We start from the raw sequence: 72,089 nt of genomic DNA, 5'->3' as shown, positions 1-72,089 counted from the left end.
ACTGGTCATCTTTGAGTCTACCCTGCATCTATCCGCCATTGCTCGCGGTATTCTTTCTCAACTGTTGTACTCCACATCAGGCCGTACCTTCACTTTTCAATACTGGTTACTTCTGAAACATCTCGTCTCTCACATGAACTCATCCAAACACGAGAGCGACTGGAGCCCTGTGTTGGATCTTACCAGTCTCTCTTTCAAATCCGGTTAGATCGCGTGGGGAAAAACTTGGCCTCTGAGCTTTATCGGTCAGTAGTTTGCCAAGAAGATTTACCTGACAGTCTGCCTGACCGTCTGACGGTCTGCTCACAGACCACAGGAAGGCAGCAAAGGATACAGATAATTAGGGATGTGATGAACACATGTAGTGGCCAGAATTTATCCCTTGAGTTATTTTTAATTGTCCCTTCAATTTAATCTGTGCAATTATATAAAACTGTATTCATTTATCAGGTAAAAGAAGTATATTGTAGCTGTAATGAGACTGTAATTTTTCACCAATAGCAGAATAGGTTTGTATTGGCCAATGGGAGTCAAACACATGCTCTCACCTTCTCTTTATATATTAATGTTAAGAGTAACTAGCTTGCACACAGTCTGCAGAAACTTCCAGATAAAAACAGGCAGTTTAATAGATAGTAGAACAGTCAGCGCACACTATCAAGTAACTGGTTTTTGATAAACAAAAGCCAATTCTGTAGATTCAAGAGGCTACATCAAGTACAAATTGAACACATTATGACTAGACCACACAGGCCATTGGTAAAAGGTAAAATCCTGCAAAATGGTCTCCGTTACATTTCGCCTGTTATTCTCTTGGATGTTGTTTCTCTGATTCTGTGTGTTTGACAATTAACAGTTCATCCTCTGATTGTCCCATTGGCCCCAAGTCGGTAATCACTTTCATTTAATTTCTCCACTAATTGGAAAAATGCATGAAAGTAATTATCTGTAACTTTTTCATATAAATAAATGTCTGTTTTGCTACTCTCTATCGCCAAATGACACCACACAATAGCGATTAAACCTTTCTTTCAACCAAGCTGGAATCACAGGAAAGGAAATGTCCTTTCATGGCAGCACAAAAACAAATATGTATGGGCAGATACATGTAATCTGTATTCTGTAATCTGTAGTCGGGTCCTAATAGAATTAAAAGAAAACCCTCTTTACAATACATATTCACACTGCAATCTCAGTATTTACAGAATTGTCATAGTATTGTATTGTGGCTTAGGTCCCACAATCAGACTGCCTTGCAATACCCATCTCTAAATCTCTCTTTAAGATGTCGGTAGACAGTTGGCGGCAAAGGGGTTAAGCCTTTAATTCTGCCACAGTTCAACAGCGCATTGATTAGTGTGGATGGATGTGCTGCTGTCATGAAGCCACTCAGATGTCCCCGAGGGAAGAAAGTTTTGTGTGTGTGTGTGTGTGTGTGTGTGTTGTGGAGGAGATAATTAAGGATGGATAAATTAGTGTTTGTTGGTACAAAAAACAATGTGTACAATTCGGTCTTGGTGCATGTTTATGAGTGTGTGTGTGTGTCGTGGGGTGATTCTGAAGATATGTGTCAGTATTTGCTGTGTGGTAATTAAGCCAGGACAGACAGCATGCGCTCCCAGGGCGAATGGAAATAGCCTGTAGAATTTGCGATTTTATAGATACATTGGTACAGTGGCTGAATGGCGACTATTGCCCTTTAACCTCCATAGCCTTAACCCCACTCTCTATTCTGAGCCCTCTGGCCCCAGTCATGTCTATCCTGCAGCACTCGTGGAGATAAAGGATCCTGTACTGCTGTGTCTTAGGCCAGGTCGCTAAGCTGCCTCTCCACACTCTAATCTTATTATCAGCCCAAGCTGGCTTTAGAGGGGAGGGAGATGAGGATACACAAAAGTCGTACATAAGGAGACGTCACAATATGACTACTGTGCTTCGACCGCGGGGACAATTGTGTGGGTAGTTAAATATCCCTTTCACAAGCTATTTACTGAGGGTTTGCAGTGCATAATCTGTGTTTCTTCAAAAGTCATGACTCTGGCCTATAGATTAGTCCAGACTGAATTAACACACAACCTGGGAACCTTTTAGTTAATGTGAAAATCTTAAAAGGCACAGTGTTCTCCACTAGATGTGGAAAAAAAATCAATATAGTATAATATGACAATATTTCCCCCCTTAATATTGTACCATTACTTTGACATCAAGCATCAATACATTCATTTATAATTCATAATGATGCTCTTTAAAATGAAAAAAGGACAGTTTAAGAATGCCTACAAGTACTCACTTGAGTCCGGAAAAAGCATTGAATTTCATCTAGTAATTTATTCATGGATTTTTATACATTAGCATAACTCAGTTTGGCAGGTTATTACCCATATGTATGTAACTTCAGCTTTTTACTGGAATCAATTGCAATTATTGCAACATTGCTACTCTGTGTATTGAAAATCACCAAATTAGCAAGTATTGTGATGCTTTCATTTACAATTTTGATTTCAGTTTTAAGTTACTTTTCTTATTTTTAGTATAGACAATGTACAGGAGTCGCATGTTCTGTAGGCTTCCAAGTCTCTCCCACGCACCCGTCTCCTGATATCAGTGTGCAAAGGACCTACTTTCCTGTTGTCTGTATACATAAAATAGCTAAATGGTCAAGACACCACTTGACCAATCGTTCAGCTGTTTTAACATGAAGGCGGGACTTCATAAGGGAACGAGCACTGTGTACATAGTCTAGTGCTCGCTCACTGTCTGTCAAAGAAAATACCTTTAATACTATGGCTACCTTAAAATAAACTGGTGCAAAATTATTATTGTTCTTCTTAATTTGTGTGAATTAGCTTTAGGCTATTCCCTCATAGAAGAGTTCCCATGGCTTAGACCTTTGGGTGCCACTGCCGCCTACACAGCGCTTCCTATGGTTTAATGTATAGGAGTCAAAGAATTGATTCCAGCCACTTCCACAATTAGAATCAGAGTCTGAATTGATTGCAGAAATTTGAGAGTCGTGCACCACTAACTTCAGCAGTGCTGGAGGAAAATTAATTTATCCACATCCCCTAATAAGAAAAAACCCCCCACTGGAATTAACCAGTGGTTTCAGTTCCTCTTTGTTCAGTCAGTCCTCAACAGAGGCAAAATTTACGTAGCTGCGGCGCCGTCCACGTTGTTTCAAATTTCAGGTGGTGTGCGACCTCGAGTGTGACTCCCAAATGCAGCCAACACGCCCAGTCGTTTTGGCCACAATTATGTCATTTTGACCACACACACTCTGTCACATCTGTTTCCACGTGAGGCATGAACCAGCCGTCAGCATTGGGCCTTGTGCCATGAAGCTGTAACCTGATTAAAATTACCTATCTAACCTCTGTCTTAAAGCAAATTCAAAGAAAACGCTCTTCTGGGAAGTGAAGAGAGCTCCTCGGGGCACAAGCCATTGTCCAGGCCTTCAGCTAAACCAATTAGGTCTAAGTGTTGCTAAGCATCGATGCACCTGTAACTGGGTAAGTATTCACTTTTACCCCCAAAAAAACCCTTATTTATGGTTATTTTACCTGAAGTGGTAGCAAACCTCCTACTGTGAGCGACTTTGTGTGTAGAGTGAAGATTAACTCCTCCTCCTGCACCCCTGCTGTGCCTTGTCCCATTTTAAAACTGACCTGCCCCTCTTCTGATTTTCCTTTTGGGAAGAGGTGGGTTTTATATGCTTCCTGTATCATAATCATAATGCATCTTATATTTTGCAGTCACTTCTAAATTCCTATGGCCATCAGTCTTTAAGCAGATATACTGCACCTGCAGATATATTACAGCATGATTCAGTAGCTACTGAGCTCGCGTTCAAAATAAATGGTCGTCATTATTTGTGAACGAAGATACATCCCTGGAGTCGGTTCTCATTAACAACAACACAACGCAGACACTGCACTGGTCAGTCACAAGTAAACAAAACAAGATGAAATGTGTACCCTAACAAATCACATACGTTGGCAAAGCATGCATACATTACCGTTTCACAGTGCAAACATTTCCATTCTGACAAGTTAGATACAGACCATTCAACTAATGCTGAACATAACAGGGAACCCAATTATCTGCAACAGATTTATTTCACTAATATATTCATATCCATTTGTGCATACATGCGCACATACACAGACACACTTTTGTCTTTGTGTAATGATCTTGTTAGATCTCAGCAGTGTTATGAGAGAGCTGACAACTATTTGGCTCATGTGAAAACTGAAAAAAAAAAAAAAAAAACATGGTATCAAAAGAAGAAACCCTAATTGACAAAGGGAGGAATTATTTAGTAATGTGGAAAACTATGAGAGCAATTTAATTCACACAGCCTGGAATAGCTTCAACTGAATGAGAATAATCTTAAAAGGTAGACTGTTTAGGATTGGGACGGATTGTGATGGGACAGACTCTGAGGATTGTATGACAGGTACAGTAAGTAGTTCAGGTGTGAAATTAAAATAAAAATTATGATTTTCTGTAACACTTTTTCTGTCACACTTATTATCAAAGACACGGTGCAAATTAATCCTCGATAAACACTATGAAATTAATAAAATAATGAATAAACACAACCTTGAAATAAACGCTTTCCGAAGTATTTAACTCCATAAGACATTTTTTTTTACCCCAGAACAGTAAACCTTTACCTTAGCACCCCTTGCATGCTGCTTTGCATCTTACTACTGAACTGTGGGGCAAATGTGGGATTTACAGGTGTCTCCGCCTGTAACAATGCCTTCAGCCTAAAAATCCTCTGCTGGTGTTGCCGGGACATCATATCCCTTTCTAAAACCTACATGTCCTTTAATACTCGAGCTCTAGATCTGTCTCTGGGGCAGTTACACTCATTTTCTAATTTCAAATCAGTCAAGACATGCAAGTGCAGCTGTGCACAAGTGCACTGATTGGAGGATTTAAATGCATAGCAGTAATCTCCGAGGATTTTGCTGAAAATTCCTGGAGAATCTTCAGTCTTCAGTCTGCTTTTGGGCAATTACTCAGTTTCAATGCGCAGGAGAAAAGGTGGATAAAGAAAGTCTTAAACAGTATGAATCCAGCAAGTGGTAGCGTTTGAATCACTGAAAATAGAACATTGGTGGTTTTTTTTTGCAAGTGCTATTTTTTTAATGAATATTCATGCATTTCTAAGATACAATTATTTGTATCATCTGACCATTTAGTGTTACTGTTATTACTCTTACAGCAGTGTCCTGCTTATCTCAGCCTTGTTTTTGGTCAATATTATTGCTCTAAAGCTCATTTTGACAAAGAGGCTGGGCACCGGACGGTGACAGCTCTCTAATTGCTCACGGCCAAAGTGCTAACACAAGCTGCCTAGTGCCCAGAAAACCTTACATTGGTGTCTTTCTCAGTCTGTATGCATATTTTTAACTAACTGCCCAGGATGACCACAATTATAGCATCCCTATTTATAACACTATGATATTTAGAATTATCTTTACCACTATCATCATCATATTAAACAAAAATCAAGTGTATTTCACAGTGTAGCATCACTTTACACAATGCAATTAATAGCAAGCAAATCAACAGAACAGAAGCATCAAAAATGAGATACAAGAGCAAATAGAACAAAGGTAACCAAAAAATTAAACCTAATCATATGTAACCAAACCAAATGCTTGATGCCACTGGGACACTTTTGGCAAATAGGTTCTGCAGATCTCAGGTTCATTAGAGTTTTGGTTAATTTTTTTGTGAAGTTACCATGTCATGCATACTGCAGAGGCGCCCTGTTTGCAGTTACCTTTGCAGTTATCAAAGTCAACTCCTCCTGATTGGAATCTCACTGAACATGGTGGAGATTTTTTCACGGCCTGCTGGCGGCCCTGGGCATGCACCCATTACCCATTTGGAATTTATTCATGGCAAAAATTAATCAGTATCCCTCCTGGCCCATTCTACTCTGAATGGATCCTGTTGGGTTTTGCAAATGCCACTAGCTCTACCACTGAGGGGAGTCAATGTCAGGCTTGGCTGGCCAGAGACCTTCCCAACAAGCAAATCAATTTTGCAAAATTCTATTTTACACATCCCAGATTTTCTCTATGAAGCTGAACCAGTCATCCTCAAAAAAACAGCCTTCCGCAATTACCATCTGACAATAGCCGTGCCTACCGAGTGGACTACATGATGATGGTTGCCTCTGAAGCTGCCAAAAAATATTAGTTATAGTCTGCCTGAAGGGGAATTCAATAGTGGAATTCGGAAAACAGGGGCACCGTTTTATCAATCTGTCTTCCTTTAACCTTGCCGTGGCCATAGTTGATGCCTGAGATGTGAAAAAAAGTTCCCATTCAGAGTTTGAGCTTATAGTAATTTAGTAATCCGTTATAGAAAATAAACAGCCACCTCCATGAATGTTTTTTGTTTTTCTCCCAATGCTTTCTCCACCCAAATGAAGCTAGACACGCAGCTAACACACAATGCTAAACTCAGGTGTTCAGTAGGGTTATGCTAGTTAATTGGTTACACGACTCTTCCCTTACATCTTCAAAGAAAACATCGTCAAACTATCTTGTCTGTGGAGTATAGGAGAGTCTATGTGTGAGTGCTGAAGTAATGACTAGCTGAATACAGTATGCCACAGCTACTGTATATTGAAGCATCTCCACCCTCGAGTCTATTTAACCTCGAGCAGGTGTCAGTTTCAGGGGTGACTAGGGGGTTAAATCATTTGTCCTATGTCCCATAATTTTCAGAATAAATTCCATATTTTAGGGGTAGACTTGATACCGGAGAAAGTGTATGACTTCACCTTCCCATCTGAAATGAAGCATATTTGATGTCTGAGCCATGATGTCTGAGCCATGCCTCTAAAGGTGCCATGGTTACTGAGCTTATCAGGTCTGAGCAGGTTTCTCAGAAGCAGCTGTGTTCGCTAGATCAATTTAGAGAGCCAACCAACCTCTGGGCCTGAAATAGAAATGAGCAAATTCCCCTCCTGAAAACTTGAAATAAAAAAAATAACTATATACTTTATACTCACTCTATACTTCCTGATATATGGAACTTAATGCATGACATATCTGCTGCTGTTACATCATTATGAAATGGAAAGATACAGGAGAGTCTTTAACAAAGCAGCTCATGTCTTTGGATGCATGCCGAGGCATCAGTTAGGCTAAATTTGTTATTAAGTAAGCTATTTTTCAACACGCATGAGAGTATTCAAGAGTGTACCTCCTCACCTGGCTCTAAACCTGATGATTCAAATGGCTTGCCAACCAGTTATTGTCTAAGCATATTGCCAGTTGATGCGGTTTCAAATCTATTAGTCAGATTTATGCATATGTGGTGCTGGAGAAAGTATAATGGAAGAGCAGGAGCCATGTCTGTTTCAATTGCCTGACATGTTCATGTCCTATACGATCATATTGCTCTTGTACCCTCTCGGTTACTAAAGGGGTTTTTAGTTATTTATAATCGTTTAGCTTAAAACTTTTTTTCATCTGGAAAAAACTTTTGCAAAAGAGGATGAGTTCAAGGGGGGTTCTTGACAATAAAATGTTCTAAAAGGAACCCTTTCCTATTAGATTTGCTGAGAGTTTCATAGATTCACAGGTTCTCCAGTTTTTTACTTTGTTCAAAAATATTGTTCAACAATATTGATTGCAGTGTCGTGTCTTTTCAATGAGACTTTTATCATCCAATCATGCCAGGTAATGTATTAGTTACAGGTCTGAAAGTACAAAAATTTGATTTTGCTGTCAAAATCCAGCCACAATGCGTACATGACATGTAAAAAGAGAGAGGGAGATAGAAACACAGACACACATTTAAAAACAGCCACAGGAGATACAGCCATTTTTAATTTTTCAGTCTGGATATACAGCGATGCAATCCAATTTGTAGAATCAGATCCCAAAAATCATGTTAAAATGATGAGTCTAACTATAGCTTAAGATAGTAGGTGTAACATAAGTGAATCTGTCTTGGGATGTGTCGTTGCTTTAACATATAAGTTGAGAGTTAAGCTGATTGACAGAAAGCCTATTATAGTGATGAGCTCTCACCAGATGACAAGTTTCACATATTGTAGGTCGTCAGAAAAGTGATATTTGTAATTTGGTGCACATGGTGCACAAGTGCGATGAAAATGCACTTATGACGAGTGCCGTGTTTTTGACATTTTCTTTGTCCTTTTTCCCCAACAAACGATGTAAAAAGGTTTGATAAGGGATTCAAAAGGATTCACATTCGATAAGCAGATTCAAAACTGGATTCAGATTCGATAAAATGCTTTTCGAACCCCAACCCTCCTTCTGTTCGTCTATCCGTTCGTCAAACTTGATATCTCAGGTGAAATCTCAAGACACCATTGATCTGATTTTGCTGAAACTTGCAGGAACGATGCATCTTTGCACTGTGTTCCAGCATTTAAATTGCACTGATTGGCCTGATGGGGACGGTATAAAGGTCAAAATTTTAAACTCAAACATGATATCTCAAACACCACCGGTCCAATTTTGACGAAACTCGGAGGGATGATGCATTTTGGCAGAGTGTTCTGGTGTTTAAAAAAATACACTGATTGACCTCATGGGGACGCTGTAATTAAAGGTCAAAATTTCAAACCTCCTACACCACCGGTCCAATTTTGATAAAACTTGAGGGATGATGCATCTTGTTACTGATTGGCCCAAGGGATGCCTGCATCATTCGTGGCGGACGACACGTTTACTTGTTATTTAATAGATAAAGGTAGACATTCGGTCACTTCCACTGTGGTTCACTGTGGTTCTGCTGCAATGAAAAACTTTTCATGCACTACCAGCAGCAATAGGTGAGTAAACACCTCAGTCACCAAGCACACACTAACATGTAATTACTATAAAATGATGATTTATTTACACATGGATAGGCCAGCCATGTCATGTAAAATGTATAATTTCAATCAGCGATCAAATCAGTGATTAACCGATCGCACTGTTGAAAAATGGCCAATCAGAATCGGCCCCAGGAAACCTGATCCGTGCAGCCATAGTTCATACCAGTCTAATTAGCAAAAGCCTCCTCAAACGATTGGAATTGCTCGCTCTTTGTAAATCATGAAGTAGCTGACTGCTGCCCAACCAGCTGCAAATGAGTTGAAGCACAGAAGTGTGTCTCCACACGGTCTACAATTAACAGAACACCTACAAGTGCACTGAAAAACAGCAGATAATTGAGGCTGAAATTAATACTGTGGTCAAGGGGGAAAATCACTTACATGGCTGCAATCACTTACATGGCTGCATTAAAAAAATGGCTCAAATGATAATTAAAATTACCCTACCTAACACGGAGAAACTCATTTTCACTAAGGTATTTGGGGAAAAAAAGCTGACATTAGGCCAATAAGTGGAAGATTAGTTTTACTGGAGGAGGTCTGGTAATTCCCACTTGTGAAATTCACTGATTTTAGTACCATGCCAAACAATGTTATTTGTGATTGTTACAAGCCAACCATCAGGGAGTAACAGTTACAGCATAAATATCTGACTGTATTTCAGTAAACCGACTTTTTTTTATTTTTTATTAAATGCCAGCCATTTCAACTCTTGCAGCGTAACTTCCATGTGAGCTGCGATTTGTGTGGAAAAGTTGTCAACGGAAATAGTGTGTGACATATTGAAAATGAAACACCTCCTGAATAACTCCGGGGAATTAAAATGTAATAGATTTATCCTGTGTGATTGTTCATTGCAATTACTGGTGTGCAATGTAAAGAATTGCATTACTCAATCTGGCCTGTAATACCAATCCCATCTGGACAGGGCTACAGTCCTAACAGAAAGGATAACATTAGTGGGGGGAGCTAAAGAAAAGATTTCATTCACCAAACCTCGCCTGTTCATACTAATGGTGTCTGGAGAGGGATACAGACAGGAATGTCACTTAAAGTGATACTAGGGTCATTACTTTGCCTGGCTTCAATTCTCAGTCATTCCAAAGACCCAATTATTCTTGGCGTTGACAGATCAGCGAGATTGTAAAATACAATACTGTTTGGCCCTTTTTTTCTGCTTGGTGGGTTGCTTCTATTTTCAGCATCAAACCCTGAGGTATTAATTCTAATGGCAATTGCCACACTACCAGAGGGACAAAACAGAGTGAAAGTTTGATGCACAAACCAAATTGATGTTACAGCTACAATAAGGACCTCAGGGTCTGAAAACCAAGCAATGGCTTTTATGGTCACAACAATGTGACTTACAGGAGGATTTGTGGGATTCACTGACACAAGAATCGGTAGTTAGGCTAACAAAGACCAGTGCTTCAGTAACCTTTATCATTTTGTCAGCGGATAAGGGAAATATCTTTAAGTAAATAACCACGAAAGAGAAAAGACTACGGCAAGTATTCAATAATTGGATATGGAGTGTCCACTGAAAATGAAGCAGCAGCCTTTCCTTTGAAGTGAGCATTACGTGAGAGAGAGTAATGTTATGGAGGCACAGCATAATTCAGTTTTAATCTGTGGGGAAGAATAACCACACTGCCTGGTTGAGTTGCCACACCACCGGATTGACTCAGGAGACCTTCTTTAGCCTCACATAGCCATGCCTGAAGCCTCTGAAACCGGGTTACACCTAAAACCAGATGACAACATTAATCTGGTCACTACAACCCTCCCCTCCATCTGGCTAAGACAGTGTAGCAACAGGAGAAAGGAGCGAGGATGCCTCTAACTCCTCAATGAATACTAATCTCTCATCTCCTCGCAGACAAGATCACCCCTCTTCTTCTATTCCAAAAAGGCCAATTCTGCCCTTTTACACTTAAAAACCCATCTGCCTCTGTTCTGCAGGCCTATCATCTACCATTTCAAAACCAACCAATCTCCAATCCCAGTTTGCCTACAAACCCATCCTAGCCTTTTACACCACTGGAAAAAAAAATCCCATCTCCTATTGCTCTACTATAACAGCCAAACAGGACTATAATCTTTCATTGTCTTAGTGCAGAACTCATCTGCTGCCAGCAGACAGCCCATTTCCTACCGGCACAACAAAGTCAAAAGAATAAAGGTGTTTTTTTACAGACCAGCGGTTTTCACGGCTTTTACCCTTGGAAATCAATTTTCCTCTTTGGATAAAAGCAAACATTTTAAGATGCTGATGAAACAGGTTTTTATAGTTATATAGCTTGAAACAAAAAAGGGCTTCTCTGTCGAGCGAAACAATCCCCTCACTATTACAATTGTGACACTCCTTCACAATTAGAAGGAAAGAATAATTGTGATGAATTGCAAAAAAACACTATGAACATTACGAACAATTCCTCAGGTCAAGACTAGTTTCTCAGCCACAGCTCTAGAACCACGAACACCAGCATTCAGTCTAACAGGATCGTATGTCTCAAACATCAAGAAAGAAAAAAGCCTCTTGGCAAATCAAATGTTGCCAGACGTTAGTTTGTAGTCTTGTATATAGTATGCATTCAGTGTGTGTGTGTACGCCTGGTCTCTGAAGCTCACACACTGGTGTCTATCAGAGCAAAGGTCTCATTTGAAGAGGGAATGTACCTCATTAGTGTGTGCCATTTTCCCAGGGTGCACCTGGTCTAAATCATCACGACCCTCGCCTACGCCAGGGTGTAAATGACACACTCCTCCGAGATGCATCATTTATGGGCTACGCTCAGCAGGGGAAACCTGCGGCTAGTATAAATCCAACATATCTTGTTTGCATGCTTTTTCTGTGCAGAACAATGACAATTCCAGATACTATTAAGATAGCTGAGATAAGCAAGGAGAAAACTGACTATGTAATTGGCGGAGAGGGAAGATCGTGGCAGAGTTCCTGGCTAAGTGTCCTGATAGCCTCATCTCCCTGGCGGCCGAGCCGGTCCGGTCACCGCCGACTACATCATTAGTCACATGAAGATGGAACATGGATGGAGAGGTGACGGGGAAACACTCCTGTCAGGCTGCAGCGCCAGCAGCTTTACTGCACTTGCTCAATCGGCCCGTGCTTTGTTACGATTCACTGCACTGAGTCTTTAATTGGTGTTTCATTATGTTAGGATATATATTTAAGTCAGTCACAAACCGTAAGCAGGTTTACAGATGGATTTGGCTAACTTACCGAACAGAATAGATATTTTTTTACAATAAAGTTCAAGAATTGGCTCCATCTGTCACATCTGATTGTGAGAGATATCAAATACACTACTGCACATTCAATTTGACTGGCTGTATGCATCCCAATCATATTTGTGTACCATTATTACCGCAATCACTCAACAACATGTTACATGAAAAATACAATATCTTTATTACAGCTTGACACCAAAGGAATAAGTGTGAAGGCTGATAAACATTTATGTGTATCCAGTAAACATGTGAAACAACTTAGTGAGCAGAGGGAGTTAATGAGGTGAAATATTGACTGTCAGTGAGGTGAGTTGCGGCTGCTTTATGGGGAGCAAATATAATTGCCTCGATGCTAACTTGGCATTAGCCTCACTAACAATTCATGCTGAGAAGATCCACCTCCAGTGTTTCTGTTACTATACTTGTTAACTTCAGACAGATCAAGCCAAACACAAGTAACCTCGCTCTCAAGAGTATCATTACTAAATACTGTATATTATTATGAATTGTACTGTTGCTTTTCCATTATGAGACCATTTGGAGGAAAAAACGCAGAGTCATTGAGAATAAAACGTTCTAACACAAACCCATATGGGCTTAGGTTTAATTTCCTATGACTGCAACCTTTGTTCCAGCTTCCTTATACTGTATGTATTTTATGCTATCGCCCTTTCCAATTCAAGAGAAAAATCCTTGAACAAACAAAAAAACAACAACAACTACGTGTATGAAACATAATGATGTACAGGAAAAAGAGTTAAAGCATCATTTCAATAGTGTGTGGGTATGAAGCAGGTACTGTTCCTTAGAAAGGTACTAAGGTTCCTTAGCACGATGGCAATGATTACAACATACTACTACTGCTAGTAATAATAATAATAATAATTTAAGCTAAATATGTTCAATCAGCCACATAGAGGTGTCATTATCATACTGTTTAGTCTCTGTAATTGGCCAATTTTTAGATATATTTCCTATCCATCTCAGTCTAATAGGATCATTACCATTTACTCTTATCTTCTACTGCTGCCTATGATACACAATGATAAGTCTGGACACTTAATGACTAGGTACAAAATAAATGGAAAATACATTCCTGGCTACTTACCAAGCTTATTATTGTAACAATAGTTTTTGATGGGTACCTGCTAGCTGCTGAGGATAATTAATTCTCAAGGATCTTGAGCAGCATACTTAAACTGTTTGCCTTAGGCTAGATTTATTTATTTTTGTAGAGCTGGGGAACAGGTGTAATTTTAGTTTTGGGCCCAAGGTTTACTTCTGGTCCCTGAATGTGATTTTAAAATGTCTCTTAACTGGATACTTACAGCATGATAGATATGCAGTAATTGTATTGCAGCTTTTATAAATATATATTTTTTTGCTTTTAGTGAGAAACATGATGAATTGCCAGATGATAAATTGTCATTGTCTAGATTTTTTCAAGCAGTCGGGGCAATTTTCAAGTAGCAGAGGAATGCCGCTGCAGAATAAAGGAAAACACCGTCTTAACTTATCCATGACCCTGAGCAGTCCTTTCTCCAAGTAATTTCAATAATGCCAGTAAACACCGCGCAGGGGCTGGGATGGAACAATGCATGCAAATATAGAAAGCTATTACAAACATCTTCTGTATGTTTAAACCTTCCATTCATAGTCCTTAACATCCAATGTCAAACAACAATTCCAGTGGTTGTGGGGCGACACAAGCTACAGATTGCTGTACTAGACAACTAGACGCAAAGAAAGTGGCACTTTGTTCAGTTTTCTAAGGGAGTTTTACAGCACATTTTTGAACCATACTCTTGCAATGAAACAAGACAGTCATTCTGGATTTTTCCTTTAATCCAATATGGTGGCTAAGATTCAACAGATTTGACTTATTATAGAAAGTCTGACAGAATCCATTATATTGACAAATTTCCAACAATACTCACTCATCTCACCATTACGCCATCTCTCTCAGCACAAGCAATGACCTTAAAGGCACAATGAAGCTGAAATCGGAGCTCAGTTCATGACACGTGGCTCTGATGAAAAGGAAATATGGGAAGGAGTTACACAAGTTGAACTGTGGGAGTGGGCATTGAGTTGGTGACAATGCCAGCTAATGCCCAATGGCAACAACAGACATTACACAGCCACTGAGGATATTATTATAGTCAAACAGGTTTTTATACTTGGTGTAACTTACTCGGATCATCACTCACTTTATTGAAATCACCAGCATGCCAATCTGTGGTAAAGATAAACTAACAAGCCCCCCGGAAATGTCAAACAAAATGTTACGCCATCAAATACTGGATGATCTAACCTGCACAGAGCATTCACAAGAAGAAAATAGAGGAAATATTTTTGGTTTGTTTTGAGCAGAAATTACTCACTGGCTCCAGAGGTTAGACATCACAGTTTTCATTTCAGGTTCATGAATTTGGCGAGCATGGGTTAATATTTTCCTGAAATTTTTCTCTTTTTCAGTCTAATCTCAAAATTTACCATCTGTCTCTCAGCATCTCTGTGAATTCCACTAAAAATCGTGTAGCAATACAATAAAGGCTATATCGCTTTCCAGTATCACAGCTGTGCACAAAGACAAATATGCACAGTCAAGACATTACAGATATTCATGAATTTGAAATCAAGGTGTTATTATCCCCTTTTTAGAATTGCAGTTTGAGTATTCTACTAATGCAGGCCGAACTCTTAACCAGTGGTGCTGCTTGAGGCCGACTGCTTTCAGATACTCATATCTTCAGTGAATGAATGAATGAATTGCCTGTCACACTGTGAAACTCATATTGATGAACACATCACACTAGATTGGTTAGGCGAGGCTACTGACAGAATTAATAACTCTCCTGCTGTCATAAGAAGCTGAGTTTTCTTTCAGTTTGAACCAAAATCAGGGCCAACCACAGAGCTTTTACAAACATGGAGAGTGGAGAGTGGAGTGTGCTGGTGATCTTTCTTCCACATATTAATAATATTCTGTTACATGGCCATCTTGGTAGGAAAATAACAGTGATTGTAATAAATTAAGAGGCGATTATAATCAAATGACAGCCACAGCCAATGAGCTGTGTATATGGCAAAGCACCATATTGATAGGAAATGCATGTGACATGAATAGACTACGAAATCCTCTTCAGAGTTTGTGCTTTTGCCACAATCGTTTCAAATAATTCCTTACTCTGTCAAGACAATCATAGATGATATATAGGAATGATTTTAATCAGATAAGGTCAGTACCGTGGAACGCAAGTCACTAATCCAGTGTACTTAACATCAAAGCAAGCCATTCAGCAAGCTAAATGCATGAACATGAAAGGCAACAATAGGTTAGGTGGCAAAGGAAAAACAGCAACAACAACAAATGTATTACTGAAGCAAGGACTTTGATATTTTTGTCTCATATCTTTCATTTAGGTGAAGGGAAAACCTAGACATTTCATTTTCATGGGCACCTAGTAAAATGCGCATGGCTAAAATGCAATTAGATAGGGAGATTACCTCCATAACAACAAAGCAGACATAACCTACAATGACAAGTTGCAGACTGTGCCAAGAGCATGGGAACATTTCGTGAGTGCCATGATAGTGTGCATAATAAGCTTTTTATGTCTGTAATGTTAAGTATCTGCAGTAGCCTACTGGATGTGTTTTCGCTCTCTGCAACGGTGATGGGATATGCAGAGGGTTTGAGAAAAACTGTCCCTAAAATTGCAGCCAATTCACAGTAAAATCGTCAGTGTTAATTTAACTCTTGAGTGTAAAAAAACAACACTATGCCAGTGTTTATATCAGCCCACACCCATCACACTTAATTTAACACATTAATGTTGTTTTGATCACCTGCCCCAGAGTCATATCAGCTCCATGACTCCAATCAACACTTGTCAACTTCAACTACTGTAATTGCCACTGAAAAAACAACACCTCTTAACACTGAAAAATGTGCTGTGTTGATGTTTGATACATAGTCAATCATCATAAAGTTGAACACACAGCAGCTGTTGTGTGTAGCAGCACGATCAAATCTGTGCACCACTGCCCTCTTTATCGTGTGGCAACCGTGTGCCAATTAGTTTGACCTAGTTTTACATGAGACAATTCTTTAGATAACACTGGCTTGTTCTGCCTCCAGTCTGTGTCTACATCCTCAGGGCTTACCGCCACTACAAGGGTCTACGGTGCGTTCATGGCACACAGAGTAGACCGCAGACCTATAGAGACGTCGATGAAGTCTTTGAAACTAACATACTCCACATAGGTCACTTTAATCCCACTCAAACAGGGGAAGGAGGAGTCAGGTCTTTGTCACTAGTCACGTTTTAATCTCATCAGTAAAGACCACTAGTGAGTGTGTAGCCTACCTTGTCCTTGCGTAGTTAGAACTGCAAAGGCAAATCAACAGATTACAAATCCCTTTCCGACTTCAGCAGCGGCCCGGATTCGTAGCCACAAAACTCGTCATGTTCACTGCTCGTTGTGCGGAGCAACGCTACGCACGTGTGACTAGGGTTGTAAAAGGGAGGTAACATTCTCACTAATTTTCGGAAACTTCCTTTGGTAATTTTTCGAGGCAAATTTGGGAATTTTCAAATAGATGCAAAAACAAAAACACGTTCTATATGAAATCAAATGTGCTTCTCTACAACTGTCCAAACTCTCTCACTTGATACTAGGGATGGGACGATATATATCGAAATTCAATATATCGCAATACAAAAATGTGACAATACGTATCATGGGGCGGAAAAATGAATCGCGATATTAGTTACATTTTATTCTGCTGTAATAATCACAAATTAGACGGCTTGCCCATCACAGTTTCACAAACTCTCCATTCAAATGATATTATTTGCACTTTGTAATGACATTTTTAAATTGTTGTTTACATTCTAGCAAGCCAATGCCATCGCTAGAACGACTTGTGGCTCAGAAATAAACATAATTCACACTTTGTTGTCGTTGACCTTTTATTTATTACATCGTATTGTGGTTGCATCGAATCGTGAATCCTATATTGTGTGTCGAATCGTATCATGAGATTAGCAAATCGTCTCATCCCTACTTGATATCAAGGTGGGTGTGTCAAACAAACACTGAGCAGCCTGACATTTCTCTCCCCAACTGCATCTTGCGTTGAGCAGGTTGAAGGGGATGAGGCATTCTTGTCTAAATGTCTTGAGGCATTTCACTGATTAGCAGGATAAGATCGGTGTCACATTCCAATCATCTTTTCTATTCAAAGCAGAGGAGAAGGCAGTTATTCATTTCATTCAGAAACACCAGGGATTTTGCATCCATCCAATCCATGCAGCTGCCTACATGCTGGACCCAAATTGAGCTGGGAAGTCCACAATATTCCACAGCACATAGCCTGTCGAGTGTAGAGGAAATCTCAGCCTATAGCATAATAACAGCCTTGGCACCCCACCTTCATACTGATGAGGGGAAGGTTCTTGGAAGTTTGGCCAAATTCATAACCAAGGATGGCATGTGGAAGGCCGGTGCCAGATGGGAAGCTTCCGCCCACATCACAGCGTCGACCTGGTGGAAGGGGCTGTGTGAGTCTGAAGCCTTGTCTCCCATTACTGCTGCTATCCTTCAGATCCCACCGTCATCAGCAGCATCTGAGTGCAACTGGTCTTTCTTTGGGAAACACCCACACCAAGGTACGCAACAGACTCACAAAAGGTGGAGAAATCGATGTCAATTCGCTCCAACCTTTGTCTGAGCCAGTGAAGCCAGATAAATATAAACACAATTAAGTGACTCAGAAGATTTACCTCATCAGGATGTTTCCTCATCAGAGGATTGTAAAACTGCCATTCTCTTTGCCCAGGCCAAAGAGAATGGCAGTTTTACAAGGGGGTTAAAATTGGCAGGCATGTAAACGTGAGACTGCGTTCAGAGACCATTTGCAACCAAATCACTGTTCTTAGGCCAACTGAACTGTCTGATGGCTAGCAGTAATGTGTTGTAGCAACAGATGCGACAAACTGTATGGCAACAGTAGAACGTTACTCGCTGCTGACAGAGAAGTTCAGCGTTCGCAGTCAACTGACTCGTCTCAGATCATCAAAAATGAAAGGGAATCTACTGTCAGCTGAGTATTAGAGATTTATTTTAGTGCTTAGTGGCCAATTAGCTACGGGTCTTCTCAAGTACAGCCAATGAGCTGCTCTGTTTTATCAATACCAGCTAAGTCTATTTTATTCATTTCAAGCCCTGTCTGACAGACGGGTCCAACGGTTTAGTGCTGCAATTGTTTGATTTGCGAAGTGAGAAGTTTCTGACGTGAGGCGTGATTGGCTTTTGACTGGCTTGGTTGCTGCCAGCAATGCTAATGTAAAAAGAAATCCATGATGCAAATTAAGAAATCCATTTGATCATCATAGCAATCCTGAGAGTGACCAAACTTGGTCCTCAATATCTCAGGCTGAGCTGCAAACTGAATGAATTTATGTATTTCTCTCCATTTAGCAATTAAGGCAAATCAAAGAAAGGTAGAAGTTGTAACGTCACCTCCAATAAGCTTTTCCATTAAGAAATACACACAGGTGTCCTCTACATTATTTAATCGATATGATGACCTACATACTTTTTACAGCATTGAAAAGTAACTCCTCACTTTCCACAGAAAGGGTTATTTATGGCTACTTTGAGTGTTACACTACTTTGATTGAAGGTTAATATGCAACGCCGCTTTCTGGAAGCATCTTCCTCAACACTGTTGCTCAGTGAAACCTCAGTGTGAATCAAATAAATCCTAACATAAAGGTATATGAACATAAGCCTTAGCTTCCAAACCAGAAATTCTCTGATTTCCACACTGGAGGAAAGCCAGCGTCTGGTAACAAATGATACACAGCACATTAACAGCACAGTACACAGAAACAGGATTGGCTAAGCCAGAAGAGCCAGAAGGGCTGTTTTGAGACGGAATGAGGCAGAATATGTGGGTATTAATGTCAATAAGGGAGAGCAAAAATAGTAGTATTTAATATATCTATTGATATTTTTGTTTTGTGTTTTGCTTGTTATTAAGTGAAATATCAACATTTCTTTAGGAATAGTTGTCAGGTTTGGCTCCAAAACAGTAGTTTAAATACTCCACACTGACGACTAAAAGATAGTGATTGGATTGAAATCACACTCTTAATATCCAAATAGCATTCTACAACAAATTTATACACTAGGATTTTGAATAGAATTCTTCAGAAGTCTGGTGTCAATGGGAAATTATCAATAAAATATCTTTTTTTTTTGTAATTTATTAGTGCATTGTTGACAACATGTATATATGCCATACCTGTGAAAAGCCAATATGGGATGACACTATTGGTCAAGTGTACATATCTGACATTCTGACATGACCTAATTATGAGTCCTTAAGTGCAAAACTCAGGGTCACGTGCCTGTTAGGTCACCCTTATACTAACTGACAAGAGGGATTTCTTGAAGTTTAATGATATTCTACCCTTTCAGTGAGACTGAAGTTTTTTTCCTCCCAAGGGACAATAATATTCACAAGTAAAAAAAACAAAAAACATTTAACTTCTTGAAGTTCATTTCAGACCATTCAACCATGGAACAACATTATGTCCTCTTAAGATGGGAGTACTCTGCGCTAAAAAGGGGACCTTTGGTAAAACACAAGCAGCAGTCACTGTGGAATTCACAGCAATAAAAAAAAAAATCACATATTTTATGAATCCTCAGCGCTTGTTCTTGCATTTGAATTTAGAATTTCCATGGAGAAAGAGATAGTCTGTCCAAACCAGGGACATCTTTGAAACTGAGCAGGCTAATAGCTTCTCATAAGCGCCAATAAGTCTTCTGGGAATGGACATATGATGGAAAAAAATTTCCCAAGTGTTGCATTTGAATACATTTACAGTCTCTCGTATATTAATGCAAAGTGGCTAAATCATGCCTTAATGGAGCCTGTTGGAAAGGTCATAAATGCTTTATCAAATCCAAATTAAACCCCAAAAGTCACACAATGTATCAATTAGTCCTTTATATCCACGAAGTCTGTGTGAAAAGATGGTTATCAGAGAAACTGTGTATTGTTGTATTACTTCAAACACCTCAAACATAAACTTTCCAATAAACTGTGGGTTCAAAGTGGAGTTTGACATGAAGTTTGACCACAAAGCTTGAATGCTGACTGCTCTTTTCGAGGAGGGAAGCTTGATTTTTTTTTGTTTTGTTTTTTTGTTTGTAGCTTTGGACTTAAACACATCGCCTTTCAAAGTAGCCTACCTCTCCAAATAAATCTCTTTTGGATTATAAATACCACTTTAAGTGTCCAGAAATTGTACAAACTGCCTCTTGGCTACGGCTTCACTTGAAGGCAGCCACTTAGCAACAAACTACTTTAATGACCGTCGAACAAATGAATTACCTTACCTTGAAAAATCCATAACAACATCAGTATGGCTCGAAATCTTGTCTTTATCTCCATGGCGCAACATCCACCGACTGCTCCAGAAGAAGAGAGACAGCACCAGCTTCAAACTTGACGCCAACTGGCTGCACTCCAACTGCTGCTTGTTGTCCTGTTGCTAATTGTCTTCAGGTAGCAATTAACTGTCCAGTAAAGAAACCAGAGAGGTCGCGGTTGGAAACGGTTTCTCTCCTCTTCCCATCCCGCCTACAGACAATAGCTGGCATTGCAGAGCGCGCGCCGCACTTCGGTGGAAGGTAAAACCATTTCGACTGAGGTTTCTGTGGGTTTGTTTCCTCTCTTTCTCTCGTTTTAATGTTGAATTCAGTCTGCCACAGCTTTACTTCTGCCACCCGTTTCCACTTCAGCGTGTCTTCACCCCTCCTTGTCCTGCTCACACTGTACAGTAAGTGTGAGGGAAGCTTATTCACCTGAGCCTGCTCGGTAACGCCCCCTGGCAAATAACGACTGACAAACCCTCAATCCTCGCTCGACTGCAGCTTGTCGAACCCAAATTACATTATTCATCTTTTATTTGACAGATAATATAACGAGCTTAGTATCTGGCGGAAGGTTTTTTTGTTTGTTTGTTTGTTTTTTTCATTGAAATGGTCTTTAGTATCATGAGTGTTTTTCTTTCAGCCAGTGAAACTCTTGTGGTGTTTTTGCGCCATACTCAGCCAGTTGAGTTGGACAGGTGTTGTGCCAAAATTTGTACCCCCTAAAAATGTGTTAAGAATTTTTTTTTCGGCACGTGGTTCATTTTAATGGTGCAGATTTTATGCCATCTTGTATTAATCATCATAAATCTAGCATGAGCTCTGATTTCTCTAGACTATTTCCCACTATATGTTTGAGGTGTCGGTGTGTGTGTGTGTGTGTGTGTGTGTATGTGTGTGTGTGTGTGTGTGTGCGTGCGTGTGTGTGAGTGACCAATTCTAAAAACTATAAGTGGGTAACAAGGTGGACAAGGCAATATTGCTACAAATAACTTTTATTCTCCATGACAGTTTATTTACATTTACATATAATGTATTTAATATCAAATGCTTTTATTTTCTTAATGGAGTGGCTTGGCTTTATATAGGCCAGTGTTATTTAGCTGGAAATAATAAAATAATGGGAAAAACGTCCCCTAAGTACAATGCTCAAATACACTTAGCTGTATAAAAGTATTGTCAACTCAATTATCATGCATTACCTGATGAATTACAAAGTCTAATTCAGGAGTCTAAGAGCAGAATCAAGTGTCACAGGTAAAAGTCTCATGGGAACACATTTGCAGACTCTTATACAAGAGAACAGGAGCTACTGTGGGCTTTTACATTGTAATGTAAGTCTGAAGTCCCGGCTCAACTCATAAATGGGCTGTCAGGTGAAATATTTATGTACGTGGGCCAATGCGTTGTTTTAGTAATGGAGTTTAATGGATTTATTACACGATATTAACTTTCACATGTTTTCTGACTGCATTGCCCTCACCTTAACCTGCACTGAGGCTCAAACCATAAGCACGAGTGCCACTGACCTTTATTCAGCCATGTCATCACAACAGATATGTAGGGCCTTGTGTGTGTGTGTGTGTGTGTTTTTTTTCCTGGTTCAATAGAGTTAATATCTGACTGGCAGGCTCTTTACTTATTTATGTTGTTCTCATATTGTGGGGCCTGCTGTTCCCCGTCTTCTTACATTGTCAGCCATTTTTTGTCCAGTTTTAAGGTTATACCTGCATGTGAAGATTTAAAAAAACTGTGTGCAAGCCACAGTCGATCTTATCCGGTCAGAACAGAACTTAAATGTGACTGAGTATGATTCAGCTGCAGATAAAGAGAAACTGAGTCTATCTAGTCATGATGCCATGTGTGAATGATGCTGGACTTATTAAGTCTTGAACAGGAGGACAAACACAGAACTAAGGATATCTTTATGGACCTACTGTGCATTTCATTTCAAAAAACACTGCTATATATGTGTGCTATATACTGTACGTGTGTGTGTGTGTGTGTGTGTGTGTGTGTGATGAATATGTATAACTTGGAGATAGGTGCACTTTGACATTAGAAATGTGATTTCAGTGTTATGTGTGAATTATTGATGGCTCGTAGTAAGTGTGAGAGAAGCACCAATGTGACACTGTCACACTGCACAGTTCGCACATTCACAGGCCTTTCTACAGTCTTCTCCTCAATAGATTACATTTTTACTGGGGCAGATTTCCAGAAATGTGTTCAACAACATGATTGCAGAATACTTCATCACCTGTGCTTTCATGCTTTGTAAAAAGGATAAATCATTTTGCGTCACACACTGAAATGTGTAAAAAAAAAAAAAAAAAGAAAAAATCTTTAATGACGTTGTTCCAAGAAATGTTTCACGGGGAGATTCTCCAACGTCTCACCATTTTGTGTCCAGTTTCAGTGGCTATCTGGAGTAAACACACTCCTGGATAGTTCCTGAACAAGTCTATTGTTTAAGCGCTGGATGGCGAAGACGCTGTTATCTCACTGCCAGACGGTGGAAGATGAGCCCGGCCTTGACAGTCCGCTCCTTGATAGCATGGCTGGCCTTCTTTCTGGAGGCCGTACTCACCTCTTTGTATGTTGTTCCACTGCATTTTACAGTGACTGGATAAAATAATGATGGATTACTGGCATTCCTAAATACTGCATAGATTTCAGACCATGTGTTTTGTCGTTGAGCATTTGTTGATTCATTTGTGCCATCTAGTGGTCAACATCTGAAGTATCTGTGCAGTCTCTTCATGCATTTTCTCTACCTGCTTAATCCTTTTCAGGGATCATGAGGGGCAGGAGCCTTTCCCATCATACCTTGGGTGAAAGGTAGGGAAGCAACCTGGACAGTTCGCCAGCCCATCACAGAGTTAACACAGATATACAGACCATCACACTCACATTCACACCCGTGGGCGGTTTAGAGTCTCCAATCCAAATAACTTGCATGTCTTTGGTCTATGGGAGGAAACTGGAGCACCCAGAGGAAACCCACGCAAAGACGGGGGAGATCGTGCAAACTCCACACAGAAAGGACCGGGCCTTTTATGGGTGTGTTATCGAAATAATGTACTCTACCTTGTTTCATTAGAGCAGCTGTCTCCACCAGTAACCGAGCATTAGTCACTGCTAACACCGCTGCGCTGGGAGATAATACCAGGTGTTCTCGGTCTTGTTCACAAATGAGGATCTTAATCCCTAAATAGAATTTCACTATGCACTTTAATTAAATACATTCTATCAACCTACAGCATTATGGGAATCATGGGGATGAGGGTGGAATGGGTGAAATAGGCCTTGTTTAAGGGTCTAAATTTAAATTGCAAGGAGACCTTGCTCTTATTATATAATACTCAAGAGGACAGGATCTCTGGGGGAAAAATCCCTTCACTTGTTACTGTGAGTTCTTTAGCTTTTTTCATAATTTTTCCCTCCCAGAATGCACATGTAATACACAACAGATAAACAGACCTTATAATTCATATATGATCTTATTCATTAATGTATTTGCAGACTGCCATTTGTTTCCTCTAAGTGCAATTTTGAACTTTTTACAGTCTACACTCCACTGGCCTCAGTGGGAATCAGCTGCTTAACCTTGGCACTGCTGATATTACACTTTGCTTATTGTGAAACTGAGGACCTCAGAACCCAATAGGATGTCACAGAAAATACAAAAGTGCCTCCTAAAGCTATATTCAAAACGATTACATATCAGATTACAGTTGAATCTCGCTGATAACAGATTTATTTCCTCTCATTTTCTTTAATTTTGTTGAGTTTCTCTGTCATGGCATGCCATATTCTTTCTTCTTTTTTGTTTCTCACTTCAACGTGCAATATCATCTAATTTATGAGTTCAAAACCAAACCTGGACCAGGTGGTACTCCATCTCAATGTACTTCTATACAATACTAGTGCTCATTAGTTCTACACTTACAGAGGATGATGGGGAAGCTGAAGTCACAATGTTTTAGGTGAAACACCTGATGAGGATATTTGAGGATAAGATTAATGGATTCCATCAACAAAAATATGCAAGAGATCTTTTTTCCCCTCATGTGTAATGTTCTCAGTGATAATGTGTGCACCTATTAGAAAAGAGGATTTCGGCAACATGGTCAGCTGTGAAATTATGTAGGATTTCTTTGTGAAACAGCATTGACCTGATTTTAATATTGCTGTAAGGTAAGCTGTTTTTTCTTGATGCGAGTGCTTTTTTGACAAACTGACTTTAGAGCTGTGCAATTTAATTTAAAAAGGCATATATAAGGCTGTGATAGCTGCACACAGTTGTGAAGGATGATATTTGACATATTAAGACTCACCTGCATCTGCAAAAACCCAGTGTGGAGCAATGTAGAGCATCGTTGCTTCACTGATCTATTCAATAAAACTGATCTCAGTCACAGGTATTGTTCATGGAGAACACCTACAACAACCAATCCTATATAAAATGGACGTTTCCCTCTGAAATTAGTTATCCACCGTATGAAAACTTCAGAGATTGGTGGCGTGAAAGTAAAGCTCACTGAATGTTGATGAAGTTACTAGCTTTCTTCAGACTTTGCGTGAAAACTACATTACTAACATTAGAGATAACCATTTGTGTTTTCAAAACATTGAACAAAGATAGCAGGAATATTCTTTTTGTCCTTAAAAATTGGTCGCATTTGGAATTAAATCCAAATATTATCTGCATAAAAATTTGAGTATTCTTGTTAATGTTGTGTGCAGTTAAATTATTTTGAATCAGCTTAATTTTCCTCTCTGCTGCAAAAGTGCTATTTTTTAAAGATCCAGTGCAATGATTTCAACTCAGTCAGGGAAAGTTTGATGTTGATTTCTAACACAATGAGCTTCATTTTGTTCAGTTTTTGATGGTTAGATGGCACAAAGCTTATAGGACTGAGTGAGAGCCGATCCTTCCCTGTGATTGTACCGTCCACTGTATGACAATATTTCTATCTTTGGGGAACAAATATCCAGTGTTGGAACTTCAGCACCCAGTAACAATGGAGACATGGAGATTGTGGATAGTTTGGCAAGTAGCTGGCTGGGTATTGTCTGACAGACTATGGGGCATCCATTAACTATGCATACTGTCGACCAATCAGAGCATTCATTAAAACCTGGGTGTAGGTGACATCATTTACACCAGGAAGTAGATTGGAATTCTAAATCTGTTTGATTCTGCTGACAACCAGATGGAGAGTTTTCAAAGGGATGTCAAATTTTCACAATGCAGACAGTTATAATAATTTTGGTAACTTTACATTAACAGGTTCTCTGTTAAATTATACCATGAAATTGAGAAATGCAATTCTCATTGCACTGGACCTTTAAGTTAGGCTACATGTCATCAGTGCTACTGTGCTGGATACATTTGTGATTTTGGACGATAAGAGCATGACGAATTCTCACTGTGAAATCAGAACCGACTGTTAGTTTATGCTGGACATTGGCTGCTTCCCTCCTCCATTTCCATTACAGATTTAGGACTCACACACTCACAGTGTGTAGCAGGGACAAGCAGCAGAGAGATGTGCCGGTGGGGTTGGCTAACAGCCTCAGAGGCTGTGAGTGAGCCTGGATGTCTGCCGCTTGTTTAGCGATACGAGCCCTCTGTGTAATGGGCCTTCTGTCGTTTATCACCGTTTACCGTCATTAGAGAGGAGATTAGATTTGGATGGAACATAAGGAATTTGAAAATGATCTTATAATGAGATATTTAGCTTGTGCAACAGAATAATGCATATTCTCGAAGCACCAGCTCTACTCTACAGTCGTTTGAATCTTTGCGTTGTTATGTGTGATTGTGAAATTCATATTTAAATCAGAAGGATACATTAATTCTTTGTAATTTGAGTCAGCAAGATCATGCCATGCCATGAATTTGTGAGATCCTCATTCTGTTTCTCTCTAAAGGTTGACAAAAAAGTAATGCGAGAATATGTGATTTAATCCTTATTGGAGTCATGCTGTCATGCTTCTGCACACATATTGGCACATGAGTTGAATTAGCAGAGCTCTAACATTTGTAATCAATATACTTATTAGGTGATGATCACTTATTCTTTGATTTGTGTTGATCATTTTCTTATCACACTTAATTCATCTATCACATCAAGTACCTTGTATTACAAAAACATTCTGTCTCCATTTGAGAGATAAACAAAGAGTTTCATTCCATAACAAAATATCCACCATCTGTAAAAACAAATTTTGACAAAATGATTGCTGGCATCAAAGTAAAGGACCTATGAGTCATCTGAACACATTTTGTTTACAAAATAATTATGTTTCTGTCTGAGGATGGAATTATCTGGATTTTCAAAGTCATGAATCATGCATTTCAAGCAGCATTTGTTCCTAAAATGGATATATAGCATTTTGGATTAAAATCCCTCCAATCCTTCATCATGTTTGAGAAACGGTTAGAGAAGAGATTTGACAGCAGGGTCTTCAAGTTATGAGTGTTACAATACTCAAACAAAGTGGAACAAAATGTGAAGATGAAATCCTCCAAAACATCATAAACAACCTGAAAAACCTGACTTTCTTTCTTGGACCATAAAAGTATTAACCTTTTATGCAGATGAATTCAGGAATAATCAGACTAGAGGTAAATGGCACAAGAAAAAAAAAAGCTAAACCTAAAGCGAAACCATGTCTGTCCAGTTCTAATTGTTTTTACAGACAAGATGAAAAAAAAGGCTTTGACATACCTGTGTTTTAAACCAATTTACCCATGTGCTTCATGTTAGCTATGCAACTCTTCTATTGACTCTTTCTCACCATAACCCTAAGAGATCCCGGAACAAACAAACTATTTTATGGTGTGATAAATTAGATTTTAATTTCAACAACTGAGACTCACCACAATAAAACTAGACCCAACCCTCTGCAGGAGCAAAATCATTTTTTGGTAACCAGAACCCAAGTGGATCTGGATTAGGATTTAGGGTAAACACAGCAAAACAAAAAAGCATAAAATAGCATTCAAAAAATAAGAAGACACAATAGAGACTCTGCTTCTTCAAGAAGGCAATATCTATTTTATGTGTCTAATAAGATTCCTCCTTCATTTTTGATAACAGCGCCCTGGCATGTGTCCTTCCATGCGGCATGTGTCCGGCCATGGCTTCCCATGTTGGAAAGGACTTCAATCAAAAGAGGGTGACAACCAGCTGAGAGAGATTATCAAACAATCTGGTGCAACTACTGGGTGCAGTCATGAGTCAGTGAACGAACCAACTGTACAATAAAACAGACATGTTTTAAGTTTATATAATTGTGGACAACATGATATAATAATGACGCAGCACAGACTTTGCTCCAGCAGTAGGTTTTCATGCCCACAGACGGGATCAAGTGGGCGTTTGTTCCTGAGACTTTAGGATGAACACAATGGTGTTTTACTCGAGTAATTCTCTTAATGGCTTAGTGGCTTCCCAGTGGGATTTTATGGTTATTTCTTGTATATGCACACTGTATTCCTGATGTTATTGATGCATTTCGGTCTCTGTGAGCAGTGTCCTAGTTGTACTTCTGCTCTGTTTATTCGATTACTTGTAGTGTTCCAATGAGAGAGAAATTTCCCATCGGTGGATCAATAAAGCATGTGAGCGCGACTCCATTATTTTGAATAGGCGTTTGACATCTGGTCTCATCTGGCCCACCTACAAAGTAAAAATCGATAAAGTATCACTGCTGGCGCTTCTGCAGACCCACACGGCGATGATAGCTCCCTGGAAAGACATGCATTTATGAAGATAGGCCAGCAGGGGACAGTCTGAGCCTCTGCAATAATCAGCCAGAACAGCTCCAAGCATTCTGTTGGATCCAAAGTGATCCTTATACGCCTTCAATCCTTCTGTTTTCAATACCGCTTTCTCTTTTTCTTGAGCAATTGTTGTATTTGCAAATGGAAATATCGACATGGTAGTGTTTACATACCATCAGACCAGCACAGAGAAGTACAAAAGAACATGACTGTTACCTGCCAGAGATGACGTTATGTCTCCTAGCACTCACACAGTCCCAGTGGATTAACAGTTCTGTAGCTCTAGCAGATGCAAAAAGTGTCTCTGATGTTTTCACCACAGGAACACGGAGCAGAGGCACGACTTGGGGGGGCCCTGTGACGCAACGTGGCAGACAAGACAAATTAGCTTTCAAACATAAGTGGCAATTACATGAGAGATCCATTTGCACCAAGCAATCAGCTGTTGAAGATGTGGAGACTGAGAGGTCATTTGTGTCATTTCTGCAAACATCAAAATCCAGCGGACATGGAGCAAAAGCCTCAGCTCTCAAAAGTTACCACAGCCATCTAAATGTTTCATAATCTTGCAAAACTAAATGTAGACTTTCATCATTTTCCACAAAATACAAAACTACATATCATTTTTCCAAAAACTCTCCACAGGTCCATGCTTATGCTTAACATAGCTGCCAAAACTCTCACAAATTTTGCAAAACTCACTGTACATTTTCATTATTTTGACACAAATTACACAACTACATATACCATAAATACAGTGTGACATCTGGCCTGATAGAAATGAAAATGTTGATGATGAATAGTCATTTACAACAGTAAACATGCAACTTCTGAAGTACATTATGATTTATTGTGTTCGATGCTTCTTCTTACTGAATCACATTAGACAAATGTGTAAAAATGTCAGATAAGACACATAATCTGATTTATGAAATCATATTATGACTGTGATTAAGACTGTGGATCTTTTCTGATGAACACGACCTTACCATTAGTATTCCTGTTCAGATATAGCTGAATATATTATCGAATCAATAGATATGTGTAGTTTTGATGTCAATATTTGCTTTCTATAAAGATGTTATCTGAAAGGAAAGCAAGCAGCACTTCACTTTGCTTTGGAATCGAGAGAGTGTGTTTCGGTGGCTGTGTTAACGGTTTTGAGAGCATGAACCGTAATTGGGAAAAATGTGTCAAATCAATTGAGAAAAACTGTAATATTTCACATAACACACTGTACTGTATGGGAGAAGCAGCCTCTTTCAGGCTCATTATATCTGTCGAGTCAGGGCTCCTCCAGGGCTCCTGCAGCTCTGTGCGATGCTCAGTACAAACACAACTTACAGACAATGTGACACTGCCATTAAGAGCATGACAAACGAGGATGCACATTGCCAAATATTGCTCCCTCTGCTGGCAAGGGTCCCGAAATGAGAAAAAACTAGGCTGGGAGCCAAAAGTTGCTGTTATATTAGGTGCTTACCTTAGCACTCTAGTGCATTGGATGTAAATGACTTGCTGTTGGCCCTGCGCTGTTGTGACACTGAGCCTATAAATAAACTCTGGAGTCCTCCAGGCTATCTGAAGGTCCTTTGCACTTGCACACACAAAACATACACACACACACACACACACACACATTGCTGGAAGACAAAGGCGCTGCTCCTGTGACTAATGAAATCTGCTGACAAGGTAGCTTACCAGGTCAACAGCTAGGACCATCTCCCATGTAAAGAAAGAGATAATGGGAGCTCAGTCCAGGCAATTAGTGACGGCAAACAAGGATCCAAAGGCATGACTCTGCATATGCTGAGAAGAAATACCAGTGTCTAGTAGTGTATTTAGTGTCTTTGTTGAGAGTTTGTGTTCAGTAATTGTTGTCGCTGTTCTGTATCTAGAGCATGATTGTGTTTGGGAGAGTAAAGCCATATTGAGTTTGTCATAATGGGATGGAGCCAGACGGTGATCAGGGACACATAAGGTCAGAGCCGGGGGGCAAAGGGCCGACAGCTGAATCTCACATTCTTCACCGGAGTCAGACAGACTGCCACATCCCACCATCTGTACCTCGCTGCTGTGTCACACACACACACACATGCACAAACACACAAACACAAACACACACACACACACACACACACACTCACTCTCACTTACCTACAGCACACAGGAAAAAACAAAAATGTAGACCGCTCTACACATCTCCTACTATTTGTACCAAGCTACTTGTGCACTGTCACGCTGTTAGATACACACATGTTCAGACAGACACGCACACACACACACACACACACACACACACACACACACACATACACACACACACACAAAGAAATGACATTGGTGACATGATTTAATTGCATTGTGTGTTAAAGCTGAAAATGATTTTGTTTTCAAATATCCTGTGGCTCAGGATAAGAATAATGTTCTTCATGATGTTTTGCAAGTAAATATTTTTTAATTAAAATGCCATTTATTGAATGAATGTGAAGTCCTTGCAGGCAGAACAGTCACAATACTGGACCCTGATTGGCTGACAACAACAGCTCTTCCAATTCAAATGAGGTAAACCTGCTGAGTGGAGGCTTTCCAGAGGAGATTTGCCAGTTCAAATGCTACAAGCTGTCTTCATTGGAAGGATTTTATCAATTGTTTCGCGAGTTGAGCCAATCAAGATCAAGACCAGTTGTGATGCGTTGACTGTCTGAAGCTGCTTCAAACAGGATGGGTTTTTGAGCATGCAATAATGTTGAATTTAACCACTCAAACAAAATAAAAATCTAGCAATGTCTTCGTTAAACATCTATGATCACATATATGGAGAGGGACATTTGAATTCCTATAATAGGGCCCCTTTAAGCTATTTGAGAGAGTGTGTCCTGACAAGTCCACTGAGGTTACTGTCTAAATAAGACCAGCTTGCTCAGGTGACACCACTGAGACTGTGGCCACACTTCCGATGAGATGCCTCTATTTTATGCCGTTTAGCCTTTGTGCTCCTTAATAAGGCGCACACTTCCACTGGAGCTGAGATTGATGCCATTGTGGCCTCTCTTTGAGTCACGCCCTGCGACAGACATCTGGACTCCTCTTCTGTCGCCCAATTTCCAGCCCCATTCAGGGGGACAAAGGAGAGCAGGCGCCCGGCCGTCCACAGCCACTCTCCATCATGTCGGGCTCTCAGAGGCTGACATGGAGACAATGAGGCGGAGGGAGAGAGAACCAACGGCACCGAGGATCTGGCCTGGTCTGGGCTTGGGGGGTTGGAGAGAGAGTGAAATGGAGCCCATACCCCCCAGGGAGCGGCGTGTCCACATCTCCCCAGAGCAAGACCGGCCACTGGAGACTCCACCAGGGCCAGATTGTGGATCAATGAGAGGGAGGAGTGGGTGTGAAACAACAGCTGCTTAATAAATCACCATGGACTCGAACCCACTGAGCAATTTTATGTTGATGAGTCGATTAAAAGACGTCTAAATGGTTATAGGCATCTAGGCTGAAATTTGGCTACATTGGGTTTAAAAGTGAAAGTTTAGTATATGTCTACATCTTCTGGGGTAAATGACAAAAATAATTGTACATATTTACTTGTACATATTGCTATTTATTGTTTAAATATGTACTGATGTATTTGCTGCCTGGGAAGCAGGACCAGAGAATGATCCGGAGTGATGGGGCAGAGGAAGACTGTTGCTGCACATAGTAAAGCTCCACATTAGAGGCGGCAGTGAATGAACAGTTAACAAGAATAAGGATAAAGATAGCAGCGATGATGATGAAAATGATGACGAAATTTAGAGGGTGATGACGGTGGGAGGCAACATTGTTTTTGCAGTGTGAAAATCAATAAACAATAGCAGTCAGCACCATCACAGTGCATTATAATCTCCTCTATTAGTATCATATAAGCTACAAATGGTGTAATTACTCATAAAAATACCCTTTTTCAGTTTTTTGTTTTTAGCAAAAAGTGCGCTTCACTGAAATTCAACGTTTCCTCGATTATTCATTTGATTTGCTCGAATAATTCTCATAACTTCAGTCTGTTATGTTTATCTTAAGTTCAGCACAATGTCACTTTCTGACTTTGTTATTGCTCATTTGCCATCAGCAGTATCGGATGTAGTCAGGCGGGGATCAAACAGCATGAGAAGCGTGTAGAGCAGACAGACAGGTCTCTCTCTCCGTCTCTCCCTCTCTTTTCCGTCTCTCTCTCCACACACACACACACACACACACACACGCGCGCGCGCGCGCGCCGCACAGATGCCGTTTCTGTCTCTTTAAAGCACAGACTCCTGTAGATTGGCGAGGATTTGTTGCGGATAGCTGGGTGTGCGCAGCTCGGCATGTGCATCCCTTCATATTCGCACAAAACTGCCGCCGCAACCTTACAACCGACTGGATCAGCACGAGAATAATCAGCGCCGTGTTATTTTATTGTTACGACCGGTCTAAATATAGATAGATAACCGTTTCTGTTCCCCCCCCCATGACTTGCGCGAGGCATCTCAGAGTGAACTCACTGCTTTAGAAGATCATGGTTTTGTGCGCGTCCATGCGGGGGCGAAGTGATGCTGCTGAGTTTTGGTAGATTTCTTGGGGCGATACTGTCATGGGCTTCTGGGAGTTATATCAAAGTTTCGCGGGGTGATTTTATTCGCTTGAAGTATCCCAGCTGAGGTCCTGCTGCCACACTGTCTCGTTTACCTGGTCTTGGTGAGATTCGGGCATCTGTTCAGGACTATATGTGTCAGGAGATTTGATGCAACCGATCATTTGACACAAGTGGACTGTCGAGTCGAGACCCGTTGAGACGCCAAGTGGATTTGACACCGGGAGTGTGGAGATGAACTTTGGACATTTTCTACTAGTGACTCTCTCATTCATCCCCGTAGCCTCAGGTAAAATATAATTGCACATATTACACATCCTTAACTAGATAAAGGTGGCTGTTTAGAAAGCATCATACATAGTGTTTGTGCTCTCTCTCTCCCTCTCTCTCTCTCCACAGACACACACACACACACACACACACACACACATACAGTGTAGTATAGTGTAATGTAGTGCCATTTGAGATGTCTTATAGGCTTTTGCCCCAGATGGATGTAAATTTTCTGTTTAACAGGATTCAAACAGAATTCATGACATCTAACTGATGAACACACACACACACACACACACACACACACACACACACAGTATAGTAGTATGCTGTATTACCATTTGAGGTGTCTTATCATGTAGGCTTTAATTCCAGATGGAAGTAAATGTTCTGTTTAACAGGATTCAAACAGAAATCATGACTGATGAGCGCAGCTTCCTCTTTGACAATTACAAGTGAGCAAGTTGTGACTACAAGGGGAATAATGTGACAGATGCCTTAATTTGTAATACTGACTCACCACTGCATGCCAAAAATATGCATATTTGCATAGAATGTCCCTCTGAGCACCGGGTAAATAACAGTAATGACACAAGGGAGCCGTTTGGACAGTAAGATACATCATCATGAAGGCAGCAGGGGTCTTGCACTATATAAAGATGCTCATCCTTGACCTAGCAAGTGTGATGCTGTTTTTCAGTCTGAGTCTCTTAGTTTTAAAACCAGTGGTGTGCACAGAAACTCTCAGGGAAAGGGGGCACAGTCTAAAAAGCCCCCGCCCTGAATAATCCGAGGTGGTTCTGAGGACGGCCACATATTTATTGAAAAAACTGCTTTTAAAAGCTCATTCTTGATTACCTTTGAGAGAAGGATTATCATTTTTAACCATTGCTTTAATAACAGCTTAAATGCCCAAGCCTTAATCCAAACACAAATAAAAGCATAGTCCACAGAAAAACAAATCATGAGAGTGCAGGCATTTTTTTTTCATTCTCAAATGAATTGACAGACTTTTGACAGAAGGACTTGAAGTATATTTTTGCAGTTAATCATTAGATTTTAAATGTATTTTAAGATGGGAATGGTTTGTTTCAGTGTGCATTGTATACTTGTATCAAATTGAATTGCAGTGAGCTGAATTCAATTGGACTGAAAAGAAAACCAAGAGATCTTTATCTTTAGTAATGTTGAAATTAAAAAGTAAATTCATGTTTCCTTTAATTATACACTTTGACTGTAAATCTCCAGCCATGCAGAAATGAGTCCCCAGGGTGTGAGCGAATGAAGTGAGTCCACTGAATAGCAAAACCAGTCGCCACACACATTCAGTCTGTTATACATTTGTCTAAACGGGTCCCACCTCTCAACATTAAAGGCACCTCTCAACATCCATCCCATCTGCCTACATGTTCTTAACCTGGGGCGGGCCTTTCCTCTCAATCCCAGCCCTGTAAAGCGTTCCCTTAGGGCAAACTTTACTTTCATAGAAGAAAATAGAGAGAAGAGGATTCAAACAGAATTCATGACATCTGTGGCCTATTGGTAGATTTTCACCACTTGATTTAGGGAAAAGGAAGAAAAGTATGTGAGTATGTGATAACAGTCAGACACTTTTTTGTCAGAGAGACTAGTGTCAGAGCAAATTCAACCTGACTCTCTTCTGCTTGAACTCCTGCTCTAATCAGGAGTTCAGTAAGTTCTTCTCTTCCCAAGTTGCTCTGGAGATTGCATGGGAGTGTGTTGTTCATGTCTTTCTAAACCCCGGTTTGATTGTGTGCAAAAACAGTCTACAAATTGCATTCGATTTAACACAGCAGCTCTCTCTCTCTCTCTCTCTCTCTCTCACTGACAAACCATGACACACACACTCACACACACACACACACACACACACACACGCAGACCAAATCATGTCTCAATTAACTGACTATACCATCAGTGGGCCTAATGCGACTCATTGAAATTTCAGTTATCTTGAGCTGAATTCAAGCTAAGCTGTTGATGTGCTTGGTGTGGAACTAATCAGTGCTAAACAAGCCCTAACCGGTGATTTGTGTCCAGTCTGTCCTCCCCTCCATTACTTAGTGACAAATATGGCTGAGGGCTGACTAAAGCCTCTCAGAGCCCCTGCTTGATGAAATGACTGTGGATGATGAAACCACTGCAGAAGCTGTTCGGTCGTCTAATATGCCACATGAACAGGCAGCGGCTTGAGTCATATCACAGAATGTTGATGTCCTACTTCTGGTACAGTTGGTGATGACATCACCGAGATTAGATGACAGGCAAGGACAGTTGCCAAACAAAGGCACAAAACACGGAGACTAGTGTCAGAGCAAATTCAACCTGACTCTCTTCTGCTTGAAATTTCGTTTTTTTTTTTGCTCTGGCGTGTTATCATCCTCCCACAGAGATCGCTTGGCAATGTCATGAGAAATCCCGAAATGTTTTAGGCCTTTTTAATTATGCAAATTAATTGAAATTGAAAAGTCATGAATAAATCTCAAGAAGACAGCAACCAGCCTCAAAGACGAGCCTGCCTTCAGCTTCTGCGCCGCTTCTCAGTTTAAGTCTAGTGCAAAGTTAGTCTCGGAGCATTCTGCCTAACAGGTAGATTGTTGTGTGTCTCACCAGATAGCTGAGACGGGTCCGGGGTCAGTGTTGTGGAGCATTTTGCTCGGAGCCGAGCTGTAACCCCGGTCAACAACGGCATTTGAAGCAAAGCAGCACGTCGCCCCCTCTGGTTTCACACATGTGTACACATGACAGGAGTACACTTCTGCCCCTGGGGAGGAAGAGGCTGACGCAGGGTTAATATTTGTAAATATTAATTAATGAAAGTGCCCCCGTTACATAATGCCACAGCTGGAAGCCATACGCCAAATATAGCCTGAATCAACTGGGTTGTAAAGACGAGATCTTGATCACCCCCTTAGCTCCCATCCTGCTAACTCTCCATGTTAAATAAGGCAGAAATATATGAGAAGCCATGAGCAAACATGTGGGTGTGTGTCAGAGTTTGCAATTAGGGCCAATGCGATAACTTGTCTATCAGGGCTGCGTGCGGCACTAATGGGCGTTCACCATTTGACAGTGTTTGCTTGCTTGCTGTGGATGTTTCATTTTCTCCGCACATAAATGAAGAATTTCTCACAGATCAGAAGTAATCATGAGAATTGATGCTGCATACCTTTAATCATTCTTGCATGCATAATCAGTTATATGACAGTACGGCATCAGTTAAGAGCTACACTCACTGACAGGTTTGACTGCCATAATGATGCTGTATGTGAAGGGTAGAGGTAAATGTGTAACACTAATTGTCTATAGTGTTTTATTCAGGTGATAAGAAGAGGAAATAGTTTCATTTTCAAGACATGAATCTAATGAGCTTGGAGGAAGAATAAGAGCTGTTGAATTCATTTATTTCTCCCAGCAAAAAGCCTCTGCCTCTGCCAGCGCTCACATAGACATTTTCATTTCTACACAACCTCCACAGATTGACGATATCCTTGAAAGCGTAGTAGAGAGTGATAACCTTGTATGAGGCCATCACACTCTCATTCACAAAGCTCCTCCATATTGGAAGACAGCTCAAGGTTGCCTGCCATTCACTCTTATGGATTAAGCTCTCTTTTGCCCTCGTGCCGAAAGTCTCTGAGGTTTTTTAGAAGCAAAGACGTGTTTAGTAGGGATTCGGTGATTCGTCTGCTCAGACTCTGCTTCAGCGAAAAAAGCGATCCGTGCTGTGTAACCGCACCACGAAGGAGCTCGGACGATTTACAACAAGCTTGCGACTTTTCTTGTGTTTATGCAAACTTTAGCACATGAGCAGCCTATGCCCTTCCCCAGTTGTTCGTCCTCTTTCTTTGAATAAATTTAATTTGAAAGAGTCATTTCACACCGGAATGACCTAGAAGCATTTTTTGTGGACAAATCAAGTCGCACTATTAATTCCCTCATGCACTTGGATATCTCTGAGGATCTACTGTACTAGGGCATTTATTTCATGCCATTGAATGGTGTTGAGGACTAATGGGCCATGATTATTATCTGACTGGAAACACAGCATCGCAGAGGTCCCTGCTGTTGTCAGTGACATGTATTTTTCGCCGCCACAAACCGGGCTGGCAGAGGTTCTGTTGCTGAAAGGTGCTTTCAACCGCTGCACCACAATCTTCCTGTCATGAACCAAACATGGCCCTGAATATACATCAAAGCTTTCTCACAAAGGAAAGGTGTTGCTGTCATGCTCAAGGTGGCACAGACTTTTTGCTGATTGCACGCTTGTCACAGGAGTGGGTTGTCGCTTGTCACTCGGCCACCTGAAGCTGTTTGCTTTTCGTCCTTTGACAAGACTATTTTCTCTCTAATAGATCAGCATGCTGCCTAATTGATTCTATTATGAAGTAGCCTAAGTAAGTACCCATTAACCCCCATTAGTTATCCCCATGAATGGTTGCTGCAGGAATGGGAAAACTATTTTTCAACTTGTGGAAATTAGATTTGCTCAGGCTTCCAATTAATTTCAAAGATATTACGCAAATATGTAATTGGTGACATTCATGCTGTTCGTACATATTGACAACTTAAGGAGTTTCACAGTACATGCTGATACACGGACGACTGGATCTCACAAACGCTGAACACTTAGCAACTAAATGTGTACAAGGGGATTAAGAGATACACATTTTTACATAATTGTTTGATTATATCATTCAATATACATGTTGTAGCATAAAGTAGGTGTTAAAAATGGTAGATAAAGAATATTTGCATGACATTAACTAAGGACACACATTATGGGGAAACTATGTACAATCAAAATAAATCAGTCGGGAGGTCAACTGTTCCCCAGTATATCATTGGCTTTTGTGATAGTATTCAATAAAGAGAGACAGGGAATAGAGTGGAGAGCGATGTATCTGTATTACATGAGTTGGGATTTGAAACTGACAGTGAACCTTTTGCATGTGTGTGCTAAACAAACCTGGTTCACCACCAGGACGTCCCTGGGATGCAGAGACGCTTCTATCAAAATCACATTCCTGTGGACGAATACAGATGTGTTCAGTTGTGTCAAACATACCATAGAGTAGTCATGATACAAGTTAATTTAAAAGACATCTTGAAGGATGGGGGGGAATAGCTCATTGGTTCACAAGACACGGCATGCAATATTTTACGCTTGCTCCCTTTCTGTAAACAGAAGCGTGCGCGTTTGCGTCGGGACCCACTGAAGGTGCTATAGCACGTTTTAATGGCTTGAGTAGTGTTCATCCACATCCTGCATTAGCGTTTGAGCTGTGAGCGGTGTTAGCTGAGAGCGATGGGATTGCTCTTTAGATGTTTACTTCAGGTTCATGCCATGATGATGCCTCCTGTCCGATGTGGATCAAATCAGTTCATGAAAAGACATAAATCTGCTTACAGCTAAAAGTGAGGATTTATCCCACTGCCTCAGATTTAAGTATAATGTAACAGCAGCGTGTGCAACATGTATGTCATTAGGTTACTCCTGACTGCTCCCCTCCACCATACGATTTTGGTAATGGAGGATTTTCATGTAGTCTAGATTATATACTGAAAAGTACGCTTCAGATGGACCAGCACAATAATCAGTGGCACAGTGACCATTTGACAATATTATTATTTTTTTATTTTTTTTGAGAGCCCATCTGTTCCTAAGAACCAAACCGAAAGCAGCAGCATTTGAATTATTCATGTTATTTAACTGTAATACATTGTCAGAGACATTTGGTCTTGCTCTAAAAGCTTACCTTAGGCCTTGAAGTTCTCCGCCTCTCCCTCACAGCCAAGGGAAGATAGTAATGGATCCCCAGGGAGATGGATATGGGAGTTATCTATATCTCTCTACCTCTCTCATTCTCTCAACTTAGATCTTTCTCCCCTTAAATGTATAGGTCATACCGCTCTGCCCATCTCATTCTCAGCTTTCCACAGCCCATCATCTCCACTGTGCAAGGAATCCTGATTGACAGAGAGATTGGCCATTACCATATCACATGGCTGATTGAATCCCTTGCAGCTTGTTTCTCCTGTGAAAATACCCTGTATACACACATACTCTTTACCAGACTCTGCAATACACTGTTCCATTATGGGCCTATCAGGCTGTTTGCAGAATGTAGCACAACAGAACAACTGGATATCCAATTCTATAAGCTCAAAGCCACAGCATGTTATTGCAATACAGCATATGACTTGTTACCTTAAACAAACAGAGTCAGCTTTAAAATAGAGAGTATAATACTTTGCCAATAGACACACAAATTTATCCAATACTCCCATTTTTTGGTCCTAACAGTAGATATTTTTGCCTCTCAAACAGCTTCTCTGCTGCTTGTGCTGATACAATGAGATTATATCAATGTGTCTGTTTTCATGAATGGTAGGTGGTCTGCTGGATAGATAACATCTGCCCTCATCTCCACTTCACAGGGTCCCGGGCGCGGTTTGAAGACAGCCCCCCTCGGATTGCGGAGGACCCCTCGGATTTGATCGTGTCCAAAGGGGAGCCTGCGACCCTCAACTGCAAGGCAGAGGGCCGACCCACTCCCAATATAGAGTGGTATAAGGATGGGGAGCGCGTGGAGACGGACAAAGACGACCCACGCTCTCATCGCATGCTCCTGCCCAGCGGCTCCCTCTTCTTCCTTCGCATCGTACACGGGCGACGGAGCAAGCCAGATGAGGGCATCTACACCTGTGTCGCCCGCAACTACCTGGGAGAGGCCATAAGTCGTAATGCTTCCCTTGAAGTTGCCAGTAAGGCATTGTGTTATTGATCTAAGTCATTAAAGTGTGTGTGTGGATGTGTGCGTGCATTTGTGTGAATGTTGTTTGTGTATAAAGGCTTTGCAATTGCGTCACAAATCTCCTAGCAACCTTCTGGCGCCATTATGGAGGTCCACTGGAGAATTGACTGTGCACAAATAATGGCTAAATATATAACAATCAGGCTAGAAAAAGAGAGCATACCATAAAAAGATTGTGGTATGGTGTGGGTGTGGGTTAATCCAGTAATAAGAATGGTCCGTAGATTTGTTCCCAAATTTAGGTTACTGTGACAATAAAATAAACGGTCTTGTCTTTGGTCCTATAGTCCGTTGTAGCTTGAGAAAAGTTGTAGCTTGAGAAAATCAGCTGAGTTAACCAGAACAAGCAGCTGTGTTTTGGCATAGCTAGCTAACTAGCCAGCAGGCTAATTTAGCAAAGCAAAGGATGTAAACATTAACATGATCTAGACACTACTTACGCTAACGCACTAGATACGTTAGCTGGTGGGCAAACCAGATGTGTTTACAAGACATTAAGATGACCAGATGGTTTGCTAGCAAACCAGCTGACATCAACACAAAACCGATCAGATGTATCATTGCAGAAAATAAACCTATTCAGTTCTGTTGAGACAAATTGTATGTTTAGAAATGCAATTAGTTTATGGCCACTGTTGCCCAAGAGTGGAGGACCTCCATTATGGCCGCCAGTGGGTGAGTTACCTCACCTGAAAGCCTTCTCTGTGAACTTTCAAGAGCATGCGTGTGAGTGTGCATGTCTAAATGTATTTATTTTCTGCTAGAGGTGTTATTGTCTCCCAAAGAGGCTAAAGATTACAGCAGGCGAAGATTAGCTTTCACGTATCTTGGTGAAAGCGCACTGAAGAAAAAAGCTCCCACTAAGAGCCATGTCTATTATTTTTCCTCCTCAGTGCTGGACACGTGCCATTGTCTTCCTTCGCTCCTAATTGTGCCAGTGTGGCTCGGCCCTGGGCTGAACGGCAGTTTTCTTTGGCATTAGGAAATGGATTAGTCAGTGCGTTGATTAGGGAAAGGAGCATAACAGATTAGTGAGGTCGAACTGTCCTCGTTAAAAACACAAAACAGCAATTTGAGTATGTCTTATCTTCCACCATATTGAGGCTTCCTCACTGGCAGTGTGTCTGTAAGTGCTCATGGCTGGCTGACCTCATCTGTAGCTCGTGTCCAAAAATAGGGACAGCCTCCTCAGTTATATATTAGGAACCATAAGCGGCTACAAGTAACGCAAATATCGCAGCTGGGAGACGATACGAAGCATATACTGTCATATTGCCTCTTTTAAATTCTTGATGATGATATTCTGCTTTGTGTGCATCTGAAGATTACAGTACAGTCATATCGGTAAAGGGATGATTCACCTGCAGGCACTGAGTGACTAACAGTATTAATGAGTGCCTGTTTTGTTCTAATCTCGATGCCTCCGGGTAGCCGGGGCATATGCTATGACAGTATGGTGGTGGTCTTAGACTCCCCCCTCCCTCTGCGTGAGGTTGTGCTGACTGTGGGGTAATTAGTGACCCAATTAGCTCTGGCAGGAAGGAGGGAGTGTGCAGTGTCAATGAGAGGCCGGTTTAAGCTGGTGGTCTTGCAGGAAGGGGCAGGGTTGTGCGGGGGTGGGTGTAATTCTGTGTGTGTGTGTGTGTGTGTGTGTGTGTGTGTGTGTGGAGAATTGGGTAGGAGTGTGACGGACAACAGGTGGGAGAAGGAAGAGCTTTAAACTCCCACTGAGCAGTAATTAATACCGATACATCTGTTAGTCTTAGTGCGGCTCGGACCACTGAAGCAGGATTGCTGACACTCATCATGTCTTAACCACATTAATTACACTGCTGCCAATACATGATGCATAATGTATTGTGTCATCCGAACGGACTTAGACTCTTGTCTGGATTATATTAGCATACTTACCGATACTTCACATATCACCACTGTGTCATAGGAGCATACGGTAGGATTCAAGAACTTAGATAGGTTTCTGTACAGCTCCTTTGTTCTGTCTACAGTCAGTCACTATCTGCTGCACATTTGCATTTCAAGTGATGCTTTTCATGCTCAAATGCATTTTATGTACCCTTAGGTCCACAACTTATGTTTTTTGTAGCCACTGTTACTTCCTTACAGTGCCTTGTAGTAAGGATGCTTGCTCTGCTTGGAAATGTTAGCAGCAGTCATTATTCTGTTGTCAATTGTTTTTTTCTCTTTTTTTTTTTTTTTTACCCTAAGCTGCCAGTGACTGGCTGACTTGCTTGGCTGTTGAAAAACCAGAATAATGAGACAGTGGGAGTGGACTGAAATCCATTCCTGCGTTCTTCCAAACAGCGTTCTCGCTCTGTCTTTTGGCTTTTATGTCAAATAAAAGTAGTATCTGTTTCAAAGCCATGAATGTGGATGTCTGCCGCAGAGAGGAGACAGTCACATGCTGTGGCTGGATTAGAATAAAGTAGGACAAATAAAAAATAAAACTTGCTTAAAAGGCTTTAGAGCCAGATGTTCCTCTTACTCCTGATGAGGGATTATTGAAGGAATCAAAGTTCTGGTTGCAGCTTGTTTCTTGGCTTCTTCTCCTCTACAGCCTCTTCTCACTGGACAAAATCTGCAGACATCATCCCTGACGAATAAGATTTCTGCATATTGTATTGCAGTTTAGAATGTATCCTTACTTGCATGTGTAATGTCTGTTTGCATCATTCTCTGTATTGAAATTGAAACATCCTTGCGGTTTTTGGAATTGGAGGAATTTGTAGACAAGAGTTCGCTTGTTAAGACTATCAGCCCCGGAGTGCCTTCTCAACCTCCATCAACACAGCCAGACAATGGTTGGATTAAAGCAATCTCTCTTCTCTGTAAGCAAAGCCTCCATTAGCTGTGACAGGACAGTATCATGGCAATGGGATTAGCCCACCTCCCTAATGGGTTTACTGCTCTTAGAAACAAAAGAACAATAACAGCACAGCAGCAGGTCATCCCAGGTTCTCAAAATGTATATTTCCACTGTCCTTTAACCTCCGCCCTCCTACTTCTCAGCCGTGCCTGGTGCCCATTCACACATCTGTCCTGCCTGCCTCCCACACTCACTGTCACCTCTCCTTAAGCACTGCTCTGTTTTTTTCCTGTCCTGTCTGTCACGTCACACACACCCTGTCAATTATGTTTCTTTCAACTTGCCATCTGTGAAGTGTTCAGTCACCCGGCCCTCTGGCTGCCTGGTTTTAGGCATCTTGACAGTCAATAAAAATGACATCAACACTATACATTCATCAATACTATACATGATTTAATACATGCAATACAAACAGACTGGCAGAGAGAGAGAGAGAGAGAGTGCAATGCATACTATTATTCTTGCGATTAATCTCTCCTCCTCTCTCTCTCCATTCTTCTAAAAACACCAACAGATGGCCTTTCCGCAGTCCTAAAGCTGTGCTCTGCTAAACACTGTATTATAGAGATAAATGTCACTTAAAAATCAAGTGATGAATATTCTGGGGGAGATTAAATCTCTTAATCTGTATATCCCTGAAATATTAAAGTTATGAAAATGAATGGGTGCTCCGCTCCCAGAATAGCGCGCGCAGAAATAATGATGAAGCCGTTGGAAGTCATTTAGCTCTGCTTTGCCATTATTTAAGCTCACAGGAGGTGGCTGCGTGGGGGAATATGAGGATTTGTCTTTGTCCCTGCGGAGGAAGGGTCAAACCTCAGCTGCCCTACAATAGTCCTGCTCTCCGTTGGTGCTGAGTATGGACAGCTACAGCAGGGAGAGCAGAGGGTGTAGTTGAGGAGAATATTTGGCAGCCGGAGTAGTCACATTATTTCCGAGAAGTGAAGTTAGGGACAGTAGCCCCTCAGGAGGCCGCCTGTCTTTATGTTTCTGAGAATATTGGTTGATTCTGTGGTGGGATCAACATCTCATACAAACATCCGTGTGAAACTTAGTTTAGCATGGCGGGCTTTAAAGCCTGAGTGAGGAAGGATCACATTAACTTTGCCGCGGCTTCAAAGAGTTTCGGAGCTCGTAGTGCACAGTGTTAGGGGGAGTGATCTGAGGGATATATCCTGCTCTCTGGCATGCGTTTCAACCCTCAAATGTCCCACTTTCCAAGACTCTGTGCCCGGGGACTCTGGGCTCCAGCACTAAATGCTGAAGGTGTGTGTGTCCGTGCCTGCGTATGTGTGTTTGTGTGGATTTGTATCTGTGGGTGTGTACGTGCCCGTGTGAGGTTCAAGGATTAGCTCTCTGCCCATAACTTTTTCACTTCAGTCACCATGGCTGTGAAACAAAGGTCTCTGCGCTCCCATCTAACCAGGCCTTACAGACGGAGGTCTAAAAATAATGCAGTGCTTTCAATTAGCCCCTCAGCTCTGCAAAGCATTTGAAACGGGCAGCCAAGTGAATAGGGTCGGGGTTATTTGGCGAACAGACTTTTGGGAGGAGTGTGCCTTGGCTGGTTATAGTTCATCCATGTCTTTGCTACAGCTCCTGCTAGGGCCGTTTTATTGTGCTGTTCTCTTTTGTTAAGGTTTATGGGAGGGTGCTCGGCGTAGGGGTGAGGCTGTTTAGGGTGCTATACCTCTAGGTGGACAGATGTCCAGGCAGCACGCGCCCCCAAGCTTTCCTCAAACAGCCCCCTCCAGGGATTACTCACTCCTGTCTGCATGGGCCCTCAGCTTCCCCTGGTCACCGGAGCTTGACAGGGCTTCAGCACTGACATGTATTCACATTTTGAATGTGAATTATAATTAAAATATCATCTGAATATAATGAGAAATTGAATGAAGTGGAAGCCGGTTGGAATACCTGAATGAGTCTTCATTTAAAAAAAAAAAGAAAAAGATTTCATATTTTGCTAAGCTTAAATGTCACGGCTGTTATAATAATAAAAAAAAATGGTTCCAGACGGTGAATAGAATGTGCTTCATTATAATTCAAAAGCAGCCCACCTCATAGAGATTACCACTGCATTTGAATAGGGCCGGCCTTGAGTGGGCAGGTAGAGCATGAAAGATTGTCTCATATCTCGTAGCTGAGGACGAGGGGAGGGGAGGGGACAGATCGACTGATGACCACTTCAATTCCGACGATGGATCTGAAAGCCGGACCGCTGAGTGAAGCCTGTCCTCCGCTTCACCGAGTCTGGAATATTCATACGCGTTTACCCAGGACGATTGCAGCCCTCTTGTTTGAGGGATGTTTTTTTTTTCCTCTCTTTTTAAATGGCAGTGATAAAGTCATTCCAAACGAGATTATATTCAAGCCCTGTGGGTCTGAATATTGATGCCATATTAAAGGCCAGCGCTGCCATGTTGACATAGACCTGTCAGACGTGTCGGTGGATAATTGATGTGGCGTAGGTTTAGACTTATTTGCTCAGAGTAATTTGCTTAGTATAAATTAACAGCTTTATAAAGTCTCAATTTCACATGGATTATAGTAATTACACTAATTCACAATATACTTAGTACCAGTAAACTGAGATTACACTAACTCAACATTGTTGGAATGATAATGATTACTGTGCAAGAGGTGTTAATGTTTACTCTGTTAACATATTGCAGATTGTAGATTGACAGGAAAGCAGATGGTCTGTCATTGCTTGTATATTTGTGAAAGATCGCTGAAATATTAATGGAGGTTTAAAAGGAGAATATATTGATTGATCATTCTGGAATAATACGCATTGGTCGAGGAAAAAGCCTGTAGGCTTAGCTACAGGATGTGGTCCAAAATGACGAGTGAAGCATTTTTTTTTGTGTGTGTGTGTGTGTGTGTGTGTGTGTGTGTGTGTGTGTGAGTGTTTGAACGTGTGAGCATGGCAGAGTCCAGCTATGAGTTGCCATTGTACAGCGGATCTCCGGGGATGCTCCCAGTTCCAGATTCACACTGTGGCTTTCATCTGTCAATCACAGCGGCAGATTAGAAGATATCAAAGGTCGCCATGTCAAGCTTCTCATCCTTTCTTCATTCTCTCACCGGGTGGCAAACTTCAGGGGTGACATGAGGATAGGTGCCAGTGTTTTTTATTCCTGTCAGAACTGCGTTGCGGATGTGCGAGATAGTGTTTGGAATCAGAGACACAAACCTTTCATTAATGCAGAGGCCAGTTTTTTTTTCTCCCTCTCACTCGGGTTAAATTATGAATGCGCTGTTATTTGTTTACTCTGTGTTGGACTGAGTGATGTGCATTATTCATCTGCGCTGACAGGAGAGACAGCCGACTAGGACACGGGCCGGGGAAAACATTAAAACAGAGCACAGCCTAACAAGGACGTTGCCAGGGATTTGAGCAGTCATGCACATGCAAACACAATAATCGACTCTCACTCAATAAGCTTGTTTTCATCTAACCTTCAGGAAGACGGTTCACTCAAGGAAATAAATGATTCCCGGCGCAGATCTCCCTCGTTCTTTTGATGAAACTGGCCATACATCTGAGTCACTGCTGGCAGATCTGTGGTTAAGATATTCTGTCTGTGTTTTAAATACAGTGGACTGACAATGTTTCTAATGTTTGAGCCTAATTCAGATTCTTTGTGTCTTACTCCTAGTCCTGAGAGATGACTTCCGGCAGGCCCCCAGCGATGTGGTGGTGGCTGCCGGTGAGCCTGCAGTCTTGGAGTGTGTGCCTCCGCGCGGTCACCCTGAGCCCACCGTGTCCTGGAAACGCAACAATGTCCGCGTCAGCACCAAGGACGAACGCATCTCTGTGAGTTCACCATATACACTGAACAAAGACTGAATGCATAGCTCGCATTTCAGACTGATTAGAAAAACACTTAACGGGCTGACATCCAGCACAGTTCAGCTCACTGGAGTTGAAACCCTCTAAAATTAAATCCTAACATTATCAAAAGTGTTAAAGGGAAAATACACCCTAAAACACTAAAATACTTATAAAAAAAAACAGCTATTAGCAATGAACCTTGAATTTCTGGGCCCATTTTGTTGTTTGGTGGTGTATTTTTCTTATTTCCATGGATATCTGGCCAAAAAGAGACAACGTGATGTCACATCAAGATATTTCCAGTGCAGAAACAATGGAGTTTGATTGCTGATGCATTTTTTCAACTGTCTAAAGCATCAACAGTAAACGTCAGGTTTTGGTGTCGGTCCCTCAGAATCAAAAAGCGAGGGCTTCTTTCTAGACTCAACATTTTGCACCGACGTTCAGCAATCACACAGGGAGAAATCCATCATAGAAGAGGCAGAGAGACCCAATTTCTCCACTGACAGCAGCCTCAATAGACCAGAATGCAATGCAGCTACAAGACATGATGCATTTTGAGTAATGGGCGTGACTCTTGCTTTTTCTCGACTGGGAAAACTCTTAGATTGAGGGAAAATGGGTACACCGAAAAAGTAAATAACAACAGTACATCAAAATAACTGCTGGAATGCATTGAACATCACAGATTGAAGATATAACAGTGTATTTTTTTTTTGTCTTTAATGGCTCTGATGATAGCTTTGATCAGTGTCTAGTTTGTGTCTTCACTCAGAGCTTCCCAGAGGTCAACAACGCTGTGTTGCTTTTCAGATGCGTGGGGGCAAACTGATGATCTCTCACACCAGGAAAAGTGATGCTGGCATGTATGTTTGCGTGGGCACTAATATGGTGGGAGAGAGGGACAGCGACCCTGCAGAGCTGGTGGTGTACGGTGAGTTCCCGACATTAATGTGTGTACCATCGCGTCCTTCCAGGAGCGTGCATGGGAACAGTGTGTTAATGTGAATTTGTGTAGGTGTGTGGTGGACAAGTTGCACATGTTTGAAACCTTCTCCGTGCCGGCAGAACGTCCTGTGTTGATACGGAGGCCCGTGAACCAGGTGGTCATGGAGGAAGAGACGGTGGACTTCCTCTGTGACGTCCACGGAGATCCCGCCCCCACCGTGCGATGGCGCCGAGATGAGGGAGAACTTCCCCGGGGGAGGTGAGAGAGCGACGGACAAGACCGCAGACCGATAGAGACATCAGGGTGGTGATGTGTGGTGTCTGAGATATTGACAGATTGACTGAATTAGCGATGCAGATTCGCCAGAGATGAATACTGTATCTGATTAAAGTGTGTGGCCTAGAAAGCATAGAGTAATTGCTCATTAATTCATGTCTTTCCACAAGTCAACCAATGCAAATTTGCGACCACAGAGATTCATTAGTTGGCAGAATCCTCCTGTGACCAGTCAGCTTTTATGCAGATCTTTTTTTTTTTCCCTAAACCTTGCATTTTATATGCAATGTAAGAACTGTGCTCACAACATCTATATAACTAAGCCTTTGAGTATCTAGTGCGTTTTACAAATGGACATAATTTTCACTTTCTAACATCATAATAACATTCTAAGACTAAAAATATAATACTTTCATAGAGCTCATCTCAAATGCAACCAGGAATTATATTGTGTATCTAGGTTAAAGAGTGCTATATTATATGTAGAGCTGGAGTGATGTTTATGGTCTTGAATAGTCCACTGTTGAACAAACTTTCTGTACTTGGCAGTTAAATTGTATTCGGCAATTGAAGTGATTCTGCACTGCAAAAATTCCATCTTATTTAATCTATGATTGAGACTTAAGATGTTATTTTTCTTACAACAAGCGAAAAATCTGCCAATGGGGTGAGATCATTTTGCACGTTTCCAACTGAGTTTTACTTGTTTCAAGAATTTTCTTGGAACCAGTGACAACATCCTGAAATAAGGCAGATTGCTCCACTCCACTCCAAGATAATGTCACTTGATTGAAGAAAATCCTTGAAAACGGGTTGATTAGCATGGGAAATAAGTGCAATTATCTTGCGCCACTGGCAGATTTCCTTCACTTCACAGACCAAGCGGCTTGTTAACATGGACAGCATTTTTTTTTGCCGTGTAGTGCTGATAGATCTTTCATTGTCTCTCTGTCTGTTTCTCCTTCTGAGGTTTGAGATCCGCAGTGACAACAGCCTGCGTCTGCTCAGAGTGAGAGAGGAGGATGAAGGAACGTATACCTGCGCATCTGAGAACAGTGTGGGCAAGACAGAGGCCTCAGCCATGTTACAGGTCCATGGTAAGAAAGACATCAAGCGTATTGTATATGATCTGTAACTGCAGAGTATGCAGATTTCACGCATACACACACACACACACGCACGTACGCACGCATACTTAAGCATGCAGGAACGAGCTGTCGTACCTCAAGACATGCTCATGCATAAGGTAACAAGCAGTCACATGGCAACAGCAACACACATGCTCATGCCTGTTTCCTATCCAAAGCTGTGTGTGTGTGTGTGATATCAGTGTATCTGTGCGAGTCCCTGTCCAGCGGTGCTGCCAGGAGCTTATGCTAAACCGTATGGATTACGCCATTTGACAGATGTTTGGTAGATGTGTGCTTTAACACACTGCCAGGGAGCAGTCAGAGTATTAATAAGACATGACTCTCTCACTCTCTATCTCCCTCACTCTCTTCCTCTCTCTCCTCTCTCTCTCTCTCTCTCTCTCTCGCTCGCTCGCTGTCTGTGCCTCTGTGTGTCTTGGCTCAAATGGTCTGAGACGACTTCATCCACCGTGGCTTTTATCAGTGTAAATGAAATCCAAACCAAGCGTTTTCTATTCACTAGACATTTTTTTTTTTCATTCTGTCCCATGCTGTCACCAGTTTTGTAGCTGTGCATTTCACATACTGTACCAGCGTACTCATCCATCTCATGCATTTTTCATCTCTCTCCATCCTGTTTCGTACTGTATCGTCATTCCAGTCGGCCCGTTCTGTAAGTTAACATTCTGTTTATTTCTTTTCCGGAATAAGTGTTTGTGCTACGCTCATTTAATTAAAAAAAATGGGCTTCTCTTTATACGTAATGATTTTATATATCAGTGCCTAATGGTGTAAATAGGTTGTTCCATTAGGTACGGAGTTGTTGACAACATGCCTGTTGCTGCAGTCAGGCATTAAGTAAGCCTCAGACATACTGACTTAAAGTACACCAGATTAACGACTGCTATCAAACACACATCTGGTGTGTTTAGGGGAGTGTGTCAGGAGAGTGTGACACCACGTAAATCCCTTTCTCATTTGCAGCTAGTTCAAAATGCAGCTGCAAGGCTTTTAATTACAGCTAAAAAGAAGTCATGATTTTAACTTGAATAACTTTTAAATAAAGACACAGTTTGACCTCTGGTTACATTGTTTACCTTACAACTTGCTACAAACTGAAGTATAGCCTTATAGGTAAAGGCTTATTGTCTGTTTCAAATCTCTAAATTAATAACTATTGATCAGGCTTTCACTACTCTTATTATTTGGGTTCTAAACTGTGGTACAACTTGCTTGTCCAGCAAACTCAGTATCTTCATTTTAGATGGCACACATAAATGTTCTTTTAGCAAAACATTGAATGTTATTATTATCATAATTATTATTATTATTATTATTATTATTAGTGGTGGTGGTAGTAGTTATAGTAGCACTAGTGTTATTTTCACTATTATTGTTAAGATTTTCTACCTGTCTCTGTATTTGAGGACAATACAACATCTTGAGGAGCAAATTCAATAAAACAAACCTATCCATTTTTCACAAAAAAAAATCAAAATGGATTTATATCTTCCATGTTAATGAGAATAAATATTTTTCTTTTCTCCTGTGACCTCTGTGTTGGGAGTGGGAAGATGCACTGTCCGTTCTCTTAGTGAAAACGTAGATTCCCTTGTGTATTGAGCCAGATATGTGTTTTCATGCATTTGTGTGAGTGGCTGTGCACATATTGTTATATTGTACTGCTGTATGTGTATAGAGAAGGAATACAGGGTGGAGAAACCTCTCATTGGGAGTAAGCCTGTGATTCAGACTGAGGTAGCAGGCAGTGACAGTATCATCCAATAGAGGAGCTGATGATGTGGTTAACGCGATGATCTGACACAAACTGGCAATTGGCAGCTCTGCCCAGACCTTTCTCAAAATAACTCAGTAAATGTCATCAGCAAGGCACTGCAGTGGACAGTGATGATTTGTCGTTTCAAGGGATATGGAGGGGGTTATGTGTCTCAATAAAGATGAGAGAACAGGTTATATAAAATATGCAGTATAGTGATAGATCAACGGGTTCAGAAGGTTAAAGTGACAACATTTCAAATCTTGCCTGTAAGGAATGATGCTAAGTGGTTCATCAATACAGTGCTGGCATAAACAAGCAGGTATTGATTACACGGTGGAAAGAATATAAATTTAAAAAGCTGGAGGTTGGCCAGTTTTTTAGAGGCTCCTAGTAATGTCTAAGGCTTCTAACTGATGGTCATATTACTTTTCCTCCCCAGTACCACCCCAGATTGCCATTAAGCCCCGGGACCAGATTGCTACCCAGGGGAGGAGCGTCGCCTTCCAATGCGGCACCACAGGAAACCCTCCACCTGCCATCTTCTGGCAGAAAGAGGGCAGCCAGGTAAGAGGCAGAGCAGACTGGAGCAGAGAACGAGAGGTCCTCGTAAGAATAACGCTTTATGTTGCAGCATCACAAAACATCCAGTACATTAATGGAAAAAGAATCCTGTCCAGAAACCATCGGAGTGCATGTGAATAAATGTCTTTGAACGCTAAGGTTGTAATTTTTGTGTGCAGGTGTCGGGGGCTTTCTGTCTCGAAACCTTACTTGTGTTTTAAAGTGTTATTTTGATGAGCAGGGTAGTTGCTTTCACACCTTGTTTGTTTTTAAGCTGAGAATGATTCACCGCAACACAAACAGGTTTTGTTTGATTTAATCGTGCCTTTTCCGACACTTTTTTTTTCTTCTGATTGCCCACACTGTTCAAGACACATTTTCCGAGGGAAATGGGCGAGAGGCGAACAAGGGAGGGCAGCACATTTGCATTTGGCTCTGAGATATGAGGACAGATAAGTGTTGGAAGGCAATGCGGTATTGCGTTGGTGAGAAATTTTCTGCTGCTTGCAGACGCAGGGGAAGAGCAAAGTGATGGGGGAGGATGAGCGGGAGAAGTGGAAAAGGAGAAGGGAGGGGTTGAGTCCAAGGAAGTACACCAGGTGTGGAAACTGCTTCTTCAGGGCAAACCCACAGAAAAACACTGTCCTCCTTCCACATTGTACCCAACTATAAATACCCTGTTGCTCAAAAACAGCTGAGATCACTGACTTGGAGGAGGAACTTTAGATGTTTTAGAAGCGTTGGAACCCCGCAAGTCAGAGAGGAAGTAGGAAGTTTAGCTACAGCTTTTCTGAATAAGCTTCAGTCTGCAGGATAGTTGAGGCATGGCTTCCCTGTTTGTAGAGCTTTTTGCTGTATTTTGGGGATTATCTGTAGCCTTATAACCTTGGCCCCTCCAGTGTAGTCTAAGCCTCTTAGAGGAATGAAATGGATGGCTGAATGGATTGATGTGCCTCCCTTCCCCCTTGTTCACATCCATCTCACTTACTGAAACAGACTGGGACAACTATAAAACGTCTGCTGGTGCGCATCATCCCGAAACACCAAAACACAAAGAGTCCTCTCTTTGTGTTTGGAAGGTGATGGGATGTGCGCTGGATGCTTGTGTGAACTTCTCATGTATCAACATGATTTAGGTTTTCTTTTCTGGTCTGTGTGTGTGTGTGTGTGTGTGTAGATGTTGCTGTTCCCTGGCCAGCCAACATCCCAGTCTGGTCGTTACTCTGTTTCCATGAGCGGGGAGCTGACCATCACTGATGTCCATCCTGAAGACTCTGGTTTCTACATCTGCCAGGCCATCAGTGTAGCGGGAAGTGTGCTGACCAAAGCTCTGCTGGAGGTGGAGGGAGGTGAGTGTCTCGGTGTACTGTCAGCTAATGAGGAGAAAATGTATTAATTGCTTAGTAGGCGCAAAACAATAAGGCTTCTCTACTACATGCAGGATAAGCAACGTGATTCAAGCTTGGCGCTCTTCCTCAGGCAGCATCTAAGCGCTAAGCTTGAGTTTTTGGCTCTTTATGCGCCCTATTGTTTTGTGCCCACTAAGCAATTAATAACTTTTCACCCTTTTTAGTGTAGCAGCAGCCAACTTCTTGTTTTCTGCAGGCCTTTTGGAAGCTGTTATTATATATTTCCCCCAGTGTGCTCTGGTGGATAGCTAATGAAGAAAGAAATGACACGTAGGAAAGAAGTTTTGCATCTCTTCCACAGGATCAACTGACATAACATTCTGCCTCTTCTACTTTCTAACTTGTAGGTCCTTTGGGTCACGTTCCACCAATCATTCGCCAAGGCCCGGCCAATCAGACCGTATCTCTGGGGTCGGCGGCACAGCTGCAGTGCCGTGTAATCGGCGGACCCTCAGCCAGGATTTCATGGGAGAAAGATGGAGAGAGAATTGAGGGAGATAAACCTCGAATGACCTTGATGGAGAATGGCACTTTGCAAATCACCAACATAAAGGTGTGTGTGTGTTGGGCATGAATAGGGATGTGGTTTGAAAGCCCTTCACTAAAGGAAAGTACACAAGGACTATATACAGTAGAATACCGTAAACAGCCTTGCCTGATCTCCAACCTTCTTTGACTTTCTCCCCATTGAAACTTCCTCTACAGCCCACACTGACGACATTTTTTTCTTCTTTTCCATTATAAATTCCTTTTTGGTTTTTAAAATTAAGGTGAGACTGAATTTCAAAGACCAATCTCTCTAAGGCAGCACATATCTCTCCGGCACAATTATGTGCTCATGCAGTGTGTAATTGTAATGTTAATGAAGGTGCTTGTTTGTAAATGCTAATGTGTTCTGCTTTGATGAAAGAGCAGCCAGTGGCCCCTTTGTGTTATAACCCCACCTGGAGGTTAGCGAGTGCACGGAGGACGGAGCAAAGCAGCATCATTTCCATTAATTGACTGGCGATAGATGATTAACGATCTAACGGACTTTAATTAAATCTCCTGCCTGGACTATGCTCGTTCGCTTCCTCTCTCGTCCTCTTTCTCTGGCTGTGCCACGCTCAGCAGCGGTGCTCAGTAAACTTAGAGCATTAAGGTTTGGTCCAGTGCACCGCTGAGGCGGGGGAAATCTGCCATGCCACTGTGCTCAATGGAACAGAAGAGATGCATTAGTGTGGCATCAAGGGGATGACAAGGAAAAAAGGGGAAATGGAGATGACGAGTGAGGCACTAAAAATATTTACCCTGCTGATGCCCCTTCCCGTCATCAATATTTCAGCAGTAGGTAGAGTCATCTAAAGAAGTTTGCCTGCCCACACGCTGCGCTGTCTGTCAGCCAGAGGTCAGCGCTGCGGTGAATGATCTCATATGGTCTGATGATAGTTCCAGCAGACTGGCTCTCTGCCAGGCCGGGGTTAGACGCTAACACCAAAAGTGCCAGTGAAGCATGCAGGCATGTACAGTTCACAATGTAAATAGAGGGCAGGTAGAGCATGGTGCGGTGCCTCGGGGGGGGGGGGGGGGGGGGGGCAGCAGGGAAACGTATGGGGCGCTGCTTTTGGGTGATGACTATCAAGTGAAAAAGTGTATTTTTGGTCATGTTTTGAATTTAAGTATGCATAGGTTTTATGTCTGAATTTGAGGATGGCAGCAAAACAGCTAAATTGAGACATACTGAAGCAAAAACAATTTGGACTCCAGCATTCCTCCAATGATCTAAATACATCCAAATCATTCTTCAAAAATTATCACTTGAAGCGTTCATTCCTTTTGCCTTTTTGGGAGACGCTCTCATATGGATTTGCCTGCCGTTTTAACAGGACACAGACTCTGGGATGTACACATGCGTGGTTTCCAGTGCCACAGGGGAGTCGAGCTGGAGTGGGATGTTGACTGTCAGAGGTACTCACACCATAGCACACCCTGTCACTCTCCTGCACCTCACACCCTGTCACTCTTACGCTGCTACACCTCCCCGCATAAGAAACAACACACTGTGCCAATGTTCTCCATAATGTAAGAGATCACATTCTGCAGCCGCAGTATGACAAAACGCATTCCAGCTTCAGCCAAAATGCTCACTGTTCTTTTGCAGTTTTGACTGAGACAAAGAATAAAGCATGTGACTATATTGCCTTCGTGCTGTTTTCCCCTTTATGTAACAGAGGATGGAGTTTCTTTGGTGTCCAGGGTTTCAGAGTCCATCCAGCTTCCCGGTCCGCCCCAGAAGCCGGTGGTGACGGAGGTGACCAAGAACACCGTCACCCTCACCTGGCAGTCCAACCCCCATGAGGGCGGGGCCGCCGTCACCTCCTACATTATCGAGGCCTTCAGGTACTCAGTGACACACAGATATATAGGCAAGGGTGGAAGGAACAAATTACATTTACTCTCGTTACTGTAGTTGAGCAGCTTTTTTGTGTGCTTGTACGTTTTTTTTGTATTTTTTGAAGCAGTAATTTTGTAGCTTCTTTGTAAGCGTTGCATCAGACACTAACCAGTTGTAAATTATTTAAAAAAACCATCCATCCAGCCACAATATTATTGGTTTGTGTTTGCCTGGTTGTCTAGATAGTTGGAGAGCTAATAACCAATGGAGTAAATCGGTAACTTTTACTGTAAGTCAATTTTAAACCTACTTTTTACATAGATTTCAGCACCAGTGATTTTACTTCTACTTGAGTAAAATCTCAGCAGGGTAACAGTGCCTCTACTTGAGTGGGACATTTTGGTACACTTGATACAGACTTCAGTACAGTAGCTGTCATAAGTAGCTATTTGTAGCTATTTCAAACTGTCCGTTTCTGTTTTTACTGTTAGTTTCCTGACTATTCCCAGGTCATGAATGCCTTTCTCATTTAGTCATTACATCTCGGAGGTGATTCATTGCAGCCTGAGGGAGAGACAGTTCTGTGAAGTGACGTGAAGTGAAACAAGAAAATGTGACACTCACTGCATCGGTGCAGTATATAGCCGTAGCATCCGCAGACAACCGTAGCAACTATAACAACCAACCATGGGCTATATAGCAAGAGAGTGAGTGAGAGAGAGGATAATTATTGCAATGGTCAGCTCAGCAGCTCTGTCCTGTCCTGGGGCAATGGAGGGGGATGCTAGACCAGTTGGAGAATTCACTCATTATAGAAGCGGGAGAGAGGGTATAGGCCAAGTGTGGACACAGAGACACACACACACACACACACACACACACACACACACACAGTCCAACAGGCTCTGTGTAACAGGAAGCCCACTGTGGCAGATTTGTGCGCAGCCTGAACTGTCAGTGCTGTTAGAGAGCTGAGGATCTTCCCGTGTAGCTGCGGTTGAAGCCGAACTCTCTACTGCATGCTCCACCACCAACAGTAATTGCTTGGAATTTTTTTTCTTCTCAGGCATCAGCAGGAACAAAAAGAAAGATCTAGGAACCATTTTTTTCTGTTACAGTACCCCTGCTTTTTTAGGTTACAATACCCCTAGTCATTTCTACTTTTTTTACTTCAGAAAGAAGAGGTGGACAAATGCAGGAGAGCTGCGTGATGGGGGATTTATATAATAGCAACCACTGTAGCTTCCCTCCAAATCCATTTACAGACGTAGCTTTAAATAGAGCTGGATGGCTCTATTTAAATGGCAAAACTGTTCCTCTGGAGAACGGTTGGCGAGAAAGGTAGAAGAGGGGAAGAAATGGATGATGAGAAAAAGCTGTGGCCTGCTTGTTGTAATTACCCTGCTTTTTCTCTAACGAGATGAACGAGAGTGTTAAATTGTGCTCATGCTGGTTAGTAGTGGTCCCCACAGTCCTGGATTGTTGTATCCTCACTGGACTGTTCAAAAGCAATGCTTATGAACTATTGTAATGAAAGAAAAATAAAAAAAAAATAATGATTGTTCAGAAGTTGCTAATTTATATTGTACTCCCATTATATCAAGATCAGAACGAAAGTATGTCATTATCTCAAGATATCCCACTTCATTTTCTCATGATCATGAGATAAAAAAGGTTTTTCTCAAGATCACGACTTAATCATGTAACTGATGGGGGTTGCAATCTCTGCCTGTGTCATACCTTGACTAAAGTCAAATCTGATTTTCTGACATTGTCAGTTCCACTTTAGTCTCTCTACACTATCAGACTTACTAGGCAACAGCAAAAGTGGGACAAGAGTTGTGATCTCGGCAAACCAGTATTTTGTCATCTGGAGATAACAAGATAATTAAGTCGTGATCTTGAGATAACGGGAGTAAAAAGAAATGAGCAACCACGGCCGTGCAGTCGAGTCACAGATGGCACATTTGCCAACTGAAACCAGACTTCATTGACTGCCAATTGTATGTTTAACCATAAACTTACTTTTCAAGTAGACGAGCATCCTCCCGATAAAGAGCTTGACCTGGTAGTGTGACATCATCTCGTGACCTAACCAAAATCATTTATCTAATTAAGCTGTGATCTTCAGAAAGCACATTTTGTTATCTCACAATAATGGTGTAATTAAAAATGATCACGAGAAAACAAAGTCTGATATCTTGAGATAACAAGATAATTATGTTGTGATCTCGAGATAACGACCACAGCCGCTCTGGGCTTCTGCAGTTTTGTTTCTTAGGGCATCTACAGTCTTTAGTGACAAATAACTTTTTTCTTCCCCAGCCAATCAGTGGGCAGCACCTGGCAGACAGTGGCGGACCATGTGAAGCAGGAGAAGCACACAGTCATCGGACTCTTCCCCAACACAGTTTATCTGTTTATTGTGCGAGCGGTCAACTCCTACGGCCTCAGTGACCCCAGTCCGATCTCTGAGCCTGTCAGAACGCAGGGTGAGCACACACTGCACACATTTAAAGTCATTTCATCTTGTCCTGAGATGTAAAATCATGTTTTTATTTTCTTATTCTAAAACAGGAGAATAGAAATCTGCCAGTGGGGTGATACAATTTGTATTGTTTCACTACAGTTCACTCGTTTTGAAATATATGAAAAAGAAATAGCAGAAATAATCTCGCCCCGTTGGCAGTTTATTTATTTATTATTTCAAGAATTTGATTTTAAGACCTGATACAAGTTTAAAGATCTTCTTAAGATGGGTATTTTTTGCAGTGTAGATGATTTAGATGTCATAGGTACTGCATGCAGGGCTGATGCCAAGATGATTTGGCACTTGGTTTAGAAAAACTTGCTTTGTGTATATAGGCTCAAAACTAATTGTTTTCTCAGTGTGATACTCTTCTGTCCTGAGCAATGTTGGAATTAACCTAAAAGCCTTTTGCTGAGTAGCTGCTAACTGTAGTTTTTTTTGGCCTAGATTGAGTTGAATGCTTTGTTGTTTCAGACGGGAGTCCTACAGAACAGGGTGTGGACCACAGACAGGTGCAGAGGGAGTTGGGAGAGGTGTCCGTCTACCTGCAGAAGCCTGTGGTTCTCTCGCCTTCCAGTGCCAAGATTTCTTGGACCGTGAGTCGAATAGTTGGCTGATGAAAATATTCAACTTTTGAAAGTTGGCTGACAGTGTGAAAGTCATACAAAAACAATTTGAAACACTATGTGACACAAATAGATTTATTTCAAGTACAAACACAGCTGGTTCTTCCTCTGATTATCGGTGTGAGCGTGAATTTCTGTTTCTGCGTTTTTTTTGTGTTGTACCATTTTTCAGGTGGCCCGTCAGTCCCGGTACGTTCAGGGTTACCGTATATTTTACCGGACCATCGGCAACTCCTGGTTGGTCCAGGATGTGGAGGCCACGCCTGAACGTAGTACCATCCTAGCAGATCTGCGCAGCGATACGGAGTACGAGGTTAAAATCCGCCCGTACTTCAACGAGCTGCAGGGCCTTGACAGTCTTATGGTTCTGCTGCGTACGCCTGAGGAGGGTAAGAATTACATGGCAGCGGCTTTGTAGATTACACATGACTGTATTTATCAAAGCTTATTCAGTAGCTTCAGTTGATATTATTGTTCTTAATATGCCACTTAATATACTACCAGTCAAAAGTTCACATTTTAAAATAATAGTGAAGACATCAAAACTAAGAAATAACACAAATTGAGTTATGTAGTGACCAAAAAAGTGTTAAATAAATCAAAACCTTATATTTTAGATTCTTTAAAGTAGCCGCCCTTTGCCTTGATGGAAAGGCAAAGGCTTTGGAAAGAAATTCACACATAGGCATCAACTTCACTATTTATATTTGTCTAAAAATCTAATTTCAAGCATTTAAGCATAAGCCTTTAGATCAAAATGGCTTTAAGAGAATGAAAAACACAGTACATTCAATCAGGTGTGTCCAAACTTTTGACTGGTAGTGTATATCACTCGGTTGCTCATTTTGCTTTAAACCTGATATCATTTCCCTTCTTATCACTGTCTCCAGTCTTAAGCGCGCCGCCACAAGCTGTATCACTGGTTCAGCTCAGCAATAGCTCCAGTATCAGCGTCTCCTGGGAGCCTCCGCCGCATAATATTCAGAGCGGCATCATTCAAGAGTACAAGGTGAGCCTACACCTGCCTGGTAAAGACTGCTTCTCTGTCTTTGTCTCTGATACTTACTTGTGTTTGTAAGACAGCCAATCAGTGATGCCAGCTGTAGATTTGGGAAAATATAGTGAAGAAATTTGATCTTTTAATCCACGGTGTTCTGATTTCAAGCAGTCATTGTTGTCAAAATTCGCTGTTTAGATACTTATGAAAAACACTGATTTTAATTAACAATTAGTAATTACTTATTGCCTCTTATCTGCTGCCAATACAGGCCCTGCCGCTGAAAGAGAACCAATTTTGTCATCAGATCCTCAGCTGAACGCTGACTGTCCCTGTCATCTGTTCTCTCTGTGAAAAACAGAGAGTTCTGATTATCTGTCCTTTAGTGTGAGCAGAACACTGATTACTAATCATCTAGCTGCTATTCCAGAAAAACATCAAAATGGAACACTGAGTTCTATTATTCTGTTTTGTCCTCCCATCTGTGTCTGCATGCCGCAAGTTTAGAGAAGTCCGATCATGAAACTCCAAGATCGTAATCGTACCTACAAGTTAGCGGTTGATCCTGGCTGCTCGACGGGTTTCCTTATGCAATTTACTCTGTGTGCTGTACATATATAACAAATCAACTTCAAACTAATGCTGATATCACACTTAATCCGTAGTACATTTGCGTTGCTGCAAACTACATGCAGAGTTCTATGCCAGCACCCCATGGCTCAAACATATTGCGATGAAACTGAGAAAATGTGGTTATATATTTATAGTGTTGCAACATACCTTTTCTTTTTTTCTCTCTCTCTCTCTCTCTCACTCTCTCTCTCTCTCTCTCGGCAAGCAGTGCATAATTTACATTACTGCAGGACATTTAGACTATGACTGGGTGCTAATGTGTGTGAAAATGCGCTGTGTTGATCCCTGTTTTATGTTAAAGAAGAATAAATATTGATAAACAAAAAAAAAACAAAAACATATTTTCAATGCAACTCTGTTTTCATCACACAAACTTCATAAAGAGCTGGTTAAAAAAACAGAATGATGCAGCAGCAGAAGAATCTCTCATCCGAAATGCGTTAACTTCCATGGGAGAGTAACACAGTCGACACATACGGTGTGATCCTGGCCTAAGGCACATGCGATAAATGTGCAACATCAGGGTTTTGAATCTGGCTCGCGACCATCATTGCATTGACATCCCTTTCTCTTTCTCCTCTATCTTTCCTGTCAGCCTCCACGGCGTCCGATCAGATAAAGCAGCCGTGCCGTAAAAAAACAAATCCAAAAAGAACACAGGTGTTCATCAAAGGCTCTCTTAATAGGATATTTCTTATCGCAGGGCATGTTGTGTAAAGTAAGGTGTTTTATGCACGTGTGCCTGTTGGCGAGCATTAACCCTCGCTGCCTGGTGGTCTTCAGGTCTGGTGTCTGGGCAGCAGCCTGGAGAGGGAGAGCCAGATCAACCGCACAGTGGACGGAGCGGTGCTGTCCATCCTGCTGACGGGCCTGCTGCCTGACGTCCACTACAGTGTTGTGGTGGCTGCTGTCACCAGCCTGGGTGTGGGCGCCCACAGCCCACCTGTCAACCTGCTTCTCAGTGAGTCACTCAAACTGTTAACAACTACTAGGCTGGAGAAATACGGCTAGACGTGCCCCCAGTGGACTGAGTTAACGGCAGGTGAAATCTGTTTGCGGAGTGCCATTTTTAATTTGTGTGAAGAAATTTAAATTGGAGCGTTCACAAGGTTGATATTTCGAGTATGATAATATAAAACGTGCAAGTCTGTAATTTACAGTAAAGCAGTGAATTTATTTTTACTGCTACTGGAGTGCTGTTAGATAATCTAAATGATACTGGATGGACCGAAAAAGTGCCAGTATCAGACCACTTGTTTATAATAAAGATGATAACAGCTCTCTTCCTTGTTATATAATCGGTCTTGTATTAATTAGTCTGTTTTTCTTTTCTCGTCCCCTCAGCCTTGCCGGCGGACAAGTCTTCCGCTCCTGTGCAGAAGGACAGCAGCCTCAGCCTATCGGAGCAGATCACAGGCGTGGTCCGCCAGCCTGCCTTCATTGCAGGACTGGGTGTGGCTTCATGGTTGGTCCTGATGGGCTTCAGTGGGTGGCTGTACTGCCGGCACCGCAGGAGGAAGCAGCTGGGACACTACACCACCTCCTTCGCATACACACCTGCAGGTGTGTGAGTTAGCAAGTGTTTTTTTTGGGGTTTTTTTTGCGTCATGTGACATTAAGTATCCAAGTATTAACTGGAAATGTTACTAAATTTCAGTTGCCTAAATGTGACGTCCTTATGCCCTAACACAGTTGATCTGTAGTGGTGGAAATTCTGAATATTATCTCCCGTTGCCAGATGAGAGAGAATAATTTCCCCCACCTCCTAATCTTTGATGTCAGACAGATGTATAGCTCCATAAAGAATGATTTGTAAAACGTGGAAAAGGTTACAATGACACCACCCAGGATGATTTTCAATTTTGGAGACATCCCATCATCACTGAAGGCATGCGTGGCATTCTAATGCGCCAACTGTCAAATCTTATTTATTGCATATCTCTTGTTCACGAAAGGCGGAAATAACAGAGGGAACAATTTCTGTTGTTGTGGCCGCATTGTCGAGCAGACCGACGGATTTTATTTTTCAACAAGTGACGGTGATAAAATTGCTAATAGAATGTTGAGGATATCTCCAGCAGTGATGAATGTCTTCAATTTTGGTTTATATTCCACAACGCGATGCATGCACTTTCATTGCATATTCAGTTAATTAAAATTCATTTATGTCCGCTGGGCAATTTTCACAGCAGGCATAAAGTATACATTTGAAACACTCTCTTATATATATGTAAACAGCGTCCGCTACATATATTTATAATATACCCCTGGGCACATTATTACATAAATACATAAGTTGGTTTCTGACTTTGAGAGACTTTGTTCATGTTCACAAATACTGATTGGACTGTTAAAGATAATTTTTTCTTTGTATTCTATTACCCCAATAATATTTCACAATGACTGTTATTACCATTTCAATTATTAATATACTACTATACTATATACTATATCTATTGCCATTGAACTAAAAGATATTTTATTATTTCACATTACAGTATAAATCCTATATCATCTTGTCATTTTGGATAGCATAGACTCCTAATGGAAGTTGAAATTCCATCTTATTGAAATTACATCTGCACTTGTATAGTGATATAGTGATTTATAGTGAGTTGTGTGCCTCGTAGTGTATGTAGGTCACCAGTGTATCCTTGTTAAAATGTCAATTAAAATCTGCATGCTTTAATCCCATGTGGGACAAACTGTGTATGTGGCCTTGAGTGCAACACAATATAAAATCTTCTATCTTTGGAAATCAGGCTTATGCTTTCTATTGTAAAACAAGATTTCCGACTAACAGCTGTTTCTTATATGTTCTTCCAGTTGGCTTTGCTCATGGTGAAGGATCTGGGATCATCAATGGAGGGTATACTGCAGATCACATTTTAATTATTAGATTAGATAATAATTGCCACAGTGTATGTTTTAAAAAGCACTGATCTAATCCCACCTCTTGTTTCCAGGCCGGGCATGTTGGGGTCAAACATGGGTAACTACCCCTGGCTGGCCGACTCCTGGCCGGCTCCTAACCTCACCCACAACAGCAGCAAAGACTCTGTCAACTGTTGCTCCAGCAAGCTGGACTCAGACAGATATTATAACGGTAAGAGCTTTCAAAGTAGGTCATCGCTGGAATAATACATTTTAGATTACAAAATAGATGATTTGTCGTCATTTACGTAACACAGTCCGTTGCTGTCCGGCAGTCGGCATCCACAGCTACCCGAACCAGTCGGAGAAGTACAGCTCGGCTTCCAATGACAGTCCCATCTACAGCACCATTAACACGGCTGCTGACGAGGACTTGTTGGCGTACTATGACACCTACTCCAGCACGTCCTACACCCAGGGGCCCGACCCATACGCTAGCACCCCAGTACTGTCAAACAGCGGCCTGGTGGGTCTGGAGCAGGACCTGGACCAGTGGACCATCCAGTCTGGGCAGTCTGGGTCTGAATATGCCAAGCTCCAGTATACCAGGACAACCAACGGTAAGGGTTTTCTGCATATACATATCTCTACTTATCTCTTACCACCCGAAGAGAACACTGCCTTTTGTTTATGTACAAAGTCTTACTTGACAAGCTACCATTTTATATTTCAGATATAAGATTCAGTGCTATAGGATAGAATCAGAATCAGAATCAGAATCAGGTTCACAATACAAGGAATTTGCCTTGGTATGTAGGTGCATACAATAAACATGGAGAAAAATAGAAAGTAGAAGTAAAAAAAAACCACAACAAGTACTGTAAGTCAAAGTCAAGAATATAAATATAAAAAACAAAAAGAGATATTTACAATACAGAATATGAAAAAAATATAATAAAAAAATGTACAATATATCTGCTATTGAAGTGAAATGGAAAAGCTGTACAGTTAGTGCAGGGATGTGGAAAATATTGACCAGAGGAATGTTTACTGTACAGAATGCATAAATGAACGCATTGAGTCAGATGTGGAGACTGTACGTTACTGTAGCGTGTAGTGTCTATGGGGGGAGGGGGCAAGGGTCCGTGTCAGTGGGGGTCCCGGGCCTTGTTGATGAGGCCAGCTGCAGATGGGAAGAAAAAATACCATACACATTCACAAGAATGTATTAGATTGGATATTCCACATATGAACACAGGGAAAGACAGCTTTCACCTTTTACGCACCTTACAGATGGAATAGGCTTCAAGACTCACTCAAATTGGACCGACCTGTCTCCCTAGAGGAGTTGAGGTTACTGCTGAGTGATGTGTTATATAGGGATTGCTCTTGTTTTTCTTAATAGGCTTTCTTAATATGTTTGCAGGTGGAATGTCTTGTAATTCTAAATAATTTGTTTTTAATTTAGTTTTATGCTCTGCAATTCTGAATATTTTTTTTTAATATTTTGTCTATTTATGAATGTATGCAGGTCTCTCTTGAAAATGAGATCTCAATCTCAATGGGACTTGCCTGTTTAAATAAAGGATTCAGTCAATCAATATGATCAACTTCTGTATCACATAGCAGAAAAAAATCTTTAATTTCATCTCACCTGATCTGATATAGTTGATTCACATATTGCTGCTCACTGAAAGTAAGCAGTTACAGTGCAATACTGGCCAGCATTGTTTAATGTCAGTTTGATTCTTGTGAAAATCCATATTCTTGTGTTTTGTCTTTATAGACAAACTGGTGAAGCAGAGATCTACTGGGTCTTCGTCCAAACCAGCTCCTCTCAACTGGGTGGACGTTCTGTCTCTGCCGCTTCCTGCCAACAAAGACAGAGGTCGTACAAACAGAGAGCAGGATGAGGAGCGACCCAGGTAAGACATATCTCTGTAACCCTAAACAGTGATGAAGAAGGAAGTCTTAAGTTACACATCAAAGCCCTCTTTCACCATAAGTCTAGGTCCTCCTCTAACAACGCGATTGCTTTTTGTACTGTCTAATATTCATCCACTAAGTACTGTAGGTTATTATTAGATCCAAGGCCTCCAACTTCAACTACATGACAGACAGAGTTAAGGCAGATGGATATCAAACCTGCCCTGTAACTGGCAAGGCTGTCAAACAAAACTTGAGTGAAGTTTTGAGTTTGGGGAGTTTTGGAATTAACAACAGTTATGTCTGCAGGCTGCGAGTAGATCGCGTATTGAGGTTATGGAAGGGAGCGTCTCCTCTAACTAGTTCTGACAGATTAGATTGTGGACATAACGGGGTGCGATTGGAGGGCTGTTCTGACTGTGCCGTGTCTTTTGTAATGACATTAGCCACCATCTGACAGTCTGGATTAGTAGTTTCCATTTTCAATGACACGTCCACCATTAAATTAGCCCTGACGGCACTGAAGTGACAACATAAATCACTGAGGTGGTTCTTGTCCTCTGCAACTCTATATCGGTCCCCTTTTATGCAAACTTTATCAAATAGGTTGCAAGAGATTTTCATCTTTTTGAAATGTTGTGGCTGTTAAAATTAAAAGTGAATAGTCAAGTCAAGTTTATTTATGTAGCCCTTCATCACAAAGCATGTCTCAAAGGACTTTCCAGGGAAGGAGCATACCTAGATATAACTAATCAATCACAAAACAAATTGATGCAATACAGTATGCAAACAAAATAAAACGCAAGGATGCAAAACAAAGTATAAGACACAAAATAGCATGTTGAAACCTAACCTACCTTGCCTAGCCTAGCCTAACTGGAACCACCAACCTTAGACCCTCAGTGAAGACAAGGAAAAATTCCCAAGAAAAACCTTATTAGGAAATAAAATGGAAGAAACCTTGGGCAGGGCAATTCAAAGAGAGATTCTCTACCAGGACGGTTGAGCGTGCAATAGGTGCTGGGACAAAACAATAACATGGACAATAACAATGAGATATGAAGGAAGCAAATAAGACTAAGAGAAACAAATAAGAAAAAGAATCAAATCTCTGCTATAGGCAGCTATGTCACTTATATATATATATATATATATATATATATAAAATATATTTATATATTATATATTTGTATTGTTTTGTACTGGTGTTAAATCTAATTTAATTTATCATTTTGTTATTTTTTTAAAATATTTTTATATTTACATTCATATTTTCTAGTGCTGTTCTTGTTTTTAACTGCTAATTGTACTGCTTGAATATTATGCTTATTGCCTATTGTCTATTGCTTGTGTCTGAATATTGCACTGGATGCCACTTTATTTTATTGTGTTCTTGTTCTTGTGTCTGAATCTGAATCTGAGTTTATATCAGGGTAGTTTTGACATGTTCCCAGTGCTTCCCTCTAAGACACATCCTCACAGTGCTGTTCTTCGCTCCTCTAGCTCTGAGGAGGATGATGAGGACTGGTGTCCTCCGCTGCCCGCCAGAACCTACCTGATGGACGGCTCCAGGGAGGAGCTCTCCGGCCTGCCCTCCAGAGGAGAGGAGCTATCCTACAGTCTGCAGTCCACAGCCCCGCTGCCTCCCTCCCCCCAGCAGGACACACACAAGCCCAGTGACAGTTCACGGCTGCAGCACTTTGACCTGCTGGCCCGCCACCGCTCTGCGTCCCAGATCACCCAGTCCAACCCAGATCTGTTTGCCAACAAGGAGGTCCGCGATGTCAGCGAGGCGTACCACACCAGCCAGTGGGCCTATGATTTCAAAGGGGAGAACGTCGGCAAAGGTTGGTTGTTCTCTGGTTCGAACCACAAAGTCTTTTAATGGTATTGTGCAGCGTTTTAGCTCAGTGTTTTGCCTCACATGCAAGAGTCGGCGCACAACCACACGGTGTCATGTATAATTTAGTTTATGATGTTACCTAACAGAAAGTGTTTGTACATGAAAATCAAGTCAGATTTATTCAAAGTGTAGCTCAGTATTCCTTAGTTCCCCTAAGTTTCCAGAGGATGACATCAGTGTGCTTTCTTGTCAGGACAATCTCTCGCTCCGGCTGCCGAGTCGAGCCCTGCAGCCCAGGCACACAGATCCAGGACTAAGAAGAAAACCCCCAAGGATGGACAACTCAGACGGGAGCTACACAACCAAGCAGGTATGACACATAGTTTGTAGTGTCTCTAACTTCTGTTTTATTTTCACCACTTGAGAAAAGGGAAGAGGGATTACAAGTTTACTTAAGAATACACCATTTAATAATTTTTCAGACAGATTTCAGCCTGCATTATTCCTCTTCCAATAATGTTCATCAAGTCGTCATATTGCTACTGTTTGTCACAGACATTTAGTGCAGCATTTATTTCTGGACATACTAATCATCAACAATCAATCATATGCAGATCTTCCCCCTCCGCCAGCCCCTCCCCCTGCAAACGACTCCCTGCAGCTCTTGGCTGATGTGTTGAGCTGCAGCCGAACAGACAGTGAAAGAAGGGAGGGGAGCGACTCGCCTACCCTTCAGAGGAGGGGGGAGCACTTCTCGCCCCAGAGGAGAGGGCCTACAAATTGGTTATCAGAGGGTACGTATAGTATATGACACTCTGCAACTTTTTTAGGCTTTTATAATATAATTTCACATCACTCACTAAGCCAAAAATAGATCTGTAATAAAAAGACAAAACACTTTAGTTATTTTCCAACGACACATGCCGTCCTGCTTAGACAACTGGCATCCAGATAGATGCATATTATTATTGTAATGTTTCACACACATACAAATCCCCTTGGACTTAAAAGGAGCCATCAGTGTAAGCACACACACGTCCGATAGGAATGCTCTGAGACACAGTAGCAGGGGGTCTGTCCGTCAGTCTGCTCCACCACTTAGGGTTTGACCCATATAATTCCAGCTGCACTTTTGAGTGATTGGTTTTACGTTGTTATCTACAGATGAGAATGTAATCCCATACGGCCAGTCCAGCTTCCTGCCCAAGGTCCAGATGTCGGGCTACGGCTCCCTGGGTGGAGGGGTGTTTCCGCGGGCCTCCACTGGGCCGAGGGGTCCCGCAGCCGGCCGGAGGAGAGACGAGGTACGGCTAGACTTAGGGAACTACAGGACAGGGCTTCACAAAAAGTGACTGCAATTTGGGCTGCTTGTCAACTGGCTCAAGACGATTAATGTTTCTTCTGGGTCTTAATCAGTGCCTGACTGGTATAGACTTGTAGCCGACAGACATAGTGACCGGAAAAGAAGTCAAGTTTCCACCTGTCTCTGAAGTTAAAGTCTCCTAATCCATGATGGGAGTTTATCGAAGCTGTTGGTAAATTCACACCATGTCAGGACATATTTTCAGAGTGCCGATGGCTTCCTGCAGGTTAGAGAAATGGGCTTGGGTATAATGGGTATAATCGTATAAATGCGAAGCAGGGGGTTGCTGAAACAAGCATGCATGCTCAGCAAAACTTCCTTTGATAAATAAAACATTAAAAGCCCATTCTGGAAATTATTTGTTCCACATTGTTCCACAATGGACTTTGTTAACCTAGTGATATATCAGGTTAAAAAGACAGATTTAAAAAGACAGACTGAGATTATTGATACAATAAATATGATACCATGTGACAGCAAAACATCAGTTTTAAACAGATCTATATTTTCAGCTTCAATTAAACAGGTTTTGATAATGGTAACAGAAGAAAGTAGAATTACTTGGCTACCGCATAACAACCTCCATGTTTCTGTGGCTAAGCTGTAGCTAAATGACACTGTCAGCATCAGGATTAGTCGTTTGCACCCGTCCCATTACTGATTGTCTTGTGTTTGTTTGCTTTCAGAACCTCATATAGACAGAAGCAGATTTCGTGACATGACAGTCTCCTTTTCCCTCCCTGATTTCCTGTCTTTGTGAACCATCAATCTGTTGCCATGGTATCTCATGAAAAACTGAAGACAAAAGAGAAAGCGTCAAGGCTTGCCATCTGCCTTTTCACTAATTGCTATTTGTATTCAATTTTTTATTTCATAATTTATTCTTTATTTTTTGTGATTTCTTGCCCTGCCTCCACATGTATATAGAAATCTTTGTGACTTTTTAAAGATGTGATCTGATATGGTACTGAAAAGGATCTGGGGGGAAAAGAATATTGTATTTTTAGCAAATGGGAAGGAAATATAACTATTACATATTGTACAGCAGATTATTGAATGTAACTTATGTTTACTCTTGAAAATGAATCCATGATGATGTTTGTTGGATGAAAGATTGGAAAAGACAGAAAATGTGTTAATAAGCCATCATGTGGATGTGTGTGGGTGTGTGTGTCAGTGCATGTGTGCAGTGTTTGTGTGTGTGTGTGTGTGTGTGTGTGTGTGTGTGTTACTGTTTTTATCTCATCTCTCTGTGATTGTGTACTGTACCCCTGTTGATCACCAGTGTGTTAGTTCTGTCAAAGATTTTTAAATTGACCAATAAAGCATTTGTTACAAAATTGTTTTCTCTCAATGTTTGAAATAAATATTCCAAATCGATAGTTAGTTATAAAACATTATAGGCAAAGTTCTGATTTTTGTTTCATTTGTATGGAAGTATTAATATAACTGGATTTCACTGGAAAATGTTGACACAGACCATCAAAATATCTGAGATAATTTCAGCAGAATAATTTTTGTAACAAGGGAGGAGAGTGAACAGGAATGAGGTGTTGAGGTGGGTCAGTTTTGGCAGAAGGTAATAAGAGACAGACAGGGGTGCAAGCTCAAATCTTTCCATCTGAGCCAAACTTCCCTGAGGTCATTAAAAGCTGAGTCTGAAATTAACTTTGTGTTCATAATCTAGTGTTCTCAGCAAAATGCAGTGGCAGCGACGACAACACTTGATATCTGCTGCACTATCTTTCAACGCTGTCTCAAGCTGCACTGAGAGAATACTGTGAGATATCCTGGGGCTTTTATAATATATCAGATACAGCAAAAGAGAGGAGGTTACCCATGTCTTATTGCATCGATTCTTGGAATATGACAGAGCTGAATGCTTCTCTCGTGTGTCGATCTTGGTTGAAGGCAGAGTAAAATTTGGCAGGAAAGCAGCTGGATGGAGTTGGAAAGTGAGTTGGACTCCGCTGCCTTTGGCAAATGCCCACTAGGTCCCACCAGGCTAGAGGATAATGGTAATCCAATGCAATTTAAAGGAGTTATGCAACTTAGAGGGGTTCTACTAGTTTAGGCTTTTAGGCCTGTAGCATGGATTAGGGTCTCTGTGATTTTACCACCCCCCACTGCTCAGCTCAAACAGACACACTCAGTGACAGAGGCCATAGAGAGGCCACTTCACATCTGTCCACACACATGCTGCACTAGCACAATGAGGAGTATACCACTTTGTATGTGTGTGTGTGTGTGTGAGAGAGAGAGAGAGAGAGAGAGAGAGGGTGATTTTCTCTTGTGCTGTAAAAAGTGATTTTTTTGTAGACGATGTATTTTAAATGTGATTTATTTAGACATTTAGAGTGAAATTGTCTGTCTTAACATATCATACAGTAACAGTGTGTAAACTATTATGTTCCATATTATTGAAAATCCAGATGATAGGATTGTCAATATGGGATATAATCTAGTATAAAGGCTAACATTATAGTGCATATACCTGTGTTTACATACCTGGTGGCAGGCTGGCCATTTGTTAGAGAGACTGTAGGATCCAGGCTCAAGCAACAAGAGTTCACCCTGCTGAAGACACTGAATCCCTACCAGCTCCACAGGTGCTGCTCTGTATCTGACTCTGTGCTCTGATTGGACCTGGAAGCGGGACAAAACAAAATACATTTTCCCTAGAGGGATCAATAAACCATCACATTATCAATATCTGCTGGTGGTGCGAACAATCTAATAGATCAAGCGAGGCGCAGATCTATTTGGGTTAAGATAAAAGAGGAACACACAGGATTGTGCGGCAAAAAACAATCGTCTCATTATTGCCTGATTGAGCAGGTAAAGACTGGCATACTTGAGGGAGAATTTCACAGCGAACAAACATTGTGCTTCTGGTAGACCATCTGTGGCACTGGACATTTTGATGTGAGAGGGAATCCAACTGAATAGAGTCCAAAGGCCCGCAGAGTTGTGTTCCTTTTGTTGGAAGACTTGATAAAAGGCGCTATCTAGTGGTAGTAAGAGAGACATGCATGGTGATCGTGCTGCTCGGTGAGCCCATGTGTTTTGGCCCTCAGTAATTGTCATAGGTAATGTCCCAAAATCAAAGAGCAACATCAGTGAAGGAGAACTCATTGGTGCAGTGTGTTGGGGATTCTTTTTGTTGCTGTAATTTTGTAAGTGAATTGTAAATTATGTTCATGAATAGCATTTATCCTCGGTGCATTTTTAAACTTGTTCTCAGCTACCAAATTCTCTGTGAAAACAAACTCTTCATAATAAGCTGTACTGATGGCTCTGATCATGCTGCTGTTTAGACTCTTTCAGACGCGGCATCTATTCACATACACCAGATGCACCAATCAAGAGAGCAGCGGAAATAATCAGACGTTTCCTACCCAGCTCACTCTCTTTCAACTCTCTACCAATGGAAGGGGAAGACGCTACAAGTTCTTGGAAGAAAGACAAACCTCACTTTTATCCCAGCTTCTTCCCCCAAGCTGTACGATCCACAACTCTAACCATTAACAACCCACTTCCCTGCTCATTATGCTCCGTTCTTCCAAGCGTGCTGAATGTATCTTGTCCTGTAAATTTGTGCTGTCAGTTGTGTCCACGTTCACTTCCATTTGTTGTGTGTTATAAATGTCTGAGCAAGTTTTCGTCTGTACTTTAACGAATTCCACTAAGCCGTCTGCGTGGCAGTTAAAGGGCTTGAAACGGCTAAAATGTGACAGTAAATGTATTATTCATTAATTAGCCCAACTTTTTCTCTCCACAGTTGATTACGTGGGATGAAAGGACATGGAAAAACACACTGTAGTGAATGTAGTTTCTGTTGTATCTTCATTATTTTATGCTACATGCCTGATTTCAAAATAGGATTTGAGTTTTACTGTATGTACCTATGTATGAGGGTAAATCACAACATGAATTGTCATATCAATAATACCAGAAAATACAGAAAATAGTATTTGAAAG

At 41.3% G+C, this 72,089-nt stretch overlaps 2 protein-coding genes across 2 annotated transcripts in view; one reads left to right on the top strand and one right to left on the bottom strand.

Moving 5' to 3' along the window:
- Nucleotides 1–24,967, bottom strand: part of esamb (endothelial cell adhesion molecule b) — a 52,685-nt gene extending 27,718 nt beyond the window's left edge. The window contains exon 1 of the mRNA XM_078283935.1: nt 24,928–24,967. Coding sequence (XP_078140061.1) covers nt 24,928–24,967 — 40 coding nt within the window. The remainder of the gene's footprint in view (nt 1–24,927) is intronic.
- Nucleotides 24,968–33,234: 8,267 nt separating this feature from the next.
- On the top strand, nt 33,235–68,871 carry LOC139922355 (roundabout homolog 2). Its single transcript, XM_078284079.1, has 26 exons — nt 33,235–33,289; nt 39,736–40,062; nt 46,662–46,819; nt 47,651–47,771; nt 47,906–48,044; nt 49,032–49,159; nt 51,412–51,536; nt 52,711–52,882; nt 53,290–53,495; nt 54,808–54,889; nt 55,153–55,321; nt 57,642–57,808; nt 58,321–58,442; nt 58,645–58,861; nt 59,363–59,481; nt 60,886–61,072; nt 61,468–61,665; nt 62,929–62,971; nt 63,069–63,208; nt 63,312–63,596; nt 64,763–64,901; nt 66,406–66,749; nt 66,999–67,115; nt 67,360–67,539; nt 67,910–68,049; nt 68,795–68,871. The coding sequence occupies exons 1-26, from the start codon at nt 33,235–33,237 to the stop codon at nt 68,804–68,806; spliced, it is 4,092 nt and encodes a 1,363-aa protein (XP_078140205.1). The 3' UTR covers nt 68,807–68,871.
- The last annotated feature ends 3,218 nt before the right edge of the window (nt 68,872–72,089 follow it).

The sequence above is a fragment of the Centroberyx gerrardi genome, chromosome 6 (genome assembly GCF_048128805.1).
Source record: "Centroberyx gerrardi isolate f3 chromosome 6, fCenGer3.hap1.cur.20231027, whole genome shotgun sequence".
Classification (NCBI taxonomy): Eukaryota; Metazoa; Chordata; class Actinopteri; order Beryciformes; family Berycidae; genus Centroberyx; species Centroberyx gerrardi.
This window is presented reverse-complemented; position numbering and strand designations above follow the sequence as displayed.

Coding starts and splice junctions, on each gene's coding strand:
- LOC139922355 (XM_078284079.1), top strand. CDS start 33,235: ATGAACTTTGGACATTTTCTACTAGTGACTCTCTCATTCATCCCCGTA. Junction 54,890..55,152: donor TGGGATGTTGACTGTCAGAG/GTACTCACACCA, acceptor TTTATGTAACAG/AGGATGGAGTTTCTTTGGTG. Junction 66,750..66,998: donor AGGGGAGAACGTCGGCAAAG/GTTGGTTGTTCT, acceptor CTTTCTTGTCAG/GACAATCTCTCGCTCCGGCT.